General features: G+C 39.7%; 4 protein-coding genes across 4 annotated transcripts in view; 3 read left to right on the top strand and 1 right to left on the bottom strand.

Moving 5' to 3' along the window:
- The window catches only part of narfl (nuclear prelamin A recognition factor-like), a 6,634-nt gene extending 697 nt beyond the window's left edge, over window positions 1–5,937 (bottom strand). The window contains exons 1-10 of the mRNA XM_062984792.1: window positions 5,857–5,937; window positions 4,584–4,679; window positions 4,277–4,420; window positions 4,054–4,186; window positions 3,830–3,964; window positions 2,827–2,945; window positions 2,593–2,722; window positions 2,431–2,503; window positions 431–568; window positions 1–10 (exon numbers count right to left, since the gene is read on the bottom strand). The exon at window positions 1–10 is cut by the window's left edge and continues 148 nt beyond it. Of these exons, the coding sequence (XP_062840862.1) occupies window positions 1–10; window positions 431–568; window positions 2,431–2,503; window positions 2,593–2,722; window positions 2,827–2,945; window positions 3,830–3,964; window positions 4,054–4,186; window positions 4,277–4,420; window positions 4,584–4,679; window positions 5,857–5,922 (1,044 nt within the window). The 5' untranslated portion in view covers window positions 5,923–5,937. The remainder of the gene's footprint in view (window positions 11–430; window positions 569–2,430; window positions 2,504–2,592; window positions 2,723–2,826; window positions 2,946–3,829; window positions 3,965–4,053; window positions 4,187–4,276; window positions 4,421–4,583; window positions 4,680–5,856) is intronic.
- An 11,870-nt stretch (window positions 5,938–17,807) lies between these two features.
- Window positions 17,808–30,712, top strand: zgc:113333 (beta-N-acetylhexosaminidase). Its single transcript, XM_062985057.1, has 14 exons — window positions 17,808–17,868; window positions 20,225–20,311; window positions 22,152–22,422; window positions 22,568–22,677; window positions 23,422–23,509; window positions 23,632–23,796; window positions 24,016–24,199; window positions 24,885–24,956; window positions 25,052–25,256; window positions 25,425–25,507; window positions 25,583–25,658; window positions 25,755–25,853; window positions 29,571–29,660; window positions 29,909–30,712. The coding sequence occupies exons 2-14, from the start codon at window positions 20,235–20,237 to the stop codon at window positions 30,117–30,119; spliced, it is 1,731 nt and encodes a 576-aa protein (XP_062841127.1). The 5' UTR covers window positions 17,808–17,868; window positions 20,225–20,234; the 3' UTR covers window positions 30,120–30,712.
- A 1,530-nt stretch (window positions 30,713–32,242) lies between these two features.
- Window positions 32,243–41,212, top strand: e4f1 (E4F transcription factor 1). Its single transcript, XM_062984788.1, has 14 exons — window positions 32,243–32,360; window positions 34,558–34,667; window positions 34,784–34,838; window positions 34,977–35,092; window positions 35,210–35,330; window positions 35,495–35,647; window positions 35,931–36,049; window positions 36,571–36,792; window positions 36,943–37,054; window positions 37,597–37,814; window positions 38,162–38,360; window positions 39,305–39,483; window positions 40,360–40,422; window positions 40,603–41,212. The coding sequence occupies exons 1-14, from the start codon at window positions 32,267–32,269 to the stop codon at window positions 40,915–40,917; spliced, it is 2,076 nt and encodes a 691-aa protein (XP_062840858.1). The 5' UTR covers window positions 32,243–32,266; the 3' UTR covers window positions 40,918–41,212.
- Window positions 41,213–44,015: 2,803 nt separating this feature from the next.
- On the top strand, window positions 44,016–68,129 carry grid2ipa (glutamate receptor, ionotropic, delta 2 (Grid2) interacting protein, a). The gene is made up of 24 exons (XM_062984784.1): window positions 44,016–44,103; window positions 45,035–45,076; window positions 45,527–45,780; window positions 46,296–46,628; window positions 47,067–47,221; window positions 55,868–56,140; window positions 56,623–56,708; window positions 57,819–57,888; window positions 58,412–58,693; window positions 59,039–59,190; window positions 59,486–59,626; window positions 60,242–60,348; window positions 60,858–61,026; window positions 61,116–61,486; window positions 62,474–64,009; window positions 64,199–64,286; window positions 64,792–64,869; window positions 65,015–65,211; window positions 65,399–65,554; window positions 65,895–65,981; window positions 66,178–66,307; window positions 66,569–66,687; window positions 67,122–67,286; window positions 67,837–68,129. The coding sequence occupies exons 1-24, from the start codon at window positions 44,016–44,018 to the stop codon at window positions 67,918–67,920; spliced, it is 5,163 nt and encodes a 1,720-aa protein (XP_062840854.1). The 3' UTR covers window positions 67,921–68,129.
- Window positions 68,130–71,680: the final 3,551 nt, after the last annotated feature.

Raw genomic sequence — 71,680 nt, 5'->3', positions numbered from 1 at the left:
GTCCTTGTTTCTGTTTTAGAAAAATAAAAGAGCGTAAATCAACATGCCAAGCAAAAGGATCAGTTTAATACTGTAGTCTGCAATCCTGAGACCCCCAGAGGTCCTTTACATATAGCCAGGTGAATGGATAGTTGGCCACAATGATTACATTTACCTTTAACTTCTTATTAGCACCGTTAGAGTAATTATTGCATGACAAATATACACGTAACCAACTATCATTAGAAACAAATGGGTCTTTTATGAATTCAGTCATGTTTCTTATGCAAAGTTTTTTGGGGATTTTTATTGGGATTTTCCCCGTTATCTCCCAGTCTAGTCATTTTCAATTCCCACAACCCCCAATCTAATAGAGTATAATCACCAGTATATACAATTTAACTGTAGTCCCCAAGTTTTAACACTTTTGTGAGTTTATTGCTCTGCTTACCTGAGTGTCTTGTATGTGATTTCTTCCACGTCTACTCCAAATAGCTGTTTGGCAGCATGTGTATAGACATGATGAAGGTATCCTCCTGAACCACTTCCAGCATGACAAAGCAACTCCTCACCACACACATTACTAAACCTACAGTTACACCCACATACAAACACACAACTTGAATCAGACATGTCCAAATGTGTTTAACTATTATTCAAAAACATAAAGAAACCCCAAAACATTGTTTTTCCCTGTAATAAGTAAGACTGAATCTGTAACTTGTTTCTTTTTTTTTTTTTTTTACTAAAAATAGCATGATATAGGGATGTCACTGGGGGTCTATAGGATTAGCTCTGTGGCTAAAATAAGTCTGCTGTCATCGCATTCCTTTCGAAAGAAGGTGGAAAGAAATAATGTTGATGTTGATTGCCTTTCCAGTCCAGAACAGAGCCTGGGTATGGACTAGGTATAGAATAGAATGCCTTTATTTGTCATATATACAGGGGTTGGACAAAATAACTGAAACACCTGGTTTTAGACCAAAATAATTTATTAGTATGGTGTAGGGCCTCCTTTTGCGGCCAATACAGCGTCAATTCGTCTTGGAAATGACATATACAAGTCCTGCACAGTGGTCAGAGGGATTTTAAGCCATTCTTCTTGCAGGATAGTGGCCAGGTCACTACGTGATGCTGGTGGAGGAAAACGTTTCCTGACTCGCTTCTCCAAAACACCCCGAAGTGGCTCAATAATATTTAGATCTGGTGACTGTGCAGGCCATGGGAGATGTTCAACTTCACTTTCATGTTCATCAAACCAATCTTTCACCAGTCTTGCTGTGTGTATTGGTGCATTGTCATCCTGATACACGGCACCGCCATTGGATGCACATGGTCCTCCAGAATGGTTCGGTAGTCCTTGGCAGTGACGCGCCCATCTAGCACAAGTATTGGGCCAAGGGAATGCCATGATATGGCAACCCAAACCATCACTGATCCACCCCCATGCTTCACTCTGGGCATGCAACAGTCTGGGTGGTACGCTTCTTTGGGGCTTCTCCACACTGTAACTCTCCCGGATGTGGGGAAAACAGTAAAGGTGGACTCATCAGAGAACAATACATGTTTCACATTGTCCACAGCCCAAGATTTGCGCTCCTTGCACCATTGAAACCGACGTTTGGCATTGGCACGAGTGACCAAAGGTTTGGCTATAGCAGCCCGGCCGTGTATATTGACCCTGTGGAGCTCCCGACGGACAGTTCTGGTGGAAACAGGAGAGTTGAGGTGCACATTTAATTCTGCCGTGATTTGGGCAGCCGTGGTTTTATGTTTTTTGGATACAATCCGGGTTAGCACCCGAACATCCCTTTCAGACAGCTTCCTCTTGCGTCCACAGTTAATCCTGTTGGATGTGGTTTGTCCTTCTTGGTGGTATGCTGACATTACCCTGGATACCGTGGCTCTTGATACATCACAAAGACTTGCTGTCTTGGTCACAGATGCGCCAGCAAGACGTGCACCAACAATTTGTCCTCTTTTGAACTCTGGTATGTCACCCATAATGTTGTGTGCATTGCAATATTTTGAGCAAAACTGTGCTCTTACCCTGCTAATTGAACCTTCACACTCTGCTCTTACTGGTGCAATGTGCAATTAATGAAGATTGGCCACCAGACTGGTCCAATTTAGCCATGAAACCTCCCACACTAAAATGACAGGTGTTTCAGTTATTTTGTCCAACCCCTGTACATATACTGGTGTACAGTACAATGTAATTCTTTTTTTGCATATTACAGCTTGTTTGGAAGCTGGGGTCGGAGCATAGGGTCCCTGGAGCTGACAGGGTTAAAAGCCTTGCTCAGGGGCCCAACAGTGGCTGCATGGCAGTGCTGGGATTCGAACTCTCAACCTTTCAATTGATAGCCCAAGGCCTTTATCCACTAGGCTACCACTGTCCCCAATATCCCCTCATCCTCACTTTTAACCTTAGTTCAGATGGAAACTTACATTACGTCTAAAGATGCTGGCTCTATATCATTTAAAGACACACTTTCCTCTTCCAACATCTTAAGAACTTCCCCTGTAAACCAAACAAAATCAGAACATCATGTACAGAGAGACTTTTTAACCTTATGAATTTCGAATCTCCTTTCCTACAGGGTTCCTCACCTGATGTAATGACACAGTCCACCTCTCTGGTCTCAGCCTCACTGAGGTAGAAATCAGGTCTGGAAGCTTCCAGTTTCTTATCATAGCAAGGCATCACAGACACGTGATAAATCTTCTGCGGTTCAACACCCTGTGCAGCCACAAGCAATAAATGAATAATTATTCGTCCAGCTTGTGGATACTAAGTACAGTGACTTTAATACATATTTAAATGTGAGGGAAATGTGTCTGCACCTGCTGACTGGCAAAGAAGTGCTTCACCAGAGAACCCATCATCTGTTGGGGGGAACGTGTTGTGCTGATATAAGGCAGGATAAAATCGCCGTGAGTCTTCTCAGCATAGCAAATCCAACCTGTTCCAGATGCAAAAATGCTTCTGAATTAAGTTACTGTGTGTACATGCAAATCAGCAATGCAGCTGCATGAATATAATCAATTTGCAAAGCCAGACACATGTAGATCTACCAAACTCTTGGCTGTAATATTTCCTGGTCATGGTGGGTCCGGTTTCCCTAGAAACACTGAGCGTAATGCTGCAACACACCCCGGACATGGCGCCAATCCATACCAGGGCTTCGGCCACCACCACCCCCCGACTTAGCCAAACATGTTTGTTTAGGTGCCCTGCCAGCCGCTAACTTCTGCTTAGATTCAAACCTGAATCTCAGCGGTCAGAAGCTAGCAAGATAGATGGCTGGACCGCCTGAGCACCAGGCTGTAATAATCACATACTGAACAGCTTGTTCTGCATTTACTCTGGGAACAATATAGTTCAGACAGAATTCACAAATTTTCATGAGAGTTGAAGGTCTAGTGACCCTCAGAGAAACACATTTGTGGGCCAAGCAACATAGTAAATGTTCAGCACTATGCAAATCAATGTGGTGACAACACTCAGTTCTTTTCCTTTAGCAGGTTGCTTTTTTGTGTTTTCATTTAGTGTTTGAAATGGAAAGAAGTTGTGCCAGTACTTCGCTTTGGCATGTTGATAAACGTTTATGCAATTAGACATTATAAGAAAGGCTCTGTATGTTCTACTTGATTGATCAAAGCTATGTACGAGCAAAAGAATTTGTCTTGTGTTAAAAGTAGGACTTGATTCTCATAACAAAGATGTACCATGTGAATCAGCACAGACCCAACCGGACCCTGACCATTATGAAGTGGTGAATAAAAAAGATTAAATGTCAAAACTGAGAATTATTCTAATGTACGGAGGTGAGAGAGACTCACGTACCAGGGCAGGCAGATGCCAGCATGGGTAAGGCCTTTTTGTCCTCTTCTTTTCGAGCAAACCTTTCCAAAAACTCTCTCTGGCTCTCCAAAAGACTGAAGGTACGACTGAAGCCAGTGTCGAACACGTAATGAACACCTGCATAATGCATAATGAACCACTCACTTATCCAAGTCATCAAACACTTCCATAAAGACACACTGTCTACACCTGCTTGGTCCACTTACCCAAGTTTTTGAAGAAAGCTGTAAGCCTTCTGGCCGCCTCACTGCTGCTGAGAGCATAGCGTGCAGCTATCGAGGCGCGGGACTGTGGCGACACCGACACCACCACCAGCATCTGCTCACTGCTGCTACTTTGCTGCACAGAGGAACAATCATCATTCATACGACCATGACAATACATTACATACTCAAACCAGTGTCTTTAATTAATATAGGAAAGCAGTACCTTATTGAGGCGCAGTACTTTGTACAATTCCTCATGGCTCTGCTGGGTGATCAGGACGCTCTCAGCTGAAGTGATGCAGCCACTGCAGGCTAAACAGTCATTCAGAGTGATCTTGGCTTTCTCCAGCTTCTGCAGTCCACCATCCTAGAAACAGGACATGGTATTATTCATGGGACATAATTATTATTCATGGTATTATTATAGGACAGAATACAAATGCATTTTGCCACTGGAAAACTGTGACTTACTTGTATGCAAATCCTGCCCACAAAAAAGGTCAAAACAATCGAAAAGAGACATTACAAACCTCATTTACTTGAAAGTAAGTCCCATCATCTTCAATTTGGATTTTCGCCACTGATCGCCCTTGTTTCTTGTCCACTTTTACTGGCTTTACACATTCCTGGTTAAAATGAATATGAAGGGTAAATGTACCAACTAACACAACACACTCAACATAGGCCTGAAATGGCTAATGTAATACCATCTGATGCGCATTAAAGCCATACATGTAAACTTTCTGTCTGTGTAGCCATTATCTAAGTATAATTGTTCCCATTAGTGCATATAATACTGTTACATTTACTATAGACATGTTTTGTTCACAGTAAAAAAGGGAACAATTTATGATACTAATACCACTGGCTCCCAATTTATAAAAGCCATTCTCTATAATAGGAACAAGTATAGAAATTTACTATCAATTTAATTAAAACATTTGTGTTCTGCCCACTTCACAAAAATATGCTTTTGTAATCAACTGTCCGATAGGTATGGTCTCATGATTAGTGCCAAAATTAAGAAATAAACAGAAGATAATACTGCATTATCATTAATATAAAACGATTATCAACAAGCTATTTTACCTCACAGAATGATGCCCATGAGCTGAATTATTCTAGCTCCACTGTTGGGCCCCTGAGCAAGGCCCTTAACTGTCAATTGCTTGCAATGTATTTGGCTACCATTGTAAGTCGCTTTATTAAAAGGCATCAGTGGTGTTTCAACAGATTTGCTTTTGTTTTAAAAAAACAAACAAAAAAACAGACAGGTGATGGTAGCTAGGGGAGGCCAACCAGGTTTGTGACGTCACATTCACAAGCTCCACAAGAAAAATATCGCGATATTTGCCTCGTTTTTCTTGACTCACATTCTTACATTTTCAGCATTTAGCAGACGCCTTTATCCAAAGCGACTTACAGTAGTTACAGTATGCAATCTGGGCAGTGGTGAGGCTTAAACCAGTTAAGGGCCTTGCTCAAGGGCCCAACAGCAACAACCTGGCAGTGGTGAGGCTTGAACCAGCACCCTTTTGATTACTAGTCCAGTACACTAACCACTAGGCTACGGCTTGCCCTATTCTTATGAAACACGCGTATCTAACACCAATAAAAACTCGTCATGGATTCCCGCAGCTTGTTTATATTCGGTCCTAAAGACCAAACTATAGGTAAACATGTTAAGATGAACGCTGATAGCCCCAGTATGTCAGTAAAATTATCTTAGCTAGTGTCATTTATTTAAGTAAACGTACAGACGCTTTAAAAGTGTTAAAAAGGAAAGTCCTACTAAACTGGCACCTGTGACGGAGTAATAAAATCATCCAAATCAGTTAATTGTAAAACACCGCTGAAGTGGGACGCCATGTTGATTCACCTCCATGCAATAACAACACCTCCCTCACGTGCGACATGAACCGTGTTCCGAACTGTGTGTCCTAAACCACATCACATCCGCTATATAGTGCACTATTCCTGGATTTTGCTATTTTTCTAAATCACTCTTAAAAGTCTATTATAAAATATCCACTACATTTACGATATTCCACATGGTACTGAATAGAGAATACTGCACAGAAAGTTTTGACTTAGAGACGCTAAAAAAACGAAGTGTGTAAGGGAGGAGGGAGCGTGGTTTGATTTCGGACACATCCAAATCCCTCCGGGCCGCTTATGCTCCTCCTGTCAAAAAACGAACGGCATTTTACAGGGTTGCCAGATCTGCATATTTCGACACTCACTTGCAAAATAAATAGACACACTGATATAACCCATTTTACTCCTGTGGGGTTTGTTTGTTTGTTTTTGTTTAGGAGTGGGTTGAAGATGAGGTGTTTTATCATGCCGCTACCGTTACCGTATTTTACCGTATTTTATTGTATTTTTATCGTTTTTCGTTTTCATCTTTTTACACACCTTGTGGATCTATTTCTTTTATGTTACTTTTGATACTTTTATTTGTGCTTTTGATACTTTTTGTTCTTTCTACTGTACATCGCGTCTGCGGCCGGTGGTGAACGGTGGATGAGTTTTCCTGGGATCGGCACGATGTTGAACTATTCCGTTGACCAGCTGAGGAAGTTCAACAACTGCACTACTCCATCGTGTATTTCAGTCATCAAACAGCTTGGACTCCTTCGCCGGCCTCGTTATATTCACAGGGGCTCCCGGAGAAAGCTTGTTTATCTTCGAAACGGTAACGCTATTCCATCCTTCTGGTCAGCCGTGCGCACTGTCGCTCCGCAAACACGTCATCAGAGCGCTGCTGCCTTGCACACCAGTAGCGGTGTAGTCTCCATGACAACGCTGTCCACGGAGTGGGATAGGAAACGCGGAGTGGACTTAGCAAATCTCCGTTCTCTTCCTCGTTCCTCACAGCCAACTACACAACAATACCACTTGAAAATGGCATTGCTTAATGTTCGTTCACTCAACACAAAAAGTACTGTACTTAGTGAATTTATATCTGACAGTGAACTAGACTTTTTCTGTCTCACTGAAACTTGGCATAAACCCTTGGATTATTTTACGTTAAATCAGACCACGCCAATGGGATACTCGTATATTGATGAACCTCGTATGGAAGGGCGAGGTGGTGGTGTTGCTGCAGTCTATAGGGATGATATTAAAATAACCACTTTGTCTTTTCCTGCTGCTCTTTCTTTTGAACACCTGGCTTTCAAGTTGTCAGGGCCTACTCCTCTGGTCACTGCTGTAGTTTATCGTCTGCCAAAGCCAAACGCTTCCTTTCTCTCTGACTTTTCAGATTTTTTAACCCAGCTTAGTGCCCTCTCATCCTCTGTACTGCTTATGGGTGATTTTAACATCCATATTGATGACAACAACTGTAAATTTGCCAGGGAATTTTTGGAATTGTTACAGTGTTTTAATTTCACACAACATATACATTTTCCAACTCATAAAAAAGGTCATACTCTTGACCTTGTCTGCTCTACTGGTGTCCTAGTTCATCAGCCGTCCAGCCATGACCTTACTGTCTCTGATCATTTGACAATCATCATGGACATTGAGGTCACTAGGCCCATCACTAGAGCTAAACATAAAATATCCTTCAGGAATCTTCAATATATCTCTCCCTCTGCTTTCTCAGATTCTCTTGTTAAAAAGATGTCTGTCTGTCCTGTACTGTCTAGTAATTCATCTGACCTTGTCGATTACTATAATGACATACTCGCCTCATGTCTTGATGAGCTGGCTCCTTTGAGAACCAAATTTGTTTCATTTAGTCATTCTGCACCATGGTACACAATTGAGCTTCACCAAATGAAATCCCGTAAACGCCAGCTTGAAAGACTTTATAAGAAAACCGGTCTAACAGTACATTATCAGATTTATTCTGATTATCTTCAACATTACAAAGACACTCTTACGGCAGCCCGATCCACTTACTATTCCGAACTCATACATGCTGGATCAACAAATCCTAAGACTCTCTTTTCCACAATAAATAAACTTCTCAAACCAGTTGACAATACTACCAATTCCTTTACAGTTGACAAGTGTAACTCTTACCTCTCATTTTTTCAAACAAAAGTTGAGAATATCCACAATTTTCTGACAGTTTCCCCTGTCATCTCTGTTTCTCCGCCTATCTCACCTCAATTTATTACCCAGCCTCTGTCTCAGTTCTCACCTGTGTCTCATTTGGACCTATCTGAGATCTTAACAGGGATGCGAAGCTCCACTTGTGTTTTGGATCCTGCTCCATCAAAACTTGTTAAGGGTTGTTTTCCAGTTATCTCATCACTTATCACAGAGATAATCAATTCCTCTCTTAGTTCTGGCTCAGTCCCTCAATCACTAAAATTGGCTGCTGTTACTCCCATACTTAAAAAACCTGGACTTGACTCTAACATTATGAGTAACTTTCGGCCCATTTCCAATCTTCCATTTCTGTCGAAAATACTGGAACGTGTTGTTGCCTCACAGCTCAAAGATCACCTAAATTCCAATAATCTATTTGAATCATTTCAGTCTGGTTTCCGCCCCCAGCACAGCACTGAGTCAGCCCTCCTCAAAGTCACAAATGACCTTCTTCTTTCCTCAGACTCTGGACAAATTAATATTCTCGTCCTCCTTGATCTTACTGCAGCTTTTGACACCATTAATCACTCCATTCTTCTGTCCCGCCTTGAATCCTCTGTCAACATCACTGGTACTGCCCTTTTGTGGTTAAGGTCATATCTCGTAAACAGACAACAGTTTGTTAATATCAACAATTGTAGTTCTGCCATTGCTCCACTGTCCCAAGGCGTTCCCCAAGGCTCAGTGTTAGGTCCCCTTTTGTTTATTCTTTATATGCTCCCCCTTGGTGACATCATACGTCGGCATGGTTTACATTTCCACTGCTATGCTGATGATATTCAGCTTTACATCTCCTCCAAATCCATTAATACTGAACTTCACTCCACTCTGACAAATTGCATCACTGAAATGAAATTGTGGATGAAAGCTAATTTCCTCAAATTAAACTGTGAAAAATCAGATATGATCATCGTAGGTCCTACAACCCTGGCAAAAACCACAAAAAATTTTCAAATTACCATTGATAATGACACTTTGTCTCCGTCTTCTAACATCCGAAATCTTGGTGTAATTTTTGATAGCAACCTCTCTTTTGACCGCCATGTAAATCACATCACCAAAACTGCTTTCTTTCATCTAAAAAACATAGCACGTCTACGTCCATCACTCTCCTTTTCTGCCGCCGAAACCTTGATTCATGCTTTTATTACATCCAGAATTGATTATTGCAATAGCATCCTTTATGGTACATCTAACAAAATCCTAAAAAAACTTCAGTATATCCAGAATTCAGCTGCTCGCCTCCTTACTCATACTCGCTCCCGTGATCATATTACACCTGTTCTACAAAAACTTCATTGGCTTCCCGTTGCTCAACGCATTCAATTCAAAATTCTTCTATTCACTCACAAAGCTCTCCATAATCAGGCCCCATCCTACCTCACCGACCTGCTCCATCAGCACATTCCCTCCCGTAGCCTTCGCTCTTCTGAGGCTAACCTACTGTCCATACCCTCTAGGACCAAGCACCGGACCTGGGGTGACAGGGCCTTTTCCATAGCTGCTCCATCTTTATGGAATGCTCTCCCCAAACACCTACGAGATTGTCCTGACCTGTCCAAATTCAAGTCACTTCTCAAAACTCATCTATTCAATATGGCATTTAACTTGTAACAACACGAAATAAATGCTTTTATTTTTGCTATTCTTTTTAATAGTTTTTATACTTGGATCACGACAGAAATGTGAAGTCCTAGATCCTAAAACTTGTAAAGTTTTCAGTTTCCTGATTGCATGTAAATCTGTCCTGTTTCTGTCTAATTTTAAGAAATTGTTCTATATTTGTTGTTCTCTCTCATAATTTAGCTAATTTTTAATGAACTGTCTTATGCTGCTCTCTTTGTTTTTATCTTAATTATTCTTGATGTTGATGTACTATTTTGATTTTGTACTATGATTTGATTTGTATGGTGTATGTACGTATTTGTTTTGATTATTTGTCTTATGTAAAGCGTCTTTGAGTATCTTGAAAAGCGCTATATAAATAAAATGTATTATTATTATTTTAAATTCACTACTTCTGCAATTTGTACTGCACTGTGAGGATAATGGGAGCGACTTGTATTTAGAATAACAATTTGTATAATCACATACAGTAACATTTTCATTATTTAAATCATGCTAGAAGGTAGCACGTGTAAGGGAGCAACTGTGGGGAAGGAGAGAGATGGTTAACAGGATTACTATCTAACAGGAACTAGCACTTCATATTTCCGCAATAGATAATAATAGATCATTCAGAAACAGTTTGCATGGTTGTTGAGGGAAATGGCCTGCATTACCATCCTTATCATTGAGTCATTCGCTCCCAAACGATACAATCTCTAAATGGATACATGTATAATCTCAGCAGTCCAAACCCAATACTCCAAAATTACAATGATTGTTTGCTGAGATATTGCTCAAAATTGGAGGAAATGTTAAGTGCACAACACTTGTCTGATCTGCAGGATGTAGTTATCAAATGCAGCAATTATACAAGATACGTTTGTTGGCCTGGTTGGTCACTAGTGGCCATTTCCACCTTAAAAGATTTTGATACTATTTGTACTATTTACAATAATAATATTTACCACTTTCCACCAGCACTTTTGCCTACAAGACATATTTTATATACTTAGCAATGCCTCGTTGGATCTGTCATTAGCTGGACTTTCTTATAGAGTTTTGTATTTTCTCTAAGCAATTTTTTACAGATGAATGTTTCAACTCCAAAGAATGTAATAAAGGATATTTTACCATTGATTATGACAATGAATATTATAGTTTGTGACAAATAACATAAAAACTACTTATTTTGGGAAATTGTGAATAGGGAAATTATCTACAGGCATGGCATGACCATAAAACTTCTGTGAACCAGTGGCTGTATACAATATTGCCAAAGCATCAGGGGGAAATATGTCCAATAACAATAGCAGCACTCGGGGGGCTGAGTATTTAGCAGCTACCTTTGTAGAGAGATCCTTCCTGAGGAAGTTTTTCTCTCTGGTTACATGTCTCAGAGGTTTGGGTTCTGAACTTCAAGGCGAAATTTTTACTTTCACAGCTAGCATCTGTCTAGTCCTCACCTTTACTAATGCATACTTACAGAGCGAGACAATCCAGTTCATTAATGTACTGTGTACTGTTGGCTGTCAATGTTCTAACCTTAACTGCCTTTAATTAAACTACAATTAATCAGTGGAACAAAGGTGGTCCAGTTTCCTACTGACGTAACCATTTACATATTCTACTAATTAACTGACAGATCAGGTCTGAGCTGCTGAGCGGCTTCTTTTTACCTTTTAGCTTTGTAGTCAATTACAGGCATATCAGACCTCTCCCTTTCCTCCCTCTCTCCCACACACACAATACATTTAAGTTTTTACACCATCACAAGGTTACGTCCTTCAGTAAACAAATGTAAATATGACATTTTCCATAGATTTTAATGCTCAATTAAAATCCATTTCCATTCATTTGCTGAATTTAACACCTTGTAAACCACAGTGGGACCAGATTGCCACCAAGTTCCTTAATTAGGTATATTTCATTTTATGTTTTGTTTTGATGCATTGTTTGTGTTGCCTGTGTCGCCGTAAAAATCATGGACAAAATGTGGGTTGCTTAAAAAAAAGTTGCAAAACCCTGCTGTATTGGATGCAATGAACTTACGCTCTTTTACTTTATGACCAGAGATGTTCTAAGTCTTGCATAAGACTGCAAATTTAAACGCAGTGATTTGGCTATAAAAAAATCTGCCTTTAAAAGCAAGTTCGGTTCAAACTTTCATCCAAGAAAGCTGATTTATTTGCAAATTAAACTTCTATCTATTTTTTAGCTCCACAAAGGTTACATTGGACTGGTTGTTCACTAGTGGCTGTTCCCACCTTGAGTTTTTAATGACTGCTCTTGGTCCCTTTGTAAGACCTAACTTGAGACTGATCCTATCCCTTGTACAATATAAATGCACACTGAATATTTTGTGTTGCCATTGGACACTTTGCCTCTTGTCAGTGCTTTCAGAGCAATAATCAAAACAGTGGATTCCAGATACAGTGTATCACAAAAGTGAGTACACCCCTCACATTTCTGCAGATATTTAAGTATATCTTTTCATGGGACAACACTGACAAAATGACACTTTGACACAATGAAAAGTAGTCTGTGTGCAGCTTATATAACAGTGTAAATTTATTCTTCCCTCAAAATAACTCAATATACAGCCATTAATGTCTAAACCACCGGCAACAAAAGTGAGTACACCCCTTAGTGAAAGTTCTTGAAGTGTCAATATTTTGTGTGGCCACCACTATTTCCCAGAACTTCCTTAACTCTCCTGGGCATGGAGTTTACCAGAGCTTCACAGGTTGCCACTGGAATGCTTTTCCACTCCTCCATGACGACATCACGGAGCTGGCAGATATTCGAGACTTTGCGCTCCTCCACCTTCCGCTTGAGGATGCCCCAAAGATGTTCTATTGGGTTTAGGTCTGGAGACATGCTTGGCCAGTCCATCACCTTTACCCTCAGCCTCTTCAATAAAGCAGTGGTCGTCTTAGAGGTGTGTTTGGGGTCATTATCATGCTGTAACACTGCCCTGCGACTCAGTTTCCGGAGGGAGGGGATCATGCTCTGCTTCAGTATTTCACAGTACATATTGGAGTTCATGTGTCCCTCAATGAAATGTAACTCCCCAACACCTGCTGCACTCATGCAGCCCCAGACCATGGCATTCCCACCACCATGCTTGACTGTAGGCATGACACACTTATCTTTGTACTCCTCACCTGATTGCCGCCACACATGCTTGAGACCATCTGAACCAAACAAATTAATCTTGGTCTCATCAGACCATAGGACATGGTTCCAGTAATCCATGTCCTTTGTTGACATGTCTTCAGCAAACTGTTTGCGGGCTTTCTTGTGTAGAGACTTCAGAAGAGGCTTCCTTCTGGGGTGACAGCCATGCAGACCAATTTGATGTAGTGTGTGGCGTATGGTCTGAGCACTGACAGGCTGACCCCCCACCTTTTCAATCTCTGCAGCAATGCTGACAGCACTCCTGCGCCTATCTTTCAAAGACAGCAGTTGGATGTGACGCTGAGCACGTGCACTCAGCTTCTTTGGACGACCAACGCGAGGTCTGTTCTGAGTGGACTCTGCTCTTTTAAAACGCTGGATGATCTTGGCCACTGTGCTGCAGCTCAGTTTCAGGGTGTTGGCAATCTTCTTGTAGCCATGGCCATCTTCATGTAGCGCAACAATTCGTCTTTTAAGATCCTCAGAGAGTTCTTTGCCATGAGGTGCCATGTTGGACCAGTATGAGAGAGTGTGAGAGCTGTACTACTAAATTGAACACACCTGCTCCCTATGCACACCTGAGACCTAGTAACACTAACAAATTACATGACATTTTGGAGGGAAAATGACAAGCAGTGCTCAATTTGGACATTTAGGGGTGTAGTCTCTTAGGGGTGTACTCACTTTTGTTGCTGGTGGTTTAGACATTAATGGCTGTATATTGAGTTATTTTGAGGGAAGAATAAATTTATGCTGTTATATAAGCTGCACACAGACTACTTTTCATTGTGTCAAAGTGTCATTTTGTCAGTGTTGTCCCATGAAAAGATATACTTAAATATCTGCAGAAATGTGAGGGGTGTACTCACTTTTGTGATACACTGTATGTCTTACGGGGCGAAAAATACTTCATGTTAGTCGCAATTTCAACTTTATAAGCGAAGTGGAATCGGAGATATTTAAAGTCGTTCACTTTTCAAATGTTGTATTATTTATTAAAGGGAGAGCTAAGGGTAATTGTATAATACTTAAATATTAAATAAACAATAAAAATTTTATTTATTGTTACTGTTTCTTGTGTACTGATTCCATCATACAGTCCCTGACAGAAGTCTTGTCGCTTATCCAAGTTGTAGGAACAACAAATAATAACTTGACTTGTAGTTGATCAATTGAAACCAGAACTGGCTTATATGAAAGGCAAAGCCCTCTAGATTATGCTTATTATACCAAAATAAAGTTTTGTATCATTCATTGAGTTTTATCATTTAATTAGGACAGACAGGTCAGATTTTGCTTGGACATAAGTCTTGTCGTATACAAAAATAATGTTGAAATTATACATATACTTTATTTTGAATACACAAACATGCTTCAATAACATTAGAACATAAAGTCATGGTGCCTTGGAAAAAATAATTAATATCGTGTATGACTTCAATGGGCTTGGAGGACTGCAGCCATACGTCTTGGCAATGACTCAAATAACGTATTGATGAAGTCATCTGGAATGGCAAAGAAAGCAGTCTTGCAGGACTTCCAGAGTTCATCAAGATTTGTTGGTTTCATCTTCCAAGCCTCCTCCTTCATCTTACCCCAGACATGCTCAATAATGTTCATGTCTGGTGACTGGGCTGGCCAATCCTGGAGCACCTTGATCTTCTTTGCTTTCAGGAACTTTGATGTGGATGCTGAAGTATGAGAAGGAGCGCCATCTTCAGGAATGTCTTGATACTTCAGGCTGTTGATGTTGCCATCCACTCTGCAGAGCTCTCGGACACCCCCATACTGGATGTAACCCCAAACCATGATTTTTCCTCCACCAAACTTGACTGTTTTCTGGGTGAATCTTGGGTCCATGCGGGTTCCAACAGGTCTTCTGCAGTATTTGCGGCGATTGGGATGCAGTTCAATTGATGATTCATCAGAAAAATCAACCTTCTGCCACTTTTCCACTGTCCATCCTTTCTGCAAGCTGTGGGCCTTGGCAAATACAACACGATTTTTTTGTTGTCTTCTGTTTAATGCTGGTTTCTGAGCACTAATTCGGCCATGAAGACCACTGCGTGAAAGAATTCGACAAACTGTTCTTGTAGATACAGCGTTTTCTGGTGACCAGTTCTCATGTAGCTCCGCTGCAGTTGAAAAAGGGCTGGCCCTAGACTGTCGAAGCAACAAACGGTCCTCTCGGACAGTTGTCTTAAGGGGTCTGCCTGACCTGGGCTTGTCATGAACGTCCCCAGTTTCTTGAAATCTTTTTCTTATTCTCTCCACTTGACGTTTGGATACATTAAAGGTGTCTGCCACCTCAGCAGCAGACTTGGTCTTCAAGGTCTTGATGATCAGCACTTTGGTTTGTGGTTGAATCTTTGGCATGTTGTCAGAGGTCAGGTTGCACTTCACATGAAAGTCTGGTGTGCTGGGGTTCTTTTTATACACACCTGGGAATGTGTTAATTACATTATTTGTCCCAGGTGAAGCTCTAATCTGTGATTTGTTGAATCATTTAAAGACACGACAAGACTTTTGTCCTTGCAAAAACAGATGTTATGGGCTTTACCAAGCTGTGGACATCAGGACACTTTTTGACAGTTTCATTTTGCACCCAGTTATTAATGTGAAAGCCCTTGACATTAAAGTGAACCATTTATTGTAACAATTGATTGATTACAAATAAAGTTATACACCATTTTAAGTTACTATGTCCTTACACGACAAGACTTCTGTCAGGGACTGTATATTGTGTCATTTTGTGGGGCTAAGCAAAGCTTATAGTACTTAAAACCTTCATTATATACAAGGTGAAATTACAACTTTTTATATTCTATGTACTTATGTCAGTAGAATGAGCGGCACGGTGGCTAAGTGGGTAGCACTGTCGCCTCACAGCAAGAAGGTCCTAAGTTCGATCCTCAGGTGGGGCGGTCCGGTGGAGTTTGCATGTTCTCCCCGTGTCTGCGTGGGTTTACTCCGGGTGCTCCGGTTTCCTCCCACAGTCCAAAGATGTGCAAGCGGGGTGAATTGGAGATACAAAATTGTCCATGACTGTTCGATATAACCTTGTGAACTGATGAACCTTGTGTAATGAGTAACCGTTCCTGTCATGAATGTAACCAAAAGTGTAAAACATGATGTTAAAATCCCAATAAAACAAATAAACAAATGACAGTAGAATAAGCCACAGACATATAAAAAGTCCCAGTCATACAAAAAAACATACCGTGATATACCGTAAAACCGTCAATCTTAAAAAATACCGGTGGGGTGGTCCGGGTCCTTTCTGTGTGGAGTTTGCATGTTCTCCCCGTGTCTGCGTGGGTTTCCTCCGGGCGCTCCGGTTTCCTCCCACAGTCCAAAGACATGCATGTGAGGTGAATTGGAGATACTCAATTGTCCAAGACTGTGTTTGATATAACTTGTGTAAAGTAATGAACCTTGTGTAATGAGTAACAACCGTCCCTGTCATGAATGTAACCAAAAGTGTAAAACATGAAGTTAAAACCCTAATAAACAAACAAATAAAAAAAATACCGTGATACAAATTTTTGATCACACCGCCCAGCCCTAATGTGACTTATTGTTATTGCATGATTGACCGAAATACCCTTGCTTTCATTTGTTGACTGGTCAAACGGAGCAAATACACCGTTATTCAAGTAGTAATAAATAAAAATAAACATTTTGAATGGCGCGCGGCCACATTTGTGTTTTGACAACACGCGCGTCAGAAAACCCCAACACACTAAACAAATGTCGTCTAGGAAGCGCGCGCGAGAACGTGCACCACACTCGCTTTCGTTTTGCAGAAACAACTAAAAAGGTATGAAAATATATTAATAACTCGAAATAATAGCACATAATAAGTACATTTATGCATCGTATTGATGCTGATGCATTTACTATCCTGCCTGTTGCATTACCGATTAAGTTAAGAGACTCGATTCGGCTGGAAATGTCCAGTGCCTTGCCAGTGTAGTTGGTTACTGCTTCGTCATACTAAGATGGAAAACTGTGACTAAAGTGGATTTGATTGGTCTTTCTCATCTTTATTTATCAGGATTGTAACGTCATGTTTTACACACTTGGGTTACATTCATGACAGAACAGGTCATGACAGTCATTGACAATTTTGTATCTTCAATTCACCTGACTGCATGTCTTTGGACTGTGGGAGGAAACCGAACTTCCCAGAGGAAAACCCACACAAACACAGGGAGAACATGCAAACTCCACACATAAAGGACCCAGACCGCTCCACCTGGGGAGGACCTTGTTGCTGTGAGGCGACAGTGCTACCCACCGAGCCACCGTGCCGCCAGTCTTTCTCATATGGGCGACTGTCTTTACTGTTGCTTTAACATGTGGCTCGACCACTTTCTTCAAGTTTGTGCCTGAGGAAAATACCTCAATATGACTAGTAAGTTGATTTACAGTTAAATTCCTTGAACTGCTGATGCACTGTATGCAATTATACAGCAAAAAACAGACACGGCTGACTGTTCAACACGAATATACTTGGGTTTCTTACCTGTCAGGTGTGCACCTATCAACAGAGACGTGAGATTGTAAGCTAATTATTATTTATCCAATCATGTCCCAGCAAACACACAACATCCACGCAAGCTTATAGGCTGTTCAGCCTGGAAATAGGTTGGCACCAACTTGTTATAACATTTATTTATTTACATCTTACACCGTCGCAGATCTGTTTAGTTTAGGTTCACACCAACTTCAGATGATCTTGTGCAGAAAGATTGCAGATTTGTATCCTGTGGGCTGGTCCCAACACGACCAATAAATTACATTCTGACAATCTGACAGCATTCTACCAGGTTAGAGATTTTGCTTTTCTGGTCAACGAGAGACATTTTAGTGTTGTTAGAAAAGCAACAGTTTTTTTTGCTTCGGATCGTTGCATACTGGGTGAGTTAAAAGCTATACAATTCATTGGAAAGGCTTAATTTTCTTAAATAAAATTGGCTTCTATTAAAAAGTCTGACTATAGGTTAACATCCCAATATAGTTAACTAGATGGTGATATTTTAAGTGGAAGAATAGTTTTTAAGACAAAAAAAATATACTTTAACTTCATACTTAATTTGACTGGATGGTAACACATTGCAGTTTACACCTTCACCATACATATTAAGGTTTTTACGGTGTTCTCTTATGAAATACTATTTAAATCCGTCATGGTTGCATGTGTTGTGTCTGGCTGTGTAAAGTACTTCTCTTTGCTTGTTGCAACATATGCCCTGATTTCAGGTGGAACTACATGTAGAATCATGCTGTCGAAGTTATTAGGGCAGTAAGTTCCTCCTAAACCATGCAGCGCTTTGCATATTAGCACCAGAATAGATGAGGCACTTATTCAGCACTGCATGCAAATTTATGGGCATTTTCCATTTCACCCCATGGTATGGTACGATACGTTTTTAAATGCATAATCCCACAACAATGCCTACTTTTCAATACCTTGCATGGTATCCTAACTGTAAACAGTAGCAACAATTGGACGGTTTTCAGTTTGCCTTGTTAGGATTGTTGTGGTCTTTCAATTTATTTTGCTCTGTTAAAATTGTTTTTAGTTTTACAACACTACATCACTGATCTATTTTAGTCACTTGTCATTTATTACTGTTGTGGATATTGTGTTTGACCAATCAATGGTCTGCACTCAACAAGCACCACCCAAAAGGCTGTTTGGTACGCTCGGTTTGCTTGGTCCTTGGTTACGACACTGAGGTGGATTTAATCTACTCATCAGAAGCTTAAGTTAATACATTTGCAGCCATTGTTCAAGCATCACCTGAACATGACCCTACAAAATACGAAGAAATTCCAAAATTGATGTAAAATTGTCAGTGAATGAACATTTCACTCAAACTGCTATGTTGATTATAGGATAAAAAGCATTTTTATGAGTGGTCTCAGACTTTTGAAGTGTGGACACTGTTATAGTTGCGAAGTGGGCTTGGAAACCTCATATAAATGATCTTTACATTCGAAGTCTGACAGGCTCACAGTCAGGTGTCTCTGTGATTTGGCCATACCTTTGGTGAAGTTTGTTCTAGTTAAAAGTTTAAATGTAGCCAAGATCCTACTAAGATTTAAATTGATGCTGTATATTTTAACTGTAGGGTGGATGAAACAAATTATTTGCTAAATGCCTTGACTGTTTAATTAAGAACAAACCCATGGGGTAATTATTATTATTACTATTAAGTGTCATTAGGTTTCCAGGGTGGATGTGTGTTAGTGATCAAACAGGTTTATAAATTGACATTGTTGAGGCAGAAATCCAAATATCTGGGTTGGCAGGCGTGAGTGCATGTGTTAAATAAACAGCAACATGTTCAATTCAAAGTGCTGTTGTCCTGAAATGTGTTGTGGTGGTTTGACCATTCTTTACTATGACATGCCCTACATTTGTAAATTCACTAACCGCTCAGTTTTACATCTACACAAGCCATATTATCATACACCATATGGGCGAAAGTATGTATGGCCACCTGAACATTTTGGAGGCTTTAACTGATGTTGGATGTGAAGGCTTACAATTAATTTTCCAATTTATCCTGTGGGTGTTTAGTGGGGTTGAGGTCAAGACTCTGCACAGGCCATTGGACTTCCAAACAAGTCAAAACAGGCTCTTATGGACCTCGCTTGTGGAGAATCAAGCTTTGTTTGTTATGTTATCTCAGTCCGTTGACCTGAACCCCATTAAACAGCTGTTGGGTGACCTGAAAAGGAGTGATTACATGAGAGGACCTTGAAGCTTGTTGCTATGAAGAGATTTTGATTGGAAAATGCACTTTTCTTGCATTGGATTTTCCAGTTTTATCAAGTATTTTAAAAGAAGGTTAGTGCTGTTTTGCTGGCTTAGGTTGCACAAAGTTCTAAATGCAGAGGGCAATAATTGATATACAAGGTTTTAATAAAATATTATGTATTTGATATAGTTTTTAATTTAGAATAATTTTACCTTAATTAAAATTTGTATTCCTTTCATACTTCCAGTTTGAGATTGAGCCAACATTTGAAAGGTGATATATGTGTTGACTTTCTAACAATTGTGTAAACATGTGTGTACACACATCAAATGACAATGCAAACATACAGAACATTTACTCACTTTTATTCAATAGAAAGAGTATTTGATGTAGATTATGTTGCCTTGTCTCTTTAGAAGATTGGATGTCCATTGTATGTCCAATGTCCAAAGCGCTATACAAATAAATTCAACTTTACTTGAATTATGTATGTTTTCTGTCTGTAGTAACAAAGAGATGGAGTGTAGGAGGCTGTTAAGGTTGCTGATCATCTGCCTGTTCTTTCTGGCCGTAGTAAAGCTGTTTTTTGGCAGGTAGGTCTACAAACCTTTGTTATAAATCATATACTAAACCTATGTTTATATAATTATACACAGATTTTAGTACCACTGGGCAAAGTTGTTACTTTATGAAGTAAAAAAAAGACATCTGCAGCGAACTATTAAAAAATAACATTAATCTGTAAACATTAATACATATTTACTTTTTAGTTGATATTGTTCTTAATATTTAATATTGTTTTATATGCAATAATATTAGTTTTTGTAATTTAAAAGAACAATAATAATTCAATATCCACCTGTTTGGTTTATACAATTTTGCAGTTATAAACTTTCAGAACCTAAGTAACTAGCTTGGCCTCAGTTGACTTGTACTTTCAGATTATGAAAATTCCAGGAAGTACAACATTTGTTTTTTAAATTCTTACTCTAATGCTCAACAATTATAAGTTACTCAAAGACGGTGATTAAGTATGTCACAATGCTAACTGATGCTTACGAAACAAGAAAGGATGAGAAAAGGTTTTGAAACACTTTGAGCTTGTTATTTTTGCTGTCTGAGATACAAGGACAAGACAAGATCTGGAAGACAAAAAAACACATAATAAACAGACTGACAAGGCAAAACACGGTATGCTAAATATGCAAAACAGCCTTTAAATAAGCCAGAGTAAGTCTAAAAACAAATGCTGTGCGCTGGTAAAGTAAACACTGAACTCTCTTTACAATCACCAAAGGTATGTTTGGGGAAAGATGCAATATTTAGTCAAAAGAAAAGCTTTCCAGGTGTTTAGCTTAGGGGTGGATTTGTTGAGATTTGGTGCTGTGTGGCAATCAATGGCATAGTTAATATTGTTGTGACAAATATATCTAATACTCAAAGCATTCTGGCTTGTACAACAGGACACTGTTTTAGAAAATATCTTTAAATAGACACTTCTTGAATGACTTTCACAGTGTCCTGATCTTGAGGTCAGGACTTTGCCCAAACCAGTGGAGTTCTCTCACACCATACTCTAAAACCATGTCTCTGTGGATGCTGGAATGGGGAAGGGCCTTTCTTAAACTGTTGCCTTTAAGTTAGAGGCATGTATTTTATTTTATAACCACTGAACTTGGAAGGATGTGCACATATTTTACTTATATAGTGTGTGTGATTACCAGTACAGTAGCTCACTCATTCACTTTCTTTAGGATCACTTTCATTAGGATCGCGGAGGGGTTGCTGGAGCCTATCCCAGCTTTTCAGTGGGTACAAGGCACACAGTAACACCCTGGACGGGGCGCCAGTCCATCGCAGGGCAGACACACATACACACACACACACACACACACACACCCACACACATACACACACTCATTCACCTATAGGGCGATTCAGTGTCTCCAATTAACCTGAGTGCATATTTTTGGACTGTGGGAGGAAACCCACGCAGACAGGGGGAGAACATGCAAACTCCACACAGAAAGGACCTGGACCGCCCTGCCTGCCAGGACCTTTTTGCTGTGAGGCGACAGTGCTACCCACCGAGCCACTGTGCCATGTACAGTAGCTGTTAAGTTATTTTATATTATTAAAAATTTGCCAGGTATTTAAAAAATCCATCCATTTGTCCTTTTGTAAAAAAAAAAAAAAGCCAATAAAAACTAAACCAGTGAAATCACTCTGTCTGTAACACAAAGGAAAAGTTTGATGATGAAATAACTTTTAAGAATTTATATAATAGTATAAACAAGAATTGGCAGATTTCTTAGAGCTGTTTTTAGCCTGCTTGATTCAGAAATAGTTATGTCAGTGGTTCAGTTTGCTTTGAACATTTTCTAATTAATACTTTTTTAACCTGTTTGACATTCTAAACCTCTTTGTTTACAGTTTTAGCATGGACAACCAAGGACTAATAGAATCAACAAGCAAAAAGATAGAGATACTAAACCCAGGTAAATTCTGGTCAAAGAAACCTTTTGTCCAAAAAGAGCCACAAATTTCAAAGGAACCTGTGCCTCAACCTAGCAATATAAGTACAAATCCAAAGAAAATCGAGAAAAGCACTACAGATACCCCAGTGAAACAGGTCACAACCCCTCTCCGTGTGGTGCACTTAGATCTTAAAGGTGCTGCACCAAACGTCAGATATCTTCAACAGGTGAGCATTTCTAATACTCAGATTTGTTGTGGTCGCTTTTCTCATGTATGTTTTTGAGGAAAAATGATCCTGGTATGGTATTACCTAAGCTAATATCCAAATATAACCGTATATCTATAATACTGTATGTGTCTGTCGATTACAGATCTTTCCACTCATTTCTTCTCTGGGTGCTAATGGCGTTTTGATGGAATATGAGGACATGTTTCCCTATGAAGGTGACCTCCAGCTTCTCAGGGCACCATTTGCATACAGGTGAGTCTGCTAATAGTATTCAAACTGTCTTTTGAACAGTGTAGCAAAGCTGAGCCCTATGGCCGAGTTTAAAAGTTTACATACACTTGTCACATTGACATTTTGACATTTTTGTGCTGGCAGTCTTGAGACCACAGTCGAGCAAGATTTACATAATACGATTAGAGCCTGTTGTATCAGAGAGCAGCCCTTGTTCAATGCTGGGGTTTCTTATTTCTTGCCCTTTCGTTTTGTGCTTGAGTTGTCTTTTGACGGTGGATTGAGTAGCTGGCACTAGTGACAACCTAGCTCCAGTCATTCTTCTTCTTTCTCTCTGTGTTTTCTGTATGGTCATGTAGTCATTGTGGCTTTTAATGATTTTGGCCCTCTGGGGTGATTAGATTAGATTAGAATCTATAGAAAACAGGAATAATTGCATTACTGCAAGAAGACATTGTTTTTTAATTTTTATTTCTATGAATAATTGTGAAAAAACTTTATACAGTACTCAGTGATATAATTGGTGATAATTTATAAAAAATATTAGATTTTACACACTGATGTAATAAAGCCTTTTTTATATTAAAAAAATAAATCAATCAAGGATTTAGGATGCTAAGGTTTCTGATCCCATTTAATCTGTATACTGCATTATGTGTAATAATAATTTTCTGAGCTTAAATACATGCACAAGCTTAGTAAGGTTCTTTTAAAAGTGTTTTTTAACCAGTATGACTGATTCTGATTTTCAATTATCTGAAAAAGTGTGCAGGACATAGAAGAAATTGTGAACTTAGCACACATCAACAATCTCGAGCTGATCCCCCTGGTGCAGGTGTTTGGACATTTAGAGGTGCGTTCATTAAATGCTGTCATTGCATTTATGTATTTAATCTGGTATTTTCACTAATGTTTTAAATCTGTGCAGTATTTAATTACCATCTCTGTGTTTCTCTGTATGTGTGTCCTGTGTAGTTTGTTCTGAAACATGAAAAGTATTTTAAACTGAGAGAGGTGGCAGACTTTCCTAACAGCCTGAATCCCCAGGCCCCAGGTAGCCTAGATTTGATTAAAGAGATGCTAATACAGGTCCTGAGGAGGCACCCAAATGTACAACGGTTCCATATTGGAGCAGATGAGGTTTGTAAAAACAGTGTATTTTTCTAGCAACACTCATATTTTCCTTAAAGGTTTGATTGTGTGAACCACAAAGGTATTATTTTTCTTGATCTGGTTACCCATATTGTCAAGAATGCCAGTAATTCTGAAAGTGACTGTATGTATGTGACATGTCTGGAATGCTATTGATTGATTTATTATGTTTTATGTAATAAAGTTTTGTTTGTATTAATCATTCAGGTTTATGGGCTCGGTGGGAGTGAATCCTCAAAACACTGGATACAGCATAATAATGGAAGCGTAGGATCTCTCTTTCTCAACCATGTGACACAGGTTTGTCACTTTATGGCTGAACGGAGACCTGGAATAAAGCTGATGTTTTGGGAGGATATGCTGAGGAAGATCAGCACTGCTACAATGAAAGGTATACCAGGAGAACTTCAAACATAACACAGCTACACGGTACATTATTGTTGCTACAAAATTAGAACCTAATTAACACATTTCGAAAGAATGGGTGGTGCTGCAACACCTGAACTCAGTAATTAGAGGTGGAGTCCACATATTTTTGATCATGTGATGTATATCTAATGTACATATGATCAAAGGCCCCTAAATACATAAAACAACAGTAAATGAACCAGTATTAACTGTATAACATTCTCAAATATATAATTCTGTTTTTACACTACATGGCCAAAACTATTTGGACACCTAAATGTCACATACATGCTTGTTGAGCATCTCATTCCAATACCATAAGCAATACATGCTTAATAATACAACATTAGCCCTAATATTTTTGTCTGTACTACCCAGCAGTACATGTGTGCATTCATTTAAGATCTAAAGGCTTATTTATGCACAACTTTATACAAAGTCAGGAGTCAAATTCTAGAGACAGAATAGTTGACTCCCCATAAGGTTTTCACTGCATCACAGTCCAATGTTGCTGTTATTTACATTATTTTAGCAATGTGACCGACCAACTTGTGTAAAGTGTCACTTTTAGTCACTGGACTGTTCATTCATTATGATTTATTGTATGCTCAATTTACTGAAACTTTTGGTCCTGTAATGTAGTGAATTAATCACCAGAATTGTTTTAGAATCAGGTATGGCACATCTTGCATCACCTATGATATGGCAGTATGATTCAACCCTGGATGTAACAAAAATAGGTAAGACCTCAAAGATATGGTTGAATCAGACTTTAGTTTTTGTTGTTGTTTTTTAAAGGTGTCAGTCGAATGACAAAGACTTTCTTCATTTACAGGAGAACTGATATCTCGCTACCAAGACGCCGGGTTTAAAAGTGTGTGGTTTGCAAGTGCATTTAAAGGAGCTTCAGGCATTGACCAGAGGTGGACTCCACTAACTCACCATTTACAGAATCACTTAGCCTGGCTTAAAGTCGTAACATCCATGACCCAGTACCCATCTATAACAATGGACGGCATTGTCTTAACAGGATGGCAAAGGTTTATATACTTGTGTTTTGTTTTGTAAAGATGAAAAGTAGTACTTATTGAAATTAATACAGTTGAAGAGATATTTGATAAAAGCAATCGTTCTGCAAACAAGGATTTGTGTATTTGTGTATATTTTAAATTAAAGAGGCTTAATTATGGGTGGTGTGTGTGTTTTAGATATGAGCATCATTCTGTGCTTTGTGAACTGCTTCCTGTGGGCACACCGTCTTTGGCCATCTGCCTACAGACTCTAAAACATGGTGAGAACAAAGTAACAAGACTAACACTGTAAGTAAAGGAACAAGTGTAACTCTAGATGATTTGTTTTTAAACAGGTTCATTTGATGAAACAGTTAAAGCTGACATACAGCACATGTTGGGCTGCACAGTAGAATTCACTAAGAACAGCTGGTATGAAATCTTGATCCCTCTTTTTTATGACTATAAATGATCCTGTAAAGAGTGGACGTTGCTAATACCCATCTGGAATCATTTCTAAACCTCCAGTGAAGGCACCCGGTCATTTCCAGGCTCCGAAGTCTACGGCATGGTGCAAAAGATCAACACAGACCTTCAGAAGTCAGTGGAAAAAATAATGCAACACGGGTGAGTGCTTTTGGAAATTCATAAGCCATAATACTGTAGTTTGCTAAATTAAACAAGACTAAAGTACAGTACAAACCTCATTTCCAAACATGGGAAGGCAATATGAAACAGGCAAAAAGTATTGATTTGTGAATTCTGCTTGACCAATATTAAACAAAAACATAGTACATGGTCATGATATTTCATGTTTTACCTTATGAATCTTGTTTTTTTCCCTAAATATCAAAGTCAAAGTCAAAATTGCTTTATTGTCAAAAACTGCAATATGTACAGGACATATAGAGGATTGAAATTACGTTACTCTCTGACCCATGGTGCAACATTACACATTAATTAACAATAAACCTATAATAAAAGAATAAAAATGGAATAAGAATAAACACACTCTGAAGCGCAAAATATATACACTGACAAATATGAAAATATAGAGGTAAAAATGACCACCTGAAGAATTATAAAAAAAATAATAAAAAAAATAGAAGTTCCATAAATAAAAAGGCATTTAAAGTGGCAGTGCAGATTATGAAGACTTTGTTAGAAACCAGTTTAATTACGACGGCAGTTCAAAAACGATTTTGTTATATTATAGATTATGTTTAAAGTGATATATGCGTTGGGAAGATAAAAGGATGTAAGTTTTGGTATTGATGGGGGGGGGGGGGGGGGGGGAGGGGGGGGGGGGGAAGGGGGGGTTAGGTTCGTGAGAGGGGGGGCAGAACAGGAAGCGAGTTGAGGATCCTGACCGCCTGGTGGATGGTGCTGTCCCTCAGTCGGCTGGTCTTGGCCCGGAGACTCCGCAGTCTCCTTCCTGATGGCAGCAGACTGAAGAAGCTGTGTAGTGGGTGGGTGGAATCACCTGCCATGCAGAAGGCTTTTCGGGTGAGGCGGGTGTTGTGAAGTTCGTGGAGGGTGGGAAGAGAGGTGCCAATGATCTTCTCAGCTGCTCTCACTATGCGTTGGAGGGTCTTGCGACAGGACGCGGTGCAGGCGCCGTACCACACAGTAATGCAGCTGGTCAGGACACTCTCGATGGTACCTCTGTAAAAGGTACACATGATGGGGGCTGGAGCTCTGGCTCTTCTCAGCTTACGGAGGAAGTAGAGACGTTGATGAGCCCTCCTGGCTAGAGATGTTGTGTTATTAGTCCAGGAGAGGTCCTCAGTGATGTGCACACCCAAGAACTTGGTGCTGTTCACCCTTTCCACAGCAGCACCGTTGATGGTCAGAGGAGCATGTTGTGTGCATGATCTTCTGAAATCCACAACAATCTCCTTAGTTTTTTCAGCGTTTAAGGAAAGATTGTTGTGTTTGCACCACTGGGACAGGTGACTCACCTCACTCCTGTAGTTTGTCTCGTCATTGTTCTTTATGAGACCCACCACAGTCGTGTCGTCCGCGAACTTGATGAAGAGGTTGGAGCTGTGCAATGGTGTGCAGTCGTGGGTTAGCAAAGTGAATAGGAGAGGGCTCAGCACACATCCTTGGGGAGCCCCCGTGTTCAGAGTGATGGTGTTGGATGTGTCACTGCCGACCCGTACTGCCTGTGGTCTTCCAGTCAGGAAGTCCAACAGCCAGTTGCACAGTGAGGTGTTCAGCCCCAGCCTGTCGAGTTTGAGAATAAGCTGTTGGGGGATGATCGTATTGAATGCAGAGTTGAAGTCTATGAATAGCATTCGTACATATGAGTCTTTAGAGTCCAGATGAGTGAGGGCTGAGTGGAGGACAGTGGAAATGGCGTCATCAGTCGATCGGTTTGACCGATATGCAAACTGAAAGGGGTCCAAAGCAGGGGGGAGGACCGATTTGATGTGTTGCATGACTAGCCGTTCGAAACACTTCATGAGGATGGGGGTGAGTGCAACTGGGCGGTAGTCATTAAAACAGGAGGGCGACGCCTTCTTCGGGACAGGGATAATGGTGGTGGCTTTAAAGCATGTAGGAACAACAGCCTGACTCAGCGAGATGTTAAAGATGTCAGTGAAGACGACTGCAAGTTCCCTCGCACAGTCCCTTAGCACACGACCAGGAATGTTGTCAGGACCAGGAGCTTTACATGCGTTGATCCTGCTGAATGATCTTCTCACGCTGTCCGGGGACAGCTTCAGCACCAGGTCGTCAGAAGGGGGTGGAGATTTCAGTGCAGGCATGTTGTTGAATGCTTCGAACCGAGCGAAGAAGACATTCAGCTCGTTCAGCAGAGTGGTGGTGCTGTCACAGGTCTGCGAAGGAGGCTTGTAGTCAGTGATGGTCTGAATCCCCCGCCACAGGTTCCGCGTGTCTCTGCTGTTGCTGAAGCGATGTGCTATCCTCCTGGAGTACTGCCTCTTGGCCTTTCTGATGCCGTGGGATAGGTTCTTTCTAGCTGCCCTCAGCCCCTCTTGGTCTCCAGCTCTGAAGGCAGCATTTCTATCTTTCAGAAGTCTGAAAACCTCCCCTGTCAACCATGGCTTCTGATTGGCCCGAACTGTGATGGTCTTAAGGTCCGTTACATCATCAACACATTTGGTGACGTAGGCACAGACAGTATCTGTGTATTCTTGGAGGTCAGTGGTGTTGTTGTAGGTAGCAACCTACATATGAAAAAAATATATGTTCAGTTCAGATTTGATTGATACCTGCAACACGTTAGAACAGAAACATGATAACCAATGCGTTACATCCCTTTTTACTAGTACTTTAAAATCATTGAGTAAATGAAGACACAAACTATGCTTTCATTAGCTACATAACTGAACAGGACTTCATGGTTGCATTTGCTTTGAGAATGCAGGAGATCTTTTAGAAAAAAAAGACAGGTCTGAGCTGCAGACAGTCCAGTCTTGCAGCTTCACGGCTTGTTGCAAAATGTGGCTTTAAATTATTGTTTAAATAAATATAAACAAAAAGTTTACAAGTGTTGCAGCAGTTTAATACAGAAGCCATGATTTTGTGGCTGTCTCAAGGTCAACATTTTGAAAGATTGACTCCTCTGACCAGAGTCCATGTTTTCACTTTTAGTCCATTTCAAGTGAGCAAGCTCAAGGCCAGATGAGTATCCTATGCGTCTGGACATTATAAACAATGTTTCCAGCTGTGACAACAGTTTATTTAGTTATTTCCAAGCTCATGTGGTTATATTCATTATGGAAATATGCCAGTTTTAAATACAGGAATGGAATGGCTTCACTATTGGTTTTTAGCCTTGCCCTTAATGCATAAGATTTTGTTCTGGATTTCCTGAATCTTTAAATGAAATGAACTGTAGAGGGTGAAACACTTTAAATCGTTGTAATTGCTTATTAAGAAACGTTTAACCTTTTACATTATTTGGTGATTTGTGGCAAAGCCTAGGCCATTCCTGGATGCTCTTTTTATACTAAAGCCAAACTGTAGCACCAGTTTATAATGTATTTTTCTATGCTTCTAGATTTAGACTTGTTGCTGGCATCAGATCAGTTTTGGTGTATAGTGTATATAAACATTTATATTAATTTATAAGGGTAAAAACAGAAACATGTAATGTTTGTACTTTTATTTTAAAACAGGTCAAACAGGATTTACAGCATTTTTCTTATTAGAATTTGGACATACAATCCAACTTTTGTGGAGTTTTGTAGTTGTGAACCAGTATGTGTAAAAGTGGGATGTGTGTGTGTGCTTTAATTACAGTCTATGATCTGTGTTCCCAAAAATGCTATGAATCACCTTATTTTTTTGCATGCTTGCTTACCTTCACAGTGCTGTAAGAGGTTCGTTTAGTCCCTATCATCGAAAGTACAGCTTTGGAAATCCTCGGAGTATTGGATTTATCAAGAATGATCTAACAAAGTAGGTTTGTTTTGTAGGTTAATAATTGAAGATAATTCAATAATAAGTTGAAGAGTTAATAATGTATGAAATATAAAGAATGAATACTCAATGAATACTCAATGTTTTTAATGCTTGTACTGTATGTCATAGCAGTTTGGGGATTGTATTAATATCATAATATTATAAATATAATTACATTTCTGTACTGTCTCTTCTTGTTAAGTGTTTGAATATAATTAAATGTATGTACTACCCCCTTTTGTTAGATTTCTGAATGAGTGGGAGACATTTTTGGAGACATTCCAGACAGAGATGGACAAAATCTTCTATCCAGATACTGTGGAGGAGTGGATAGAAGAGAATGTCAACATTTACATGAATAAAGTCCGCAGCTTAGCAAAAGACATGGAACAAACTTTAAAGCTGAAAGGACAGCCAAAGAGTCTCAATCCTTCATACAAAAATAAAGAAGTGTAAACTTGTTTAAATGTTCATTTAAATTACATTAATTAAATGTATTTATTTTTGTCGAAAACTACATACAGCTTCTGTTACATGTAAAATATTTGAATTTGCCAAAGATAAACAATGCACAAGGTTACATATTTTAACATTTTGCTTTGTTAAAATATGGAAACTAAATGGGATTTAAGGTAAATATATGATTGTCTATAAATGTGAGCTAAAATGTGGTACATGTCATTTTGCACTTTTTGTTTTGCATTGATTCCAGATCAGCATCTGGTGAAATCTGGAGTTCTTTAACAGGTTGCTTTTATTAGCTATTGGTTTTGGGTGGGAGATGGTGTAGATCATAGTTTGTTTGGATCTCATTACAAATGAACATCTTTTAAGTGCCTTTTTGGAAAATGTAATTTATTACATTGATTTTATAATATGCAGCTTTTATTTGGAGTGTCTTTTGATAATGAATTTCCTACATATAAATTGTAAGTGTTTTTTATATGTACTCTAGTATGTTTATCCAAACTGGCCATTAACCCACAATTGCTTGCATCGTATTCGGTCACAGTTGTAAGTCACTTTGAATAAAAGTGTTTGCTAAATGATGTAAATGTTATAATATTTTATGAGAGATATGATGTTTAGTTGAAATGGAATCAATAATTATTTTGTAATTACTCTTTTTCATGATATTTATTTGAGTTGTATTTAATGGATTTCACCTGACTTACAAAGACTTGATGTTACTAGTTCAAAATTGCCTATTCAGACTTTTTGTTTGTTTTACAGACATCTTTTAAAATGTGTATACTTTGGAAAACACAATGTGGTTGATACATTTGAAATGATCTGCAAATATGGGTTGTACATTTGTAACCCATCAAAACATTTACACAATATGCACTAATGCTCATAAACACATGAAATGCAATAACCCTGTTATTCAGTGCAAAAGAAAAACCCTTTGTATTTCCTATTTGGCCATGTATGTCAGTCTTGGGTTTAAAAAAAATATGTATATATATATATTGTGTTTATTGTTGTTGTTGTTTTTAAAAAGTCCACTTCAGCTGGGCCAAAACTATAAATTTTATCTATTACTTATCTTCACTTTATTATCAGATTTTCTTAGGTGTCAGAAGTAAAAGATAATGTGATCTTCTGATATTGTTGCCACATCTGCATTAATTAGGTTAAGGTTAACCTTAAGGTTTGACGTCTTGTGAATTTTGACATGCTTTTCAGCTCCCCATGATTGCAAATAGTGGTTATTTACGTTACTGTAACCTTTTTTCCCAGCTTAAACAAGTTCGGCCAATCTCATATGGCTTTTCTCATCGAAAGTAGCTTCTGCATAGGGAACTTCTATTCACTGGATGATTTTTTGTTTGTTTTTTACTTCTGTGTGAAAATTTTAAATCAGCAGTTTCTGACAATCAAACCAGCCTGTCTGGCACCAGGGTTAGTCACTCAGATCACAATTATTATTTACTTTTGACCAGTGTACGATTTAATGCGTTGTGAAAGGATGCAGCTGTGAAAGGATGTAGGGCAGCTGTAGCCTAGTGGTTAAGGTACTGGACTAGTAATCGAAAGGTCACTGGTTCAAGCCACTTTTGGGCCCTTGAGCAAGGACCTTAACCCTTAATTCCTCAGACAATATACAGTACTGTAAGTTGCTTCGAATAAAAGCGTCTGATAAATGCCGAAAATGTATAACGTAAATGTGAAAGGATGAAGGGTTGTTGTAGCCTAGTGGTTAAGGTACTGGTTTAGTAATCGAAAGGTCACTTTTTTAAGCCCCTCCACTGCCAGGTTGCCACTGTTGGGCCCTTAAGCAAGGCCCCTAACCCTATACAATATACTGTCACAGTAATGTAAGTCACTTCGGATAAAAGCGTCTGCTAAATGCTAAAAATGTGAAAGATAACTGGCTGGATTTTTGGACAAATGAGTGGGTGCACAATGTTCCTATATCTCAAATTATGTCTTTATTAGGATGTTAACACACTAACGAGACATATATGGTAAAGAACCAAGCTCTGTGGGACAGAGGCACCGCGAACTAGGCCAGCTGTTGTTGTTATGACGACAAGGTCGTAAATCCGCCATGTTGCTCGTGCTGCAGCGTTGCGACAGAGCCGGAGCGCCTGAACGACATGACTGAAGAAAATAATAATACGGCAGAAACGCTTGTCGGCCAACCGGAGCCAAGTAGCATCATCACAATCACCACCAGCCTCGGAGACGAAGGTATTTCCGCCTTATTAATCAAAACGTGCTAAAAGTACACATGATAGTATTATCTTCCTTTAACCGAGCTCACCGTGGACAGTAGCCTCACTGCGAGCCATGCTGTACTTTTCTTTTAGACTAGCTAACCTAAGTTAGCCATTAGCTAGCAAACTAGTTATGCTAACAGGGTAATCGGAGCTTCCAGCGGCGGTTTGTTTACGTGTCACGGGTGTGAGAACTGTCATCAGTCCCGCTGTCCGGTGGAATCTTTATACTGGACATTGTTTACAATTTGTGTGACTGTTGGGGTTTGGCAGTTTAGCTAGTTAGCCTGTTAGCGAATAGTAGCTTTAACCCAGCTAACACACTTGTGTTGGAAATAGTTCGGCACCGAAGCGACCTAACGTTTATTTATTTACAGCGTCGCATATCTATTTTATTTAGTTTAGTCACGACGTAATAGTGTATGTACTGAACCGTAGATCATTTTGTAGAGAAAACTTGCTCGATGGCTTAGTGAGTAGCACTGTTGCCTCACAGCAAGAAGGTCCTGGGTTCAATCCCCAGTAGTGATGGGCGGATCGATCCAAATATCGATACCAACGTTGGTATTGGTATCGGATCGATACTTCAGTTTTACTTTTTCTCCACAACATTCAGTACGTTTCGCCGGTATCATCAGAAAGTAAAGATCATGTGTGTACCGCTCCTCTCACATCTTACATGCTCACCTTACTCCCCCCTCCTGCTCTGCTGTGTTTTGTTGTGGTACCGTCACTTTGTTATGTTGTTAAAATCCTAACAGACATCAGTACGTTGGTAGGCATTGGAAGATTGTAAGTTTTTGAATACTTTGCTTTGCAGATACAAAAATACGGTCAATTCTAATGTAAACTATACGTACGTAAAGTACGGACGCACCTTACGCACTTTGCGCAACCTACGTAAATGAATCGGAGCATGCGCAGTGAGGCTCTTATTCCCTGTGTTTGTGTTTTGGTGAATGAGAGCTCTTTTCTTTTGACTTCGTGCTTATAAATGTAAACAGAATAGCATCGATTTTTTTTTTTTTTTAAATGAACAAGGACACATGTATTCGGTCACTATTAAAATATACACATTTATTCACCCAGCAAACACAACTATGTGGTATGAGTTAGCCGATTTGTGGTGATTTGTGGTGTTTGTGATGGTAACGTTGAGAGAAAGTAAAGCACCAGAAACAAGAAATCGGACCGCTTTAAACATCTGAATTTATTTACAACCCTACTGAGAGCAGCTACTTACAAAAAATGTATGTATTACAATAATACACTTAAAGGTCATGAAAATTCATTCAGATTTAGCAATTTGATGATGCATCTACCTTAATTATTAAAAAGTATCGGTATCGGCGATACTGGCCCTGTATTTACTTGGAATCGGATCAATACCAAATTTTGCAGTATCGCACACCACTAATGGGTAGCACTGTCGCCTTACAGCAAGAAGGTCCTGGGTTCAGTCCCCAGGTGGGGTAATCCGGGTCCTTTCTGTGTGGAGTTTGTTCTCCCTGTGTCTGCATGGGTTTCCCACAGTCCAAAGACATGCAAGTGAGGTGAATTAGAGATACAAAATTGTCCATGACTGTGTTTGACATTACACTTGTGAACTTACAGAGTAGGTGTAGGGTGATCAGGACACTATTTGGTTTCGGATTAATGAACAAGGAGACAATCCTGACTTGTCTCCTAACGATAACAATGATTATTGTTTAGACTGAGAATGTATTAAATCTTAAGGTGCTACTTCTCCTAAAATAAAATTGTTACTGTTCTTTTTTTTTTCTATATAAATAAAATGTATTATTATTATTATTAGTAGAGAAAGTAATATAAATTTTATTTTATTATTATTAAGTGTGACTACATGTATAGTGTTTCTCCAGAACGTCCTGTCTTCTGTTTGGGTTTTCAGACTTCTTAATTGCTTGTTCATTCTTTCTCTTAATTGTATCTTCTAATCCTCTTACCTGAAACTCTTCAAAACATTCTTGACTTTTCCAATGAATTATTTCTTCTTATCATAATGTGTCCAAAACAAGAAAGCTTTAGATTTAGTACTGCATAATTACTATCCAAATAATTACTGTCTAAAAGTAGTGCAAAATTAACTGTTCTACTTGTTAAATCGGTTGTATTCTAATTCTGTAACTCATCAATTTTTATCTAAACAGATGAAGATATTCATAGATGTGGGCGATGCGGTGAGGAATTTTCCTCTTTGGATACTTTCATTCAGCACAAACTTAATCGGAACTGTAAACGTTCTCTACAGGAATCACAGGTATGTTGGCTCTTCTCATCCAGCTATCAATATGCAGATCATTTTGATAAATGCTTTCTTTATTTATCTCTAGATTTAAGTAAAATTGTGACCCTGATCAATATAATGATCCACAGATAAAAGTCACTGATGATGGAGAACCATCAGATGATGCAGAGAGATCCATAACAGGTGAACTTCTTATTCTGTTTGTACTTGGATTAATTTTACTCAGAATATACAAGAATACTGTTATACAGCCTCTTCCATGTTAGTCTTTAAACCTTTGTTCCACTGCACAAACAAAAACTTGAATCTCTCTTTTCTTAGATGGAGGCAGAAAGAACCATAGTGAGTCTGAGGATGGCGATTCCACGAAACTTGTCCTAAAGCTCAATGAAGACGGCCGCTACGTCTGTCATACATGTGAGAAGACATTCAAGACGGTATGTTCCATGTTGATGTGATATTAATGTTACTGCACTGGAATTCATATCCTGTCATGGTTATCTATAGACCTTTGAAACAGTAGTTTTCAATTCTGTCTCCTTATTTCTGCATAGGCAAATATCCTGAGGACACACTTGTTCACTCATACAGACAGGAAGGACTTTAAGTGTGACCAATGTGGCGCTGAATTCAGAACAAAAGGTTCTCTGATCCGTCATAACAGGCGGCACACAGGTACGGAAAGGAAGCCTCACACTGTCTTTTTGTACTCCATCGTAAAAGGCTGCATGATTCCACTTTATTTTGGGCAGAATTAAAGAATCACAATCGCATATGAATTGTGTTTAAATCAAGCTTGCTGATGGTTTGTGTGTGTGTGTGTGTGTGCTTATTTTCAGATGAGCGGCCCTACCGGTGCTATCAATGCGGCCTTTCATTTAGAGAGTCTGGTGCACTCACCAGGCACCTGAAGTCCCTCACTCCATGCACAGAGAAGATCCGTTACAGCCAATGCAAAGAGATCCTTATAAGCAAAGATGGTATTCGAACAGGTATGCAAAAAAATAACGATTTTAGTTGTGTTTTGTGCCCTGGTGTCTTTCTTTTAAGGTCTATTTGTGTTATAGAGCTGATTTATTCATATTTTAGCAACCTTGGTTCCAAAAGCAAATGTAGCCTAGCACTTACGGTACTGGACTAGTAGTCAGAATTTAGCAATAGCATTTTTATCTTTGTGAAGTACTTAAGTATTTAAGGAATGTTTAATTCTATTTGCAAAAATACAGTGTTTACTTAATTATAGGTGACTGAGTGTGATGTGTTGTTTTGCAAAAGTGCCTCAGCCTTCAGCTGCCTCTCAGAAAGAGCAGCAGCTGCCAGTGGTCAGTGTGCTGGAGACGGTACAGGATGCAATTCATATTCAAGTGGTGGAAACCCTAGGAGAGGTCCACCAGGTAAATGAATTCAGCTTTGTTATGGACAGGTTGTGTTGCAATATAATGTGAATATGTTGTTTTTGTCCATGTATGTCATGTAGCACTACTAAATGACATACTAAGACCTATCTTATAATAATTATACAAGGACTGTATGGATAACGGTGCAGACTTTGTTTGTACATGGGATCTCAAGTAAAAGTCATGTGTACACTTCTGTTTACACTCAAATTGATGTGCAAATATGGTGAACATATTCACACCCATATTTACTAGGGTTGGAACAACTCTCTCACTTCACACTTTGTTTCTTTAATTGTGCTTTGATTTCTTGCTCAGAAAGAGCAAGAAGCACTAAAAAACATCAGCTGCAAGTAAAAATACCACACACGCGCACACACACACACATTTTGTTAGTGGTTTTAGGTGCAATAAAAGCATATGAGATGTCAAAGGAACACAATCAACATCGTATTACTTATTACATGTTATTACTGTACATCCTCCTTAAAAAATGTATGGTGTCCTGTTTTGTGTAGGTAATATCTCAGCCTGAAGATGAGACTGTGGTGGAGGAGGACAGTTTAATATGCCAGGCCATTATCAACTCAGGAATCGCTCTGGAGACTGAAGCCGCACAGGCTGCAGAACAAGCGGAGGCTCAGTTACCTAAAGGAGTGCTTCAGAGTCCTGAGGCTGATGGCAGGGTCACAGAGATTCAGGTCACTGAGGAGTGTGTGGAGGTGGAGGCAGAGAGTGTGGTACGTGGAAGACTGGTAATCGTTCTTGGATTTAGATGCCGTGTATCTTTTATTAACAAAATACTTAAATCTGGAATGTTAAAGATGTAGAAAGCCACAGAGTGACTGCTTAGCTTTTTTTGACTAGTCTGTGCATTATTTTCTTTAAAGGAATCCATAGATGACCCAGAAACCTCTCCATCAAGGTCACACAAATGCCCTCACTGCGAGCGAACATTCAGAATAGCATCCCACCTGTGTGTCCACATCAAAGGCCACACTGGTAAGAATTGCCTGCATTAATTTTTTTTTATAACCACGTCCATGTCTGGCAACAGCATGAAAGTGCAGAAGGTGGCTTTAAAGCTGCGCAGAAACTTGCTCTGGACAGTGTGATGGAAGCTGGTGCTTTGAAGCTCTAGGTCCACCTGCGTATCTTTAACGTTACATAAACTGTATTGCAGCCAGATACAATAAGGAGATGAAAACATAATACAGATCATAAAATGACACAAATGTGTTAAACATGGTGTTCTAAATCCAAACAAACAAACATTCACAGTTTTTGTGTAACGTTAATTAACATTTATAAATATCTGAATTTAAGTCAACAGTGGTTAAGGTATTACAGCGGTTAAGGTATTACTATTCCAGTTGCTAATCAGAAGCCTCCAACCACTGTGTTGTCACTTGTTAGAATTGTATAGAGTACACAATTTTAGATGGTGTTCTTTTACATAAACATGGACATTTAATGGCGAATCCTTGCACCTAGTGACACTTAACTGAAGATGAATAACTGTCTAACTGCCATTATTTTTGCAGGTTACAAGCCATTTAAGTGCCTGACATGTGAGAAGGAGTTTCTAACAGGCTATTTGCTAAAGAAGCACATGGAGGTACATGTGACAGAGCGCCGGTACAAGTGCGGTGAATGCGGCAAGTTGTTTAAAGCCATCGGGCACGTGCGTGAGCACATGAAGGCACACTCAGATGAGCGTTCACACCACTGCAACCTCTGTGACAAGAGCTACAAAACCAAGGTAAGACAGCACCTAAACTCTGTCGGTCTTATTGGTACAGACAAGCCACTGCTGCTTAGGGGCTGTAGAACATGCTTTGATTGGAGAGTACAGGGGTAGGTGGAACAGAAATAGAGAGGGCCACTGAGCAAATAAATCTTTTAGTGTGCTTGCCTGGACCTGTGTTGTGGTTGTCTAAAAATACGATTATTTAAAAAAAATTTAAACATTAATAAATACAATTTTAACATCTAATATCTTGTTACTGTAATGACATGCTTTTATTCACTGATATTTAGGTATTTGATATACCTGTAGTTAGGTGTAGTTAGAATGTGTGGTGATGTAATTGTCCTATCTTGTTACAGAACGCTCTCCAGGTGCACCACCGCACACACGGTAAAGACAAACCCTACGTATGTCCACATTGTTCTCGGGGATTTCGGGAAAAGGGTGCTCTGGTGCGTCACATTCGGCACCACACCGGGGAAAAGCCATTCAAGTGCTCCAAGTGTGGTCGTGGTTTTGCAGAGCATGGCACTCTTAACCGTCATTTACGATCAAAAGGTAAATATTGCAGGGTTCGACAATAAACTGTGCTATATGGCTAAAAGTATGTGGACACCCCATGTAAATATTTATTTCAGACACTTCAGCCAGACTTGTTGCTAACAAGTGTAGACAATTTATAATTTTATTAATGAATTAAAATTTCTTGTATGTGTCTGACTTTGTTTCAGCAGTTTACAGTTTAGTGAAAGCTTATCCTGTTCTAGCGTATCCTTACAAGATGCCGAATCGGACATTCTATGTTAACACACAAACACCTCCTCACTAGAGAAGATGCTCCAATCTGTCATCAATGTAAAGAAAGACTAACAATAAAACACATACTGATAGCATGCAAAACACTACACTCAGAAAGACTGAGGTTTTTTAATGAAAACGAAATACAAAATGTGCTTAAAGCTGCAGCACCAGGGAAAATAATGAATTTTTTAACATATTTAAATCTAAAACATCTTTTATAATTTGTTTAAATGACACAAAATGAAAAAACAACTTGAGTACCGCCGTATAAATGACCCCAGTGTGTCGGTATGGCGTTAAAAACTAATCAATCAATCCTGTTCTAGCGTAACTGTGCATGTGTGCACAAAGTGGCCCATAAATACATGGTTTGATGAACTTAGTATAAAGGAACTCTAGTGAACCTCCTTGGTACGTTGATTGTGAGTCAGGCCTTCTTGTCCAATTGGTGCCTGGCCAAACAAATTCTGTTTATTTAAATGTGCCCAAAAACACAGTTAAAAATGTTGTAGAAAGCCTTTCAAATAGAGTCAAGCAAGGCTGTTATAGCTGCAAAGGATGGGCAAATCCGTATTAATGCCCTTGGTACTGGAATGGGAGTTCCAACAAGCTCATGGTCAGGTGTACACATACTTTTGGTTATCAAAAAGCTCTAATATTTAAGTAGAGTTTCGAAAATGATTGTATGTGGTGTATTTCAGGGGGCTGCATATCACTACAGGAGAATGAGCTGGAGCAAGAGGCAGAGTCGCCACCAGGCTCAGATGAGCAGCAGGAGTGTGCGGACAGTGTGGCAGCTGCCCTCATCTCTGAAGATCCCCATGCAGTGCTGGTGGAGTTCTCTTCTGTAGTGGCTGATACTCAGGAATACATAATTGGAGTACGTTTTTTTTATTTCTGTTAGACAAAATATTTCTGAAAGGTCACTTGTATTTTACATTGTTGGGTGGCACAGCAGCATAGCTAGTAGAAGGAGTAGATCAATAGAATCATGGGGTTTTTGAAACAAGGGTCGATTCTCATCTCTAGTCACTGTCTTGAATGGGTTTGTTTTCTCTTTGTCTGTGTTGGGAAACTCTAATTTCCTTTTACCTTCCAAAAACATGCAAGGTAGTTTATTCATATTATGATTACTAATTGCCTTCAAGTTGATTCTGATTCCTGGTGACCATAAGGATAGTGTTTCTCCAAAACATCTTACAGTCCACATACTGTTTTGATAAGTAAACAGCATAAATACATACACATGCCTCATAAGCAGTGTAAACACAGTGCAGCCAGGCAAAAAGAGCATAAAGCATTGGAAGTAGGCTGAGCTTATTAAAGTAATTAAGGATTTATTATGATTTGCCTGTCTGGATCAGATTAGAAAGACCTACTTATAATGGTAAATGTAAAAGTTTAACTGAACACTGTCGAGATCTCGAGCTCTGTTATCGGCCAGACAGTCACCTACACAGACGTGATTAGCTATGTGTGACGGTGGCCTGGCTTAGGGGATTCCTCTGCTGGCTGGTCAGTGGCGCCCGCACAGAGACAGGGAATAATGGAGATAAGTTAATGGATGTTAAAATGGATGTTAAAAGAAATGGTTGGCTACTAGATAGAACTGGTTAACTGGATGAAAATGCATACATAGAATAATACAAAAGAAATAGTTTGGGAGGGGATTACTTGAAGGAGTACTAATCTTGTTAAAAGAGATTATACTTTAAGGAAAAACCAAACATAAAAATGCACTTTTTCCTTCTGACAGACATCAGCCGAGGTAGCAACGACAGGAGACGAGGTGTCTGTTATCCAGCACAATCAAAACCAGGTAACTTGACTTTTTCATTTAGAATTTAGTGTAGCTGAAGGCAACCATCCTTGCCTATGTGTGGTTAGCATTAGTTGTATTTCACTGGTTTGCCTTTATTTATGTCTGCTACTTTCTGTGTTATTGAAAGTAACAGAAGTCTGGTCATCTCGACTTTTAATACTATTCTTTTTTTTACAGATGGACAGTCAGATCCTAAAGGTGGTGCAGCAAGTCGTGAGTCAGGTGCACGGTGGCCAGCAGATCATCGTGCGCAACATTGAGGCTGATGAAAAACCCGGTGTCTTCGACAGTGGCGACACGATCACCGTCGCCACACCAGAAAGCCTTACTGAACAGGTGGCCATGACTCTGGCTAGTGCGATCAGTGAGGGTACCATCCTCAGCACCACCACCGCAGATGGCACTACCACCGTGGAGCTCATGGAGCAAGATGAGCAGTATGTCATTGCCTCCTCGGACGAGATGGAAGTTCAGACAGTGGTGGTGGTCTGAGACAAATCACCAGGAGTGAAATGAGTGAACATGAGTGAACTGTTAGGAGTAGATTTTCTCTCCAGTCAAGCCTTATTCGATAAAAAACTTTCAGCTGTTTGCACTTACTGAAGGACAAAACCGGGATTGTTCACAAGATTTATACAGTTTTATATTGTGTTTATTGTGTTTATCAAATAATAATTTACCTAGAAAACATTGTACTTTATGGTGTCATCATTTAACATACACCTGCTTGAATTTGACCAGTATTTATTTGGGTTGCGCCCATATCAATAAACATGGATGAGAATTATTCATGTAAAGCTTGCGTGATACTTCTGAGTGATGAAAAAGACAGACTGGCATTCACAATTCAATTCGTCAAAAGGTCTTCAAAGGGGCTGAGGTAAAGGCCACTGTAGTCCATCCATAGCAAGTTTGTCAAACTGTCTACAATAGCATATAATCGAGTTTATACACTTGTTAGCAATGGGTGTGGCTGGAACACCTAAACTCAGTAATTAGGAGTGATGTTCTCTGTAATTTGGCAATACATTTTAAGTTGTATTGTTTGTGCAATAAGTACTTTTTTTTTAAAGTTCCATTGTGTTGTACCATCAATGTGTTCTAGCCATTTCTGACACTATCAGTGTTGTCTGTCTAATGAATAACATCAGATGTGATATGGCCGGCCATTCTCATTCATAAAAGTTGTGTCTGATCCACCAGGACTGACTTTACACTTCCTTGCATCTGTTTCTTACAGTCATGACACAGAGTAAGTGTGCAAATGTAGGTCTTAAAGATATAGGTCTCATAAGTCTCAAGCTAGCTTTTGGTACTAACATTTAAATTCTGCTCCCAGAGCATCTTACAGGTTGTACAGTCCCTCTACATTTTGCTCCTAGAGCAGCTTTTGGTACCAACATTTAAATTATGCTCCCAGAGCATCTTACAGTTTGTACAGTTCTGCACTCTGCTTCTAGAGCAGCTTTTGGTACCAACACTTGAATTCTGCTCTTGGAGCATCTTACATTTTGTACAGTTCTACATTCTGCTCCTAGAGCAGCTTTTGGTACCAACATTTAAATTATGCTCTCAGAGCTGCTAGAGCAGCTTTTACATTTGAGGTTTTTCTCACTTTATTTACTCAAGTAATAAATGTCCAGCTAACTATATTTGTTTGTGAAAAAACGTATGATTTGATATTTTTAGTATCTAGTTTTCGCAGCTGTGCTCTCAACAGGAGACTAGAAAATGTGTGTAGTCATTTACCTGGCCGATCTGGGCAACAATGGAGTGTAGCTCACCTTGCCCCTGGGTTTATTTCCACCTCCTTCTGTCGTCCATCCTGTTGGCTCTTTGGTAACCCTTTAGGATCCTGATTATTTCCACAAAGACGAATGTTTCATAACATGTAAATGAGACCAATAAAGTGCTAGTGGGTTTAATTGTAACCTTTTTGCTTTATGGTGCATAAGGTAACACACACACTCAGGAAAAGAGTCGTACTATAGAGCTCAGTGACTCTGGCACTCACACAGCGTAAATTACAAGTCTATAACTATTGTTAAGCTCAAGCAGAAACATAAAGGAGATGTAACTCAGCTGTGTTGTGAACACAAAAGTCACATGACAAGTAAATTTGCAAGTTCTTCAAATTATACAATTTCGTGGTAGGTCACACAAGGTCTTTAAATGGTCTTCAAAACCCATTTCTATATGTATGATGGTTTATAAAGGAACAGAAGAACTTTCAAATACAACAACAGCTTCCAGCCCTGTCCTACAAGGACTAAGATTTCCATTTCTGAATCTTTACATTGCTTTGCAGTAAAACATAAAGATTATAAACTTTCATTTCAGGAAGTTCCATTCCCTTGATGTTCTTTCTTGCCCCATGCTCATTATTTGATGTGGTACGGAAGCTACCTGATTACCCTGATTGGAATAATTCTATTTCCACATGTTGCCAGCATCCTTTACACACTATTTAGCCAACTATAACTCAACACTGGCTTCTGTCTGGCCGCTCTGCCATAAAGGGTTGATTTAGCCTGCCGAGTGCTGTTTTTCATTCAACTGGTTTTATCATACTCTCACAGGACATTTAATTTCATAATGTGAGTGATTAAATGTAGACGTATGGGTAAAATGATAATTATATAAATTCATAATTCAATTTACAACACATTAGTGTGGAAAAGTCCACTGAAAGTTCAGTCTGGCATTACATATTTTCACTGTTGAAGTGTTTGCAAATTCTTAAATTACCAATTTGCTTTTATATAGAGAATACATTTAGTGACTGCTGCAATACTGCACAATGCTTTGAGTGTGGGTGTAAATCACAGACAGGTGATCTATACTGAGTGTAGATTTTGTGACTACACACATTTTCTACTTGTCTCCTGTTGAGAGCACAGCTGCGAAAACTAGATACTAAAAATATAAAATCCTAACACATTATTACTGGATTACTGGAGCAAATAGAGAAAGTGTGAAAAACTAAAAATAGTCATATAAAATAAAAGAGAAGTGCATCAGAGCATACATCACAAATCTGAATTAAATAAAGCTGCTGTATCCCAAAAACCATCCTATACTACATAGTGTGTTTCATGTTTAAACTGTAAGCATGCTTGACCTTGACCTGAGTCTCTGGTGCTGTCTCATTGCACCTCTCTGTTGCAAGTCATTTAATAACGTCCTTCACTACAGCCCCAGATTTTTTCTGGGTCAGCCCTCAGCCCCTGAGAGTGCCCAAGCCACCAGAACTACACAGAGAGAGAGACTGAGCAAGAGAGGGAGGTATTTATAGAAAAATAGGGCTTCGCAGTACCTTTTCCCGTGCAAAGAATCATTAAAGGACCCAGCTAGGATGTCCCAGATTTCTGATCAGTGCTCTGCATCAGGGCCAGGACTAGACTAACTCAACCGAGATGGCAAACCCGGCTTGGAAAGATTGGAACTGTGTTTAATTTGTAGCATGTCCTGGGCTGGAACTTGGCTTAATGATATGTGATAACTGGTGATTAGGTGGTAATTGAGCTGACCTTCTCTAGCTCTTGGGTTTCTTTCAATTCTTGTGCAAAAACCAAAACCTAACTGCAGCCATGATGAGGAGATTTCTGAAGAGCCAGAAGGGTCGATTTTCCCTTCGCCAAAGCCGGTCAGGTTCCCGCAGCGCCTCCAAGGACTTCTGTGAGTTTGTTAGTCTGTTTCTTTAGCATTCTGCTTCTCTCAGTTGTCCATAAACTTGCAGAAGGGCTGCACATTTATTGAAAAATTATTCATGCTCATCGTAAGCAATACATTTCAGTTCCAGAATAAAACTAGTGTGTGGCTCTTTATTGTTGGAGGGTACTTATTGCTTTTTATTTATTTTGGTCTTTATTGTGTTTTACACTGAGCAGCATTTTTTCTTCTTTTGGGGCTGTTTTTTAATTTAGTTTCTTTCCCAAAAATAATCTGTTTTTTTCCTGTCCCAGAGCACAATGCAGAGACTTTAGGTAATGTCTTAGACTGTTACACTGTTTATGGTACAAATGTACACAGCTTTATATAAGTATATATTTAGATATTTAGATATATATTTATATATATATATATATATATATATATATATATATATATAGATAGATAGATAGATAGATAGATAGATAGATAGATAGATAGATAGATAGATAGATAGATAGATGATAGATGATAGATAGATAGATAGATAGATAGATAGATAGATAGATAGATAGATAGATAGATAGATAGATAGATGTGCTTATGAAGCCACTATACATGTATTAGAGGCTCATTAGCAGAAGCAAGATTTGATCTGGTTTCACATAATAATACTCCTGCAGAACCTACTGCAGAATCTACTGCAGCACTAGAATGGGGCCAGTCAGTCTACAGGGCTTTGGGGATGTAGGTGTAGAAACTGGGTCTTTAAAAGAAAACACAGTGTTAATTTGGATGAACTCATTTCAAACTAAAAACAACATTATTAGAATGTTAATCAGTAAGAACTGCAGTAATGTATGAAAATAAACCATGACTGGTCTTGACTCTTGGCTGATTTTAATAATTGGGACATTTTAATTAATTATGTTTTGTTCATCACATTTGTTCTTTGCAGATCCAAATCCTCAAGTGCTCAGAGATTTTCCATTAAATATTGGTAAGTGAAACATCTGCAGGTTTACATTGGTGTATTTAGTGGTATTAGTGTTGATAACCAAAATTTACAAAGTTAAATGTTTACATCCACTTGTATGGGACATGTACTCCATGGCAGTTTGGGATTTTAATTATTTCAGCGAATGTTGTTTTTCATTACTAGATCACAACATTTATAAATCTGAGTTCTTTTCGATTTTCGATTCTTTTCGATTATTGATTAGATGTTGTAGAAGGTTTCTGGATCCCTAAATGCATTCATTAAAAAGTACTTGGAACAGTGTTCTTCAGCCAGCTTTTAGTAGAAACAGCCAAACTGCCAGCGTATGCTGAGAGGTGATTTGGCTGACTGGTCAGGTGTACATCAAGACCATACCTGCAGATCTACAGATCCATAATTATCTTTTGAATATTTCCACATGTCCTGAATGTCAGTGCTCTCTCTCCTCAGAGCTGGCTCTGCCTGCAAACAACCAGGGCTGGCCTGAGGACTTTGGCTTTAAGCTAGGAGGAGATGGACCCAGCTACATCCTTTCTGTGGAGGAGGGCAGCAGTGCGTACATGGCAGGTTTGCAGCCTGGGGACCAGGTTTTGGAGATCGACGGACAGAACGTCTCCTCCCTCAGCACTAAAGCTCTCATCGCTTTGGCACAGACCCTCAAAACTGTACCACCCAGCATCGGGGTTGTGTCACGCATTGAACAGGTTGCAAACCTACATTAATTCAATGTTGTATTTTGAAGAAACTACTTTATATGGCCAAAAGTATGTAGGCATCCCATTTAGAAACCATGGGCATTATTATGAACTTGGCTTCTCCTTTGCATCAGATTTTTCAGGGAAGGCTTTCAACAAGTGTTTGAGTTTGCTTGTGAAAATTGGTGCCAACTTAATCAAAAGAGCATTTGTGAAGTCGGCCACTGATGTCAAAAGAAAAGCCTAAAGTTCCTCCACTGTTGTCATTATGTTGGGAGCATTTAATTTAGATTATATAACTGATTTCAGACAGCTGAAAATAATCTTTAGAAGGGGTGTTTATATACTTTTGGCCATACCGTGTAAAATCCCATTTCCAGACAAGTTGGGACATTAAAAAACCCAATAATACACGATTCTTTTGAACCTTTATTTAAATTAATGTATTAAATTGCAACTATTAATAAAATGCTTCAGGATTATGTACAATGTTGTATTGTTTTCTTGATTTTGTCACTCTGCAGTTGGACATCTCCCCAGGGCCAGATGGACGCTTTGGCTTCACTATCGTTGGAGACTCTCCCCTTATGGTGGAGGACTGTATGCTTAACTCTCCAGCAGGACGTAGTGGACTAAGGGCAGGTGATTATGTCATGGAGGTGAATGGAATTCCAGTCAAGCACCATGAGATGGCAGCTGCCATGATTAAGGCGTCGCAGGGGCGCACCCTGCGCCTGGGTGTTCTTAGAGTGAACCGCTGGCAAAAACGCATCAGCAGCAGCATGAAAGAGACCTACCAGAGTGGAGACATAGTACGACAGGATCGCAAACACAAAGCCCTGGAGTTCAACCAGAAGGTAAGTACTAGATCCTTCACTGCACATGGCAGACAGTCATTGTTGTAATTAAAACCCTCCTGTAAAGATGGAAAAGGCTGTCGATGACCAGCACATGTCTCTTAATTGGTCTGGTGCTTTACAAAACCAATTGCTAGCAGATAAATAAAATCTATTATATAAAATAAACAATGCACTTCCATCTTTGTGGCAACAGTTTGATGAATGTCCTTTTTATTTTAGAATGACTGTACTGCTGTGTATAAAGCACTGCTCAATAAAGACATGGGTTAACATCTTTGGTGTACAGTAAATTCAATGGCATGCAAAGATCCTTGACCTTAAAATGTGATTAGTTATCTAGTACAGGAAACATTGTTATTGATGTAAACACTCTTACTAATGTTTTTGTGATAGCTCTATGTGCTGATATTGCTTTTATTTTGTCTCTACTGTCAGGTCGAGGAGATTTTAGGTGAGGAGCCAGTGGTGAAGGAAAGGCTCTTTGATCTGTTAAAGCAGTACGCTTCAGAAAGGGACGTGGAACATCTTGCTTCTACCCTTCCTGAGATACTAATGAATGAGGAGCATCAGCAGCTGATTGACAGCATCAGGTACTGAGATTTTAGTTGATTCTTTTTGAGCAAAGCAAGACAAAAGGCTCTGATTTGGTGTGGTCCACAAATCTTAAGACTGGAAGTCCAAATGCTACCACTGTATAGTTGCTGCTGTATAAGCAAAGCCCTTAACTCATGAATGTTCAGTTTAATTGGAAGTCTGTGTTCAGCATTCATCAAACCTGCACTTCTGCCGTTGTTTTCAGGAAACATTTTGCAATTTAAATCATATTATTGTTATTATTGTTGTATGCAGTTGATTCAGAAAGTATTCAGACATCTTGACTTTTATACCTCAGTGTTGTGAATTTAATTATAAATGGATATAATTATAATTTTAACAATCGATCTACACTTAATAATAATGACATCATTATTATCATCAGTTTTTGATACATCATTTTTTTATAAGAACACAAAACCCTTATTTTTTATCATTCACAGCACAAATTTCAATAGTCCAAAACAAACCATTCACATGATTAGGTGTTTCCGACGCTCCCTGTACAATCTCCTCTATTAATTTACTGCTTCAGTCTTTTCAGTCTTTTTTCTTTTTCACACCCCATACAATTACGTAGTCTATCACATAAAATCACACATTTCCCCCACCACTCTTTATCCAGCAAAGCTTTTGTTGGCATTTTTTCTGCTCCCAAATGTTGTTACTGGCAGCTTTTAGAAGTGTAATATCCCAGCTCATTTTCTCGCTGGCTCTGCTTAGTCCTACTACAGGGTGTAAGGGAGGTGGAGGAACTCGATGCTAGATTTGATGATTTTTGCTCGGATACAGGAGTGCGTTTGTGGTCTAGAAATACTGTACAGAAATGGACTGCTGTAGGTAAGTGATGCTGACCAGTTTAATGGTCCTTTTTTGCAATTTGCTGCTGCAAGCTTTGAATGAGATGATGTGATGGTATGCTGTGGTGTCTTTGAGTTACTGATGTGTTGCTGGTTTGTAGTTGTGGTTTTGATGTGCAGTTTTCTGATGTGCTAATGTAGTAATACAGTAAGTTATATATACTTAATATTGTTTCTTTTTAGTAAGAAAAATGTAGTAATAATAGAACAGGACCAGTAAGAAGTTGCATTTAATTATTGTGATTCTGATTATGATCTATATATTATGTTTCAACTCTGATCACACCAAACAATCTGCCACATAGAACTCACAATTAAATGGTCTGAACATGTTCTGATATGTTTACAGTAAATCTTAATGTGAGATAAAGAAGTCATATCATTTGTTTAGTGAGAGAAGATCAGAGATACTGTTTCAGTAAACGAAATTATAGTAGCTGGTAACATTAATATTATTTGTATGTTAAGAGAAGATTCTCTTCACGTAAACTATTGATAGTCATTTAATGTGTATTTAAGTTGTGTTTATTCTTTCATTAAAAAATTATAATGTTTTTATAATGTTGGCATATCCAATTTCCCCTTAATGCATTGTCAATCTCTGCCTCATAGATATAGATCAAGGAGAACAGTAGACTAGCAAACTCCACCTCTTTAATGTGTAAAGTTGTTAGGCTCTTTCTACTAGTCAGCACAAGAAGGTCCTGGGTTCGAACCCCAGGTGGGGCGGTCCGAGTCCTTTCTTTGTGGAGTTTGCATGTTCTCCCCATGTACGCGTGGGTTTCCTGCGGGTGCTCCGGTTTCCTCCCACAGTCCAAATACATGCAGGTGAGGTGAATTGGAGACACTAAATTGTCCAGGACTGTGTTTGATATAACCTTGTGAACTGATGAATCTTATGTGGTGAGTAACTACCGTTCCTGTCATGGATGTAACCACAGTGTAAAACATGACGTTAAAATCCTAATAAACAAACAAACAAACAAACTAGTCAGCACACGTATACCTAGTATCGTAACCTGCATGCTTTGCTGCTTGAGCCATTACCGTGACCAGACAGCGTGGCAAAACCCTATCCAGCCCTTCCACCCTTAGACATAGACTGAGCCTCAAACCTGGGTCTTAACAATGATGGGCTACAGTAATAGACTGCTGTGTCCCCTGGGCAGATTTTAGATTCGTATTACACTATATTTATACCTGTTTTGTGACTCCTAAATGCAATAAGGTGCATTTAAGTAAGTAAGAAAGTACCTGGAGGAATGCAGAATATATTTGTTATGTTATTGGTAAGTCATTTTAAAATACTTTTGTTGAATAAGGTGTTGACCATTTTGGTACTGGTACAGGGGCGCAGTTGGTAGTGTAGGTGGCCCACAGCAACATGGGTTTTGGGAACCTGGGTAAATTAACTACTCTAAACTGATCATAAGTGTAGGTGATTAAGTAAATGAATGTAAGTGCTGAGGTCAGAGAATAATTGATGTCTTATGTAGGGTGTATGTCATATTTGTGGACAGTTTGTTGGGTGGTGCTGGACCATTGTGCCCCCAAATAGGAGGAATCAGCTAGTAAAAATGACGTAGTCCTTTTTGACATTATGGTCTATAGGGTGTCGGTGAGAATTGCATAGGACATCAGTTATCTCTGCTCTCTAGGTTGCTGATTTTGTTCAGTGTCAGGGAAATTTGATTCAACCTACTGCTGCAAGTTTTGGCAGAATTACAATCATAGACTCTATGAGTCCTTTCCCTGAAAGAAAGGAAGTAGGAAGTAGAACAGCATGCTCCAGATATGTAGATTCATTCTCTAGGTAAAATGGAATAACGTTTTATTTTTAACGTTGTTGTAATCAAGTAATGTATGTTAAAATTGACAGTAGCACAAAGGCCTTCATTTGCATTAGGTCACATTAGGACCACTGAGTAAGATTCCATTCACGCTAGCTGTCCTTCTTTTATAAAAGTTGTCCAGCTGTACTTTTCTGTCCCTGCAAATCTGTACAGCTCTCCTTTGGGTGCTCTCTATTTTTAAGCAGCCTAGTTCCTTGAATAAATGCCTTTTTAGTTCATGACGTACTACAAGTTTAAACAAAATCCACAAAGTGGCTTGCAGCTGGGTCACTCGAGGGAGCTTCATTAACAGTTAGGATTTGTACCTTTTCCTTTCTGAGTGTAATTTTAAGCTTGGATACAAATAACGTTCCTAGTTTGGTTCGGGTTGTTTAGGTTTATGATGCCCACTGTGCTAATTTCATGTTGCTTGTTATCTGGAGTCCTAGCAGAACATCTGCTGTGTGAATTCAGAGTGACGTTTCTGATTATGGTGATTCATAAATTTCTGTCATCAAGCTTTGTTGGATTATCAGCGTGCTGACCTGCCTGAACGGTTCCACAGGGAGTTTCTCTCCTCTTTTCTCTCTCCCTTATTGGCTGCTTCCTCCTAGCAGTTCTCTCTCTCGTTGTTCCTGGCAGTTAAAAGCACACCTTGCTGTGCTGGTTCTTGGTGGCTGGCTGATGATACTGTATGTGATACTGGCTGATGACCTGCAGTCATTTCTGAATTCCCCAGGGGAAAACGCTTTGGAGCAATGGACAGTTAAACGTTTTTATGGACAATTAACTGATTGTTTTATGGAGATCTTTGAGTGTATTATGTTCCCCATTATTCTTTTGATTTGGTGTTGCATGATGAGCTGAGAAGCATGGGAAGGGACAGGAGTTTCTCCAAGCACTTTCGGTAAGAGGAACTAGCTTGTTTTACTGTTTTCTTTTCCAAGTGAAGGGAACATAGCTGTGATGTTTGTTTTTGTTGCATTTCTTTAGTACTATTAAATTTACAATATGTACTTATGCCATTATCTTGCATGTTGTCAAAGTTGGATCTCATGTCTGTGTATGAGAAAAAAAAAGCTTTTTAGGTAATTTGGCTGCTCCTATGAACTGTTCTTAATGTAAAGTACTGTTATTTAGGGTTCTTCATTGTTTGAAATAGGTGTTTCTTTAAATAATGCATAACAACCAAATCGTAGCCATTCAAAGGCAAAGATTCTGTTTCATAAAGAATCTAACCTCAGTCATCATTTGCTCCTGTGAGTGGTGTGTCCTTGATCTGCAAACCTCACTTTTGTGTTAATTTTAGTCTTGGTGCGGCCTCGTTCTAATTGAGGGCATTCCAGTGTAAATGAAAGTTGAACAGGAATAATCTCTTGCTTCATTTTATGAGCAGCACTAGAAGTTCTAGGTTCTTTATGAAAGGAAAAGCTAGAGAGTGAAAAAGTTCCTTTAACTTTGATGCTGGCAAAAACTTTTGAGCTTAACTTGGTTTGCAAAGAAGACAAACAAATGGATCCTTAACCAAATTAAACCTAACTTCTCATTTGAAGCCTGGATAACGAAACTGAAGCTCTCCTAATTTGGACTCATTGTGAGAAGAACTGATTCAATAGAAAAGACAATTGTGCCTGGAAAGGTTATAAGTAAATGAGGAAGAGGATGGCCAGCAACAAGATTCATGGATATTAATTAAAGTAATTACAGTAACAATGATTAACATTAATGTAAATGTAAATGTAAATGTAAAAAGATGTGGAGAAACACTACCCTAATGGTCACCAGCAGTCAGAATCAACTTGATGGCACTTAGTAATAATAATATTTGTTTATAAACAGACCTAAGTGACCATCTTTGTTGACCCCTCCCAACGTGTGCATGCACAGAAATTAGTTTTACCACCTGTTTTACTGACGTCTCAATCTATTTAGCAGATCTGTGTCCCACATGGCCTTTTGGCTCAGATTTTTCCTCTGGCACAAGTGCACGTGCCATTTCTGGCCCAGATAGCTGCTTCTGCTCTGCTGATGAAATGGGGCTTACACTTCCTTGGATTCAGGCCACACCAAAACTCTGCAAACAGAGTGCTATCAGGATGCAGAGTGAGAAGAAGTGTGAAAATGTTAAACCATGTTAGATGGTTGGTTCTATCTGACAAATATAGACATGTGCTATGGGAGAGAACTTGCACTTCACAGATAGGAAGTAATTACAGCATGACAAAACTTTACATGGCCCTTTGGATAGCCAGCGTAAGACAGGTTAATTTTAAAATCATATTTAAGGGTTCAAAGAAAGGACTGTTGTGATGTTTTAATGTTAATTTTCCCCATCTCGTTAGTTTTGAAGAAAATAATACCTCAGTATATGGAGTAGAACATACAGTGTATCACAAAAGTGAGTACACCCCTCACATTTCTGCAAATATTTCATTATATCTTTTCATGGGACAACACTATAGACATGAAACTTGGATATAACTTAGAGTAGTCAGTGTACAGCTTGTATAGCAGTGTAGATTTACTGTCTTCTGAAAATAACTCAACACACAGCCATTAATGTCTAAATAGCTGGCAACATAAGTGAGTACACCCCACAGTGAACATGTCCAAATTGTGCCCAAATGTGTCGTTGTCCCTCCCTGGTGTCATGTGTCAAGGTCCCAGGTGTAAATGGGGAGCAGGGCTGTTAAATTTGGTGTTTTGGGTACAATTCTCTCATACTGGCCACTGGATATTCAACATGGCACCTCATGGCAAAGAACTCTCTGAGGATGTGAGAAATAGAATTGTTGCTCTCCACAAAGATGGCCTGGGCTATAAGAAGATTGCTAACACCCTGAAACTGAGCTACAGCATAGTGGCCAAGGTCATACAGCGGTTTTCCAGGACAAGTTCCACTCGGAACAGGCTTCGCCAGGGTCGACCAAAGAAGTTGAGTCCACGTGTTCGGCGTCATATCCAAAGGTTGGCTTTAAAAAATAGACACATGAGTGCTCTCCAGCATTGCTGCAGAGGTTGAAGACGTGGGAGGTCAGCCTGTCAGTGCTCAGACCATACGCCGCACACTGCATCAACTCGGTCTGCATGGTCGTCATCCCAGAAGGAAGCTGACGCACAAGAAAGCCCGCAAACAGTTTGCTGAAGACAAGCAGTCCAAGAACATGGATTACTGGAATGCCCTGTGGTCTGACGAGACCAAGATAAACTTGTTTGGCTCAGATGGTGTCCAGCATGTGTGGCGGCGCCCTGGTGAGAAGTACCAAGACAACTGTATCTTGCCTACAGTCAAGCATAGTGGTGGTAGCATCATGGTCTTGGGCTGCATGAGTGTTGCTGGCACTGGGGAGCTGCAGTTCATTGAGGGAAACATGAATTCCAACATGTACTGTGACATTCTGAAACAGAGCATGATCCCCTCCCTTCGAAAACTGGGCCTCATGGCAGTTTTCCAACAGGATAACGACCCCAAACACAACCTCCAAGATGACAACTGCCTTGCTGAGGAAGCTGAAGGTAAAGGTGATGGACTAAACCCAATTGAGCACCTGTGGCGCATCCTCAAGTGGAAGGTGGAGGAGTTCAAGGTGTCTAACATCCACCAGCTCCGTGATGTCATCATGGAGGAGTGGAAGAGGATTCCAGTAGCAACCTGTGCAGCTCTGGTGAATTCCATGCCCAGGAGGGTTAAGGCAGTGCTGGATAATAATGGTGGTCACACAAAATATTGACACTTTGGGCACAATTTCGACATGTTCACTGTGGGGTGTACTCACTTATGTTGCCAGCCATTTAGACATTAATGGCTGTGTGTTGAGTTATTTTCAGAAGACAGTAAATCTACACTGCTATACAAGTTGTACACTGACTACTCTAACTTATATCCAAGTTTTATTTCTATAGTGTTGTCCCATGAAAAGATATAATAAACTATTTGCAGAAATGTGAGGGGTGTACTCCCTTTTGTGATACACTGTACATGCTGTTTAATAATGCCCACTATTAGAGCTGCAGTGTGAAAGTGTGAGTAAACAAACTGGCAATAAAAAATCTAAATCAAATCCTAAATAAATGAGGACTGTATTACAGAGAGCAGATAATAACTTTATGTGAAATATTTTGGTATGAAATGCAAATCTCGCTGTATCAGGCTGCACATGTAGCAAAACGATAACCATTTATACGGCAAGGTGGAGGGCTGTGTCTCAATCCGGGCACAAAAATCCGACACAGTGTGCTCAAGTACTTAGTAGCTTCGCCATTTGTCACTCTAATTTAGCACACTATTTAGTAGATAGGATGGTATTTGGAACACAACAGCTCTGCTTTGCTCTGTTTGTAGCCCGATACAGTGACAATCATTCTGTTTTATGTAAATGTGATTAATCTTAATCATTTTCTTAGCTTAAGGTTTTCTAAAGTCCTTATGTGTTTACATTTTTGACAATATTGTGTATTAATGAACCAACAGTTATGCTAAACTGGCTTTGTTTTAAATGTGAAAAATTCAATTGCACAGAAGTTGCTAAGTGGAATGCACTCTTGTGAGTCAGTCATTTCCCAAACCAGATTTGCCACCTTCATGAGGTGTGATTGGTTTATTACATTGTGTTAAATAAAACTGTGTTTGCTCCAGTCTGGAAGTGTTAGTTCCCATCCACTTTTAAGCCAAAATCTCTCATGAGATTCTTCAGACAATCTGACCAGAGATAGGTCATGTGGAACCAGCTCATTAGGTGCACATTCAAAACAGCAACATTTAACTTGTACATGCTACTATTTTCAGCAGTAAATGACAAATTTTATTACATTTTATTTGATGGATGTGCATGGAATTTATTAAATATTAAGAGTCAGAATTCAAAGAAAGATGAGTAGCCATATTTTCTACAGATGCATCTGCCTGCCTTCTAGAACTTTATCTGTGGAAAGTGTTTTCTGGTACTGTATAAATATTAAGATGCCGGAACAGTGACAGTTCATTAACACAAACTCCTGGCTCTCTGAACTGGATTACTGAACTGGTTTCCATGGAGACTACCAGCTGGGGCATTTGTGTGTAACTTGTGCTCGGTGTTGACCCGCATGATACACAATCCTAACATATTTTGGCACGTCTGAGCTGACAAGTCTATATTAGAATATTTGATTATACTTGTAATATTCATTTCTGGATTTAAAATGTAATATGGCAAAGTTCAGACCAAAACAACCAAACATACCCATGGGTCAGGTTTAGGTTCAACTTACACTGAATGTAGTCAACTGTGCTGAATTTCTACTTTGGAAGCAACCCTTGGCAGCAATAAGCCAATATACTGTATGTTCATAATGCAATCTACCCATTGGGCTTTTTCTTATCTTCCTTACTAAGAAACTAAGTACAAAAGTTGGCTGGACGGTCAATTCAAGAAAAGTTCAAGCTGTGCCTAGCTTTTTCCATTTAAAATGTGGTCCTGGGAACCTTTAAAGCTTTTGTTATTGCCTCATTTGTATCTACAATATGCCTTCCCATTATTTCTTTGCTGAAATCCACAGATAGTTCCTTCACTGGAAGGTTTTTTTCCTAACAAAGTTAGCGAGTATGCAAAATCGTGGTTTGAATTACGTGGGAGATTGGCGGGTTTCTGACCCTTGTAATTAATACTAGGACCCCCCCAATAAAAAAAGAGGAAAAAACAAGTTTCAGGAAGCTGTTACACAGGCAATTTGTAATGTTGACCCTTCCAATTTTCTATTTATAATTCACACTGGGCAAAATTAATTATATATACTTGACCAAGGGTTTCAATTGTGCTGGAGTTGCTTATCTTCAGCCTCTCTCAGTCTCTCTCCCAGTATGAATGTATCAGTTTCTCTCTCTCTTTCTCTCTCTCTCTCTCTTCTCTCTCTTACTATATCTCATTGTGCTTTAACTGAAATAGATGTTTTTTCCTGCCATGTTCATCAGGATCTTCATCCCCAGGAAGCACAGGCAGCGTTTTGATGATGTGGTCTCCCAGAGCTTAATCGTTCGACCTAAAGGCCGCAGCTTCAGCGAGCACAGGCAAAGTGGACTACGCCGCAGCCGCAGCGATGACCACCCTGAGAGGCTGCTGGTGTCCACACGGGCTAGCTCAGTGCCACGCACTGCCCATGAGGATGGAATCATTCCACCATCTCGTGGCCTTCGCAAGACAACTTCTCTCATTGCTGGCCACTCTGGGGCCATTGCCAACCGCAGGCAAGTCATATGTGTGTACATGTGCCAATGCACACAGTCAGTTTTGTATAAAAACCAAGGCTCTTAGAGCAAGCCATCATACATAATGCAATGGCAGCATTCTTTAGTTTGATGGGAACTCAATTTGTTATCACAGCTTCAGAGAAAGGCAAGTGTGCCAACAAAGGTGCTGGCAGGTGTAAAGGTTAGAAACCGGGATATGAAAACAATTTAATTACCCTAGAAGTCTCCTAGTCTATTTAAAAGTGGTTTGGTTGGTTCCCATTTTAGAGCCCTTGAATTATTTAATACCTCTGGTGGTGCCCTAGGGAGTTGCTATGGTAACACTGGGGCCGATTATAGAGGGGTGAGCTTTGTGTGATTTTGTGAGTAGAGGTGTGAGTGTGTGTATGATTTGCTTATTAACCATGTATGATTAGAGCATTATGTTAGCAATTTCTAAAAATGTCTCTTAATGTTTTACATTTTTTGGGTTTTCACAGAACAGTGCGCGTCTACAAAGGAAACCAAAGTTTCGGTTTCACCCTACGTGGCCACGCTCCAGTTTGGATTGATTCAGTTATTCCAGGTACAGACAGAATGAGTCATTTCTAAATGTTTTAAACCTTTATATGTTGATTTTTTAATTTTCTTTCTTTTATTTCAATTAACAGTTTGATTGTAGCCAATTTCTACTGTTGCATCTTGATGCAGGTTCTTTACTTGCTAGCATAATGAATAATGTAGCTGGAATGATGAGACATTAAAGACAGATCATGGTACCTCGATTAAAGTTTAGCAACTGTATGGAATAATATTAAGGTGCTTTTCTGCTCAGCATACTTAAAAAAGAGATTATGATTACATAGTATTGACCAATACAGTGCATAATTCTTTTTGAAATTTAGACTATCCTCTCCATTCTTACAGCCATCTTGGCAAAACAAACATGGACAATGATTGGCTGGTCCTAGAACAGAAACTACGACCTCTGCTGGCTGATCAATAGCGCTGCACAGTAGAACGGAAAATAATGACTCTTAGTGCACGATACGGATCTCCATATGAAAAGAAATATATTGTGTCATAGAAGGTGTGTGTTAGTTACAGCCCTCATTGGTCAGGAGTATAGCTCTGCAGCAGTATAGGTAAAATACAATCAGGCAATTGGATACAACTAGATTGGGGGGGGGTACAAAATAAAATAAAAGTCTTGTGAAAAATGAAAAGACTGTATTAGAATGTCAAACTGATGCTGTATGAATGGAATAGTCTGTGTCTAAATGCTGTCTGTGAGAGTTGCTGTACATTTGTGTGTGAGAACACAAGCTCAGTTAATCTTTCAATCTGTTAACCATTCCTGGCAGTCATTATCTTTGTGCTGTCACAATCCAACACACACACATGCAGAAAGTCTGGAAAGATCTCCCACCCACACTAGGGCTGAGTCAGATTAGAACAGGTGGTGGAATTGTGTGTTTATCTCTTTTTAATCCTTTTAACTTTAAATAGCTGAGGTTGAAATAACCAGGCTTTAGCGAAGAACGCAAGAAAGATTTTTCTTTCACTGAAATGTCGTTACTGACACGGTTTTACATTCACATGCAAAAGCTAGCGGTTCTTCTCAGACTCAGTTGTATTAAGCCAGCTTTTTAATACCCACTTTGACATTTATATGCATGTGTTTTTATTATTTCAGGCAGTCCAGCTGAGAAAGCAGGCCTCAAGCCTGGAGACCGCATTCTGTTTCTAAATGGGCTTGACATGAGGTGTGTTGTTAAGAAATTTGTTATTACAACATGAGATTTTAACCACCTGCATCCCAACGTTCTTAATCATTCACCACATAATTTACATTCACAAACTCCCATAGACATTCCAATTCATCCCAGAGAAGTTGAGATCAGGGCTCAAAGCACACAAAATTAAACTATGGTATCCCATAAGTATCAGTGTTAGGCCCATTAGTATTGTTTTCACAAATTTGTGAGATGATGCCGTATACAATCTAAGCAATTGAGGATTCAGAGCATTGCTTAAGGACCCAACAGTGGCAATCTAGCAGTAGTGGGGTCTGAACTAGTGACCTTTTGATTACTAGTCTTGTACCTTAACCTGTACCTGTGTGTGTGTGTATGAGGGCAGGGAAAACATAGATGTAACTGAAAATTGTCATACATTAAGTTTTTTAGGACAAAAACCTAAATCTTTACTCCAGAGCACATGAAGAACTATGGGTAATTTGTCTACAGTGATTCACCGTATTGACACGCTGTGCATCTATTGTTTCAGGAGCTGTGCCCACGAGAAGGTAGTGGCAATGCTACAAGGCAGTGGAGCCATGCCTTCACTGGTGGTGGAGGACGGTCCACCGGCTTTCACGCTAATCGAGCCTGATCCTCTAGATGCATCTCCACGCTCTCCGGTCCTTAGCTCCCTGCAGTGGGTGGCCGAGATCCTTCCGCCCAGCATCCGAGTGCAGGGACGAACCTTCAGTCAGCAGCTAGAGCACCTGCTCACCATGCAGGAGAGATACACTGTCTGTAAGGCCCTGGAGGCCTTTTTTCAGCACAGGTGATGGTTATCTGCTTCGATGATATGACCAGTCATTGTGCTCTTTGTTAGATCCGTGTTTTTTCCACAATTTCATGAGTGCAGAATTTTTCACAGAGGGTTTAAGAGTAAGTCAAGAATCCTCCTCAGGGAAATTTCACATCTTCCTATGATTGCCTAATTTTAATAAATATGTTTGTGTCCCTGAGGATTGGTCTGATATCAAATCTAATTAAAAAAACTGATTCCTGCAAAGTCTTTATTTCTCTTACTATTTGTTATATTTGCCTAAATTTAAACAGTAGTAGAATAAAGCTGTGATAATATTGTTCATGAATGATTATCTGTGGTGTTTCTGCTTTGCAGGAATGTAGATACTCTGATTGTGGATGTGTTTCCAGTGCTAGATACTCCAGCTAAGCAGGTAATCTGGCAATTTATTTACCAGCTGCTGACCTATGAAGAGCAGGAGCACTGCCAGAGCAAAATCTCACGCTTCCTTGGCTATAAAGTTACATGTGAGTTTAGTGTGTGTGTTTACGTGTTCATTGCTTTTACAATAATTACATTAACAATTTCTCTAAAGTTCCGTACTCTAAAGTGCTCACTTTGCGTAGCAATATGGCCTGTTAGAGGGTGCGGATTACGGTAACTTGTTTAGTTGGTTCTGTTTATGGTTTGTTTACTCGACGACCTGCCCTTTTTTTTTTTTTTTACTTTTTACTATATTCCTAATATTACTGGACTTCAGTAACACTTCAAATTTGAGTTAACGCTGGAGGATTTTTTTCTGACATTGTGTGTCTTTTTAAGTGCCAGCTGCAGAGCCAGAGCCGCTTGCTCCAGAGCCCCATCGGCGTAGTAGCTCTATGAAGGTGACAGGCACCACATACCGGAGCAGCGTACGAGGCCGGAGTTCTGATGACCTGGTCATTGGCACTCATCTGGGAATGGGTATCATTCTGAACTACATAGTATTATGCACTAATATCACTTATATTAATAAAATATAAACCATTTTACTTCTGTTAATTTAGTACAAACCCTATTTCTGAAAGAAGTTGGGGCATTTTGTGAAATGCACTAAAAACAAGAATCCCAATCAAACTTCACTTCTTGTACTGCTTCGGTCCTCCACTCTGACTGAGGAGGTCCATGACTAACATACGCCCCCACTGACACGTGTGCAGTACCGATCTCTTCTCTTTCATGAGTCACGCACCGATCTCCATTATCCCCTGTCTCTGTGTAGGTGCTATCAATCAGCCAGCAGAGGTCGTAATTGCACCAGTTATGAGAAATCCCATCCAGAGTTGAACTCGTGAATTAAAGATGTCAGCTCTGGTGTGCTAGTATGTTTTATCGCTGCACCTCTCGCCACTGTTTTATAAATAAAAATTGAGCAAATGAAATCCCAGTTAAATGGCCGCTAACAACAAACACTTCTACACAGATATGTGTGTAAATCTGGGCCAGCATGTAACATTGTAACGAAGATATAACTTTGTTAAAAAAACTTATTATTTAAATGTGAAATGTGGATGACTGAACCTTGCTTGTCTTTATGAGGAATCCGAACTGAGCCAGTTGAGGTGGCCCCTATGAGACTGGCTCCTGGAGAAAGGCAGTCTGGGGATGGAACATCTTTACCAGAGACGCCCAACAACCTTACTAATGTGAGCAAAGGAATGCACAGGGTTGCAAAAATACTGGTTTTGTATCTTGTTTTGGAGATTCATGGATTATTTACAGCTGAGGTCAAAACCCTTTAAACTTTTAATGGACAATATGTTTTGGTATTTCTATAATTTTGTTTTTAATTGTGGGTTTTCATCAAATTCTTTGTCAAAACATATTTACCAATTTCTATGCCATTTAACATTGTGGCATGGCCTCCAAAAGGCTTCTCTGTGCCTAAAGAAGGTAGGGCTAGTTTGATTGTAAACATAGATTTGGCGTTACTTACCAAAAAGTTCTTATTTAGTTCCATATGTCCAAATCACATACACCCTGAAGGACTGAGGTTGTCAACAAGGGTCAATATTAAAAAAAAATGCTATGGTAGCAATATTTTTGGCCATGTCTGTACATGTTCTCTACATACACATGTAGACTTCATCTGTAAATACAATATTTATTTATCTTTTATGGTTATAATATTGTCTTATATTTAATGTTTTTGTAGCTTTCTGCAGTGTATGCTGAGCTGGAAAATGTGCATGCAGGGAAGAGGTCCAAATCTCTAAAGAGCCGCCCTCCTCCTGCTGCTGAAACCCTGATAGACATCTATCCACATCCTCCCAGCCAGTCTTTCAGAGCTAAATCCTCATCTCCTTCTGTACGGGCCACTTCAGGTACACAAAACTCACCAGAGAGGTCATTCCTGTACACCAAGCAATAAATTAATCTGTTTACGTTGGTTTGTCTTTCTGTCCATTCACAGGCAGTCGTAAGATAGCATCAGTTCAGCCTCCTCCACCTCCTCCTCCACCTCCTCAACCTGTATGCTGGCCCGAGTCCTTACCCAGTCCTCAGGAGCATTTTTATACCTCAGAGATTCCTTCCCAGCAGAGTTTCGAGTCAAACCCCTACATCAGCCTGGACAGTCCTCCACTCTCGCCCCCATCTCCACCTGATTATCCACCAAGCCCCCCAGACTACCTTCCCAGTCCTCCCATCCGGAAAAAGCGTTACACGTTTTCCCGCCCCCCTCGCAGTGCAGACACAGACCTGTTTATGGAGGCCCTTACGGAGCAGCTGGGTCAGCAGCTGTCTGTCGATGACTTCCTGTCTCCAGAGAATGACTATGAGGAGGTAAGTTGGTCATTCCTGCAGAATGTTAGCTTTTAGGTCAGATATGTTATCAAGGATTTGGCCTTGTTATTGGAATTCAGCATTAAACTACTTTCTGTAATGCATCCTCAGTTCCACTGACAGCAAACCCCAGTCCCCAAAGCAAAATGCTACCATCACCATGTTTCATAATAGGTAGTGTCTGGCCTTAGTATTGAATAACAAGATCTGACTCTTTTTCAGAAGCTTTTTTGTCTGCCCATGTGATTAAAAAAAAATCATCTTTTTTGGTGCTCAGGTGGCACAGTGGTAAAACACGCTAGCACACCAGGCTGGGTGCCTCCACGAACAACGATTGGCTTGTTGTTCACAGAGGGTGCTGGAAAGGATTCCTTATATCTGATTCCTCATAATTATGACCTTTGCTGGTTGATTGATGGTGACTGGGATCAGGGTGTGTCTCTCCGTACACAAAGCTGATCCGCATATGAACTCGCCTTGTGCAGGTGAAAAGATGCAGTCGGCTACTTGGAGGGGGTGTGTGTTAGTCACGGCTCTCCTCAGTCAGAGTGGAGGTCAACATCAGTAGAGAGGAAGAGTAATGCAATCGGGTAACTGGATACGACTAGACTTTGAAGAAAATTAGGGGGGAACATGTCTGTCTTGCATGCCAGCTACTAGGCTAATGACGATGTAAAGATTACATGATTGTCGACAGTCGCACCTGTGTTCCAGCAGCTACTAATTATTGGTAATTTGGTCATTTTTTGTGGGTCTTGGATTACATCTGACTATCTGAAATCACTTAGACATCTATGGTTGTTTTTGGCTATGATGAAGAAATGTGATCTCAGTTTTGAATGGTTAAATTTACACTCTGAGTTAAATTAGATTTAGTTTAACTTTGCAGAAGTTAATTAATCACTGGTGGCTTTACTGAACACTGTAAACAGAGTATTGTAGCATAAATTAAACCCTACATTCCTCTGGGCTTTGCTGTAACACCAGGATGTAGTTCAGATCACCCTTGAAGACGAAATGGATGAAGAAGTAGATGAGGAAGATGAAGAGGATGATGAAGAACCCTACATCCCTCCCGAGCTCAGCAGTCCGAGTGACCTCCATAGCAGCAGTGATGATGCAAGTTCCCTAACCTATTCGTCTAGTTCTGAACACATACCCCCTCCGCCCGTCACCCCACCTCCTCCACCCCCTGTTCAGTTTAATGATCTTCCACCTTCCGCCAGCATGACCCCAGATCAAGCACCTCGACATCTAACTTTCCGTCGTCACCCAGGACCTCCACCTCCACCCCCTCCCAGGGCCAATCCACCTCTAAAACGACAGTCTATTAACAAGGTGCTTCCTACTCAAGAGGAACTGATGGCTCAAAGGGTTTTTCAGGAACACCAGTCTTTACCAGCGCAGCCCACAACCCCTAGCGGACATTCCCAGCACCCCTTGCAGCCAGTGCACCATTCCTTACCCCCACTGCCATCCCCAGATCTGTCTCCATCATCCATCTCTAGCCATATGATGTACCAAATGCATCAGCATCAGCAGGCTCAAGAGGGTTATCAGATTTATCAGAGCCATCAGGCTCAACAGAGTCACCAAACTCATCATAGCTCACCACATCCACTTCAGCAAGCTCAACAGAGGCATCACAGCCATTCAGCTCATCACACTCAGCTCTCCAGCTCCATGGACAGACTTGACAAAATCGAAAGAATGGAACAGTCTGACAGACATATTTATGAGGTCTTTCAGCCTCAAGCCATGCACCAGGCTCACCATCGTCATCACCCAGGCCATCAGACTCACCTCTCCAGCTCGATGGATAGGTTGGACAGACTGGAGAGGATGGAGCGTTTAGAACGTATGGAACATCTGGAACAGCTAGAAAGAGCTGACAGGCAAATGCATCAAATGTCTCAACAAACTTCCCAGTCTAATCGCCCAACACAACAGGTCCATCAGTCTCATTCACCTCAGTCAGTTTATGCCTGTCAACAACACCAGATCCAGAAAGCGTTCACACCAACTCAACCTCCACCTGCTCAACAGCCCCATCACATCCATCGTATTGAGCACATCCACCAGGTCCAGCCTGTGCAGACATCCCCTCAGTACCATATCATCCACCCTGCCCACCAACCCCAACAGATCCAGATCCTCTCCACTTTCCAACCTTTGCCTCTGTCTCAGCCCTCACAGCAACAGCAGCCACAGCAGCAGCAGCAACAACACCAGACTCATCCGGTCCACCCTTCAGTCAGACAGAGTCCTTACTCGATGCATCACCATCAGCATCACCATGAATCTCAATCACTGCAGACTCCTCAATCTCAGTCTCAGTCCCAGATTCAGACCCAGCAAAATAGGTCCATTGTGGAGCCTCCTCCACCTCCACCGCTGCCTCCTCCCTGTGTGCCGCCTCCTTTACCCCGGTCCTCACCGCAGAAATCAGACTCCAGCCACATGAATGTGAAGAGGCTGCGCTGGGAACAAGTCGAGAACTCTGAGGGAACCATTTGGGGACAGGTGAGGAACACCCAATGTACACATGAACGCATATTTGCCTTTATTACAAAATAAGCTTCTATAGAGAAGATTTACTTCTTTTACATTTGTTGTTGTACTGGACTAATTAGTTTTATGCAGCACACAATTAAACAAGTTCAGTGCTGTGGGGAGCTGTGTTTTTTGCAGAGCTGTGTTTTTGTTCTACAGCTGGGAGAAGACTCTGATTATGAAAAGCTTAGTGACATGGTGAAATACCTGGACTTGGAATTACATTTTGGCACACAAAAGAGTGCTGGTGAGTCTGTGTATGTGTGTGTGTGCGTGTGTGAGTGTGTGTGTGTGAAAGGAACAACATGCTTCAACTTCAAGAAATGTCTTTGATCTTTTAATTTAAGTTCAAACGTGTACATTTATTTTTTTAAAAGCCTTTATCAAAAACATTTTGGCACACCATTTAAAGACATTATTGGTATGATGGTAGCATTTGATTGTATGTGTAAATGCTGATCATGGGGCAAAACAAACCTGCATTACCGTATTTATCAAGGGAGTCAGACTATAAATACTTGCTTGGTTGTCATTGTGTTGTGATTTACACCTAGTTATAATTTTTCTTATTATTTGAAGATGTTTTTGTGCCATAGTGTCTTAAACGTAAATTTTTTTCACTGTGCATTAGACCATTCATGCATTCATTAATTTAATCAAGCATTTGTTCTTCCACCTGACTGTCCATATATTCATCTATTATCAGAACAAGCACACACTACTTTTATTATCTGTGTCAGTCTCTGTTCCAGAGCCCACACCTCAGCACGAGACGTTTAAAAAGAAGGACGTTGTTGAGATTCTTTCCCAGAAGAAGGCCTACAATGCCTGTGAGTAGGATAGATGTCCTTGGTGGCATCCAGTCTGTGTCTGTACGTATTGTATGTTCGTCCTGTGTTGTGTATGTATGCTGCTAACTTGTGCATAAACTCTGATGTCTAACCTCCTTTAAACTCTGTTCCACCCTCTCTGCAGCCATCCTGATTGCCCATCTAAAGCTTTCCCCAGGTGAGCTTTGTCAGGTGCTGATGACAATGTCGACAGATCGTCTGGAGCCTGCACATATTAAGCAGCTGCTGCTGTACGCACCGGACAATGATGAGGTCAGACAGTACGAGCGGTACGCTGATGACCCTAGCAAGCTCAGCGAGCCTGATCAGTTTGTTTTACAGGTAATACTGCAGCTAGATTAAAATCACCTAAAAAAATCACAGGACTTGTATCTACCATTTTATTATTAAGGCAATCATTTGGTCAGTCATTCTCAAGTTAAAAAAAATATTAAATTAATGTATTGCAAAGAAACTGGTGCTTTTATTGCTTCTTTTAAAAGTTAATGTGTGTTTTATGCATTTCCAGATGTTGTCTGTGCCAGAGTATAAGACTCGTTTGAAGAGTCTGCATTTTAAGGGCACACTGCAGGAGAAGACTGAGGAAATGAGAGGAAGCTTTGACTGTATCTTCAAGGCCTCACTTGAGCTCAAAAACAGCAAAAAACTGGCAAAGATTCTAGAGGTAAAATAGAAAAAGAATATTTATTTAATTCTTAACATGTGTACAGTACAATAAAATGATCTTCCTGCATATCCCACTTTGCTTGGAAGCCTCACAATAAACGTATGAAAGAGTTGTTAAGATATGCAGTTATATTATTCAGTCACAGAAGAGGAACATGCAGAAATTACTGACATCCCAAAACTTCCATAACGTACAAGCCTATAAGCGTCAATCATTAAAACAACCCCACACACATACAAGCCACAAGAGTGAAAAATAATTCGTACCACTTATTTACTTCTACCACAGCCGCTCTGTCTCCTCCATGACTATGAGTCTACATTTTTTCTTTTTCCAGTTTGTCCTCGCCATGGGCAATTACTTAAACAATGGCCAGCCCAAAGGCAACAAGACCACTGGTTTTAAGATCAATTTTCTTACTGAAGTAAGTGCTGAAATTGCTTTGCAGGCATTTTTTTTTTTTTATTTAGTGATGTTAACTAGTTAATTTTAGGGCACTTTAGTCACGCAATCTTGTTTTATTAATTGAGAAAAGTATAGATTTTAAAGTACATTTAGCACGATGTTCTATTGTGTGACATCACATCAGTCCCATGTGAACATAACCCTCTCCATTGCAGCTTGGAACCACCAAGACAGTGGATGGAAAATCAACTTTCCTTCATATCCTGGTCAAATCTTTGTGCCAGCACTTTCCTGAGGTGCTGGACTTTGCCAAAGAACTTACTACTGTACCCCTTGCAGCCAAAGGTAAGTTGTTGCTACAAATCTCGGGCACAAAGCAAGGCTGGACAAATTATAACCTAGCTTTTTCTACTACTTCTTATTTTTTGACTGCTCCCATTACGGTTCACCACAGGGGATCATTTATCTCCATCTTTTCTCTTCTGAAATTAGTCACAATCTGCCACTGTGCCAGTAAAAAACATATTTTTTATAAATACATGTAACTTCATCAAAAAGTAAAGTAAAGTAAAGTTTTATTTTCTCCTCTTTGCTGTTCAACTGTAGTAAATCAGAGAATCATCACCTCAGATATAAATGATCTGCACTCCACCATCAAGGACATTCGCTTAGCCTGCCATAAGATGCCGGCCACTGCCGAGGACCGCTTTGCCATAGTTATGAGTGTATCCTTTCAACAAAAACTACAAGTAGCAAATGTCTGTGATATGTCACGTCTTTTAATCTTAATTAATCTTCATTATGTGTCACGATGGCTGGCAATTCATATTCGAAGTGATTCCAATTTTAAACAAAATTTGTATAGGTTAATACTAGTTTGGCTGTATTGCATGATAGAAAAAGGATAGATAAATGTTATCTTCCCTACCTATAGAGCAGGGACAGTTAGCTTCTGCCGTGCAGCCACAAATGACTTAATGCATAATCAGGGCTCAACTCATGACCTGCTTTTCTGTCTTGCCACTCAGAAGGCACAGTTAAAAGTGTCTACATGTTTATTACCCAAAAAGAAAATCATGGCTAAGTTAGGCAAAAAATTTCTGCTTATTTGACCACACTGGATAAAAGTCTGCATTTAACCTTAACACGTGGTGTGCAGGGTTTTCTGGAGAACAGCCACCCTGCTGTGCAGTCTCTGGAGTCACTACAGCAGAGGGCTATGGATGAATTCTGTAAAGTGGCCTCCTTTTTTGGCGAGGATGGCAAGACCACCACCACTGAGGCTTTCTTTGGCATCTTTGCTGATTTCATCTCAAAGTTTGAAGTATGTATGTATGACATTTTAATTGCAGCACATTTTTTTGCAGTTATGGTAAAATAGTAGAATACTTTTATTTTGCACACACTAATATTTGTTTGTAGATGTATTTAAAATGGTGGTGTGTAATGCATTCTGTTCATAATGCCTGTAATGTTATATTTCACACTGATAACACTGCTGCCATGCAGTGAGGGTCTGGTTATTCAGTACTTGTAAGTGCAAATAACAAGTAGTTATTGCTTGTTTGGGCTAGTTACTTTAGTCTCTCTCTCGCTCTCTCTCTCTCTCTCTCTCTCTCTCTCTCTCTCTCTCTGTGTGTGTGTGTGTGTGTGTGTGTGTGTTTGAATTTGAATTGTGTTGGTTCACACTTTTAGATATTTAAAATGTGAACTGATGAATCTTGTGTCCTGTCATGTGTTAAAAGTGTTAAGAGATGTTAAAATCCTAATAAATAATATGTATATATGTATATATATACCCAGACTTTCAGCTATGCCTATAGTGAATATTGTGATGACAGGGTTGACTAATAAGGTCTACCTTTGTTTTTCAGAGAGCTCTAATGGATAACCAGTCCACAGAGAATCTTCCACGCAGCCCTCGCAGTCCTCGCATGGCTTCACCTCTGGCCTGGTGAGGACACATGCGCACAAACACACACAAACACACAACAACAACACATTTGTTCATACATAAATTAACATGCACTAATACACATTCAACAGAAATACATACATTCTGACACATCCAGACCTCCCTGTGTGAACTGTTCCAAACACAAACTTCACCTCTCACGGTGCTGAGCTGAAGCTACATGCTTATGGAGGTTTTCAACTCTCAAAATGCACATTTATTCTTTCTTAAAATGAATGACAAAATGAATAAACGACAGCATGAGAGTATGTGGTACAGACAAACCAAGGACATTTCTTAGGTTAAAATGCTGTATTCTTACAAATGAACATAAAAATAGAACTGTGATGGAAATTATGCCTATGTGAAACCTGGACTGCTATTGTTTTGAATGATGCCACTCTTACATGGTAACAGTTTCTAAAAGCTTCAGATTTAATTGATTCTCATAGAATGTGTTTCTAGATCTGCAACATTTAAATAGAATTCTATGTTTGTTATAGATGTACCAATAGTTTATTATATTTACTGTCTAAACGATTAAAGTGATGAATATATAGAAGGGGCAATGTTAGAAGCAATATTATATAATATGACATGAATATTATAACAGACTTTTGCTTCCATAAATAGTTTCTATTGTAGAACAGCAGAAGTAATTATAAGAAGGGTATGACATTTATTTTGTAATGTTTTGCTTCATGTGCTTACCCAGAATTAATGTATAAGCAGGGCTTTGCATTTTTCTACGTTTGGCCTTAAACCTTGTCATTTATGTGCTGCTGAGCTGCTTTTTTAATTATGATTTTTTTTTTAACCAGTATTGTTTTTTAAATGTGAGTTTTATACGCTGCTGTTATAAGAATATTTACATTCCCTTACATCTTTTAATGTTATGGAAATTTACAATTGAGGGTTTAATTTATTACTTGGTTTAATGCAATCTAGCCTGGTTTGTAGATTAATTCAATTTTTCATATTTATTATTTAAAAATCTTTTATAATTAACTGATAATAATGTTTTCTTTTGGTTTATTAATCGATCCAGAATGTCCATAAGCATTGTAAAACTATATAAAAACACTAAATGGCTAGAAATGTGTGGACACCTTTCCTAATTATTGAGTTTAAGTGTTTCAGCCACACACCTTGCTAATAGGTGTATAAAGATGATCACCAAAAAAAAGCCTTCAACTTTGTAGCAACAGTTTGAGGAAGGCCCTTTTTGCTCATGTGCTGCTCTTGTGCACAAAGCAAAATTAATGAAGACATGGTTTATTGAGTTTGGTGACTTGCCCTGACCTAAATGCTGCTGAACACTCTAGAAAGAAATAATGCTCTTACTTAATGGCCACAAATTCTAAAGACACAATTTATAATGTTGTGGAAAGCCTTCCCTGAATAGAGATGACTGTTGCCTGTGCTTTTGAAGTGCGATGTCCAACAACCTCATGATCATGTGTCCATATACTTTTGACCATATAGTGTGTATATTTATATAGTCTTATATACAGTTACCCAGAAATATGGAATTTTCTAATGTTTAACTTCCCCTAGATCGCTAATTTTGTTTCTCATGTTAGTCATCACACATGTGGTCATATGTTTCAGCTTTAAAATGAATCTTAAGTTTTGAGTCACATTTGTAGTTGTTGTTTTTTTAGGTTCCTTGAAAACTTGATTTGCTTGATTTTCTTGATGTGCTTAGGTTTCCTACATTATTACAGTATGATATATTTCGACATGTGGCTACTGTTGAATGAATAGGAATATGATATAATATGCAAATATAATAATAAAGATGAGAATATAATAATGTGAACTCAGTCTCTGATACTACAATCCCACTTGGACTCTTGTGTATATGAATGTATTTAAATGCTGTTTTCTATACATTCTTTTATATTTTGACTTGCAAAAGAAAGAAGGCCATAATCACAATATAATGTAAATGCATATTGTAACACCGTACGACCACTTTCATTGTATTGAAAGACCACAGCACAAACTTTTTTTGTGAAAACGGGCCAATTTGCATGTGCTAATCAATCAACCATTGCTAACATTAGCTACACATTCACACAGCGAATTAATAGGTGTAGGCATGGCTGGATTACTGACCGGGCGAGTGAGGCCAGCGCCCAGGGGCCCTTGAGGTCAGGGGGCCCCGGGGGGGCCCTGGCCCAAAACATTTTGCCATGCCTATCAACATTTATGATACAATATATTTTTATTTCTGAGGGCCCTCCATTTTAAGGATCCTCTGACTATTAGGGACTTTGACCCCAGGGCCTCTTGGGGGCTCTAGCCATGCTTTTGGGGCCCCTAGCCATGCTTTTGGGGCCCCTAGCCATGCTTTTGGGGCCCTTAGCCATGCTTTTGGGCCCTAGCCAAAATACTTCTCTGTTATAGTTGACTCCACTCCAGACCTTGCTCATGTGGACCAACTTACTTTTATTTTCAGGTTTGTTAATAATGACGGACATGTAGTTGAGCGTTTTCTAGCTTTTGAGCCTATTGAAAACCATAGTGGGGACAGTTTGGCAGAGTGTGTCGTTGCTATGGTGGACAATCTGGGCCTAGACTTATCCAACTGTAGGGGCCAGTCATATGATAATGCAAGTAACATGTCGGGAAAGTACAATGGAGTCCAAGCTCATCTTAAACAAAGAAACCCTTTGATTGGTTATGTCCCCTGTGCAGCACATTCACTGAATTTAGTTGGTGTCAATGCTGTTGACAGTAGCCCAGAAGCTGGACGTTTTTTTGACTTTGTACAGGCAATGTACACATTTTGTGCATCATCTACACACAGGTGGGGAAAGGTTTTCCGTGATACTGATATCAAACTCACACTGAAATCACTGTCAGGTACTCGATGGAGCGCACGAGCTGAGTCAACTAAGGCTCTTTGGAAATATTATGCACAACTGAGAGAGGCATTGAATGATATGTCTAAAGATATGGAGGAGAAATGTGTAACTCGAAGTGAAGCCTCTGCACTCTGTGACAAATTGGACACGTTGGAGATGGCCTTCATGGCATACTTCTGGGACACAATACTACAGAGGTTCCAAGCCACAAGCCTGCAGCTGCAGAAGCATGATATTGACATATGTACAGCTACACAACTTCTCTTGTCTTTACGAGACTTTGTGGCAGCACAGAGAGATAACTTTGAGGTGTTTAAAGGGGCAGCTTTAAATGTCACCACTGCTGTCTCCCAAGAGTACAGGTATGACCTCCAGCGTACAAAGAAGCGCAAAATTATGTCTGATGATTGTGCAGAGCCAGGGGCCCAGACTATCCTTAATCCGTCCTTGGTGCCATACGGTGCGTCTCGTAAAGGAGAGCCCCCTGTGCGGTCCGGGCGAGCTTCTGGCCTTTTGTTCGCGCTGTAACCCTAAAAAACCACTTATGTTCTCCGGGTCACTTTGAAAATATTGACCCCTAACAGTAATCTTTTTTTTTTACTTGGAGCTAGGAGGACGGGGACAGTGCCTAATGGTGCGTCTCATAGAGGAGAGGCTCCTGTGCGGTCCGGGCGAGCTTCTGGCCTTTTGTTCTCCCTGTAACCCTAAAAAACCACTTATGTTCTCCGGGTCACTTTGAAAATCTTGACCCCTAACAGTAATCTTTTTTTTTACTTGGAGCTAGGAGGACGGGGACAGTGCCATACGGTGCGACTCGTAGAGGAGAGCCCCCTGTGCGGTCCGGGCGAGCTTCTGGCCTTTTGTTCTCCCTGTAACCCTAAAAAACCACTT

Source organism: Trichomycterus rosablanca, chromosome 22 (genome assembly GCF_030014385.1).
Source record: "Trichomycterus rosablanca isolate fTriRos1 chromosome 22, fTriRos1.hap1, whole genome shotgun sequence".
Lineage (NCBI taxonomy): Eukaryota > Metazoa > Chordata > Actinopteri > Siluriformes > Trichomycteridae > Trichomycterus > Trichomycterus rosablanca.
Note: the sequence above shows the minus strand (reverse complement) of the source record. Positions and strands in the feature narration are given on the sequence as shown.

Excerpts from the sequence above, each read along its gene's own strand:
- zgc:113333 (XM_062985057.1), top strand. The coding sequence starts at position 20,235 with ATGGAGTGTAGGAGGCTGTTAAGGTTGCTGATCATCTGCCTGTTCTTT. Across the intron at positions 22,423-22,567 it reads ACGTCAGATATCTTCAACAG|ATCTTTCCACTCATTTCTTC; the intron begins GTGAGCATTTCT and ends TGTCGATTACAG. Across the intron at positions 25,854-29,570 it reads GAAAAAATAATGCAACACGG|TGCTGTAAGAGGTTCGTTTA; the intron begins GTGAGTGCTTTT and ends TTACCTTCACAG.
- grid2ipa (XM_062984784.1), top strand. The coding sequence starts at position 44,016 with ATGATGAGGAGATTTCTGAAGAGCCAGAAGGGTCGATTTTCCCTTCGC. Across the intron at positions 61,027-61,115 it reads TTCTGTACGGGCCACTTCAG|GCAGTCGTAAGATAGCATCA; the intron begins GTACACAAAACT and ends GTCCATTCACAG. Across the intron at positions 65,555-65,894 it reads AACTGGCAAAGATTCTAGAG|TTTGTCCTCGCCATGGGCAA; the intron begins GTAAAATAGAAA and ends TTCTTTTTCCAG.
- e4f1 (XM_062984788.1), top strand. The coding sequence starts at position 32,267 with ATGACTGAAGAAAATAATAATACGGCAGAAACGCTTGTCGGCCAACCG. Across the intron at positions 34,668-34,783 it reads GTTCTCTACAGGAATCACAG|ATAAAAGTCACTGATGATGG; the intron begins GTATGTTGGCTC and ends AATGATCCACAG. Across the intron at positions 37,815-38,161 it reads ACAAGAGCTACAAAACCAAG|AACGCTCTCCAGGTGCACCA; the intron begins GTAAGACAGCAC and ends ATCTTGTTACAG.